Source organism: Neomonachus schauinslandi, chromosome 5 (genome assembly GCF_002201575.2).
Source record: "Neomonachus schauinslandi chromosome 5, ASM220157v2, whole genome shotgun sequence".
Taxonomy (NCBI): Eukaryota; Metazoa; Chordata; class Mammalia; order Carnivora; family Phocidae; genus Neomonachus; species Neomonachus schauinslandi.
Genome location: NC_058407.1, coordinates 78,175,779 through 78,247,867, shown reverse-complemented (window position 1 = coordinate 78,247,867; position 72,089 = coordinate 78,175,779). Strand labels below are relative to the sequence as shown.

The 72,089-nt window shown below is 39.9% G+C and overlaps 1 protein-coding gene and 1 non-coding gene across 4 annotated transcripts; both read right to left on the bottom strand.

Moving 5' to 3' along the window:
- Window positions 1–20,231: 20,231 nt before the first annotated feature.
- LOC123324913 lies at window positions 20,232–20,371 on the bottom strand. Its single transcript, XR_006540098.1, has one exon. It is a non-coding gene; the product is annotated as a U4 spliceosomal RNA (small nuclear RNA).
- A 15,095-nt stretch (window positions 20,372–35,466) lies between these two features.
- On the bottom strand, window positions 35,467–49,348 carry PTHLH (parathyroid hormone like hormone). Of its 3 annotated transcripts, none has more exons than XM_021690672.2 (4): window positions 49,218–49,348; window positions 46,099–46,221; window positions 40,068–40,490; window positions 35,467–35,943 (listed from the first exon to the last, which is right to left on the bottom strand). In XM_021690672.2, exons 2-4 carry the CDS (start codon window positions 46,197–46,199, stop codon window positions 35,934–35,936), a joined length of 534 nt encoding a protein of 177 aa, XP_021546347.1. In that variant the 5' UTR covers window positions 46,200–46,221; window positions 49,218–49,348; the 3' UTR covers window positions 35,467–35,933. The 3 variants fall into 3 exon arrangements, with proteins under 3 accessions (XP_021546347.1, XP_021546346.1, XP_021546348.1); XM_021690671.1 differs by lacking the exon at window positions 49,218–49,348 and adding an exon at window positions 46,417–46,725; XM_021690673.1 differs by lacking the exon at window positions 49,218–49,348 and adding an exon at window positions 46,774–46,936 and having other exon boundaries at window positions 35,694–35,943.
- Between the last annotated feature and the right edge of the window lie 22,741 nt (window positions 49,349–72,089).

Here is a 72,089-nt window from a genome sequence, read left to right as displayed (position 1 = left end):
GTCAAGAAAATTCACTGATTAAGAACAGCAAACATGATATAACCCAATGAGTCAGTCTATGCTAAGTGCTTTCCATGTATTGATTCACTCCCCACAACAACCCAAAGAGGTAGGCATCACTATCAATCTCATTTTACAAAGGAGGAAACTGAGGCCCAGAGAAGTTAAGTAACTTATCCAAGACTACACAACTGGTACTATATGCAACCAAGTGAGAATTCAAACCCAGGCAGTGTGTGGGTCAGGCTGCACTCTTATCCACCATGCCATCTACTTCTGAAACTTCATATAACAAAATACACTTCTATAACAAAATATTCAAAGAAAATCTGGGGCTCTGATAATCTGTTCTGTGTTTGAGAGAGGGAGCAATGGAAACAGAGACATTTTAAATGACAGTTAATCATTCTTCCCACATGCACCCAACTTGGGGATTTTATCAATAAACACCTGTTCCCATCGAAACAGAACACACCAAGACAGATATCACTGGCGTGCAAAGACACATCCTCACGTCCTGGGAAGCCAGCTTCACGGTTTTATTTCCTAAGGGCAGTTATTCGAAAGTACGGGCGTTTTATTTTTAGTTTCCTTCAGAGTATACCCCAGAGCACATCTCTTCACTGTCTCTCCCAGACACTCCTCTGCTTTTCAAAGAGAGAAACACTGAACCTTCTCTCCTGCACACTAAAAGGCCTTTGTCCGAAACCACACATGTCGATTTTAAACAGAAAATAATATTAAAGCACAGAGCTTCCTTTATGTGCTCCATGCAGCTCTCTGAGTGCCTGTGTCTCTGGATTTATGATGTGCTCTACACTTTCCGCATGCTCAGTGCTGTTTTCACATTTGAAGGAGAAATGATCAAGAGATTTGTGCTGGAGTAAATTTATTCTGTCTGGAGCTGGGTGAAGGTTCCAAATTCACCACAGCATGGAAAATATAAATGCTGTAAGCATCGTGCTTCCTTCCCAGACGCTGCAGACAGGCAAACAGCGGGCCCAAGGCAGACATGAACATTGCATTCTTGTAACCACTCCCCTGCTCAGAGCTGTTTTGGCTTTTCTGAATCGAGTGACAGAAACCTGACCAGATTTCATGACCCTACCACTTGGTTTCACATTCGAGAGAAACATCTTCTGTGTTCTTTATAACTCCCTCGCTCTCCTGGGGGATGAGAGAACCATGAGCTTCGGGGAGTCCGAACGCTGAGCTGGGGACTTGCCCTGGGTCTTGGGACAGGATGCTGGAGTGAACTTCACATACTCTTCAAGAAATTAAACTATTTGGGAATAAAAGGCACAGTTTAGGGATTATAGTCAATGATGTCATAATAGCGTTGTGTGGTGACAGATGTTAGCTGCACTTGTGGTGAGCACAACATATAGAGATGGTGCATCACTCTGTTGTATACCTGAGACTAATGTCACATTGTGTCAATGATACTCAAAAAAAAATGTTTTTTAAAGAAATTAAACCAGTGACTCTCAGTCATAATCCTAGAGGTATATGGCATTCTCTTTAAAAATGAGAAGATTTGGGGCGCCTGGGTGGCCCAGTCATTAAGCATCTGCCTTCAGCTCAGGTCATGATCCCAAGGTCCTGGGATCGAGCCCCACATCGGGCTCCCTGCTCCGCGGGAAGCCTGCTTCTCCTTCTCCCACTCCCCCTGCTTGTATTCCTGCTCTCGCTATCTCCTTCTCTGTCAAATAAATAAATAAAATCTTTAAAATAAAATAAAATAAAATAAAAATGAGAAGCTTTGGTAAGGGGAGCAGAAGCTTGGAAATCCTGAGATTTCTTCCCAATGTGTCAGGGTGCCTTCAGTCTTCCTGCTGACTTCCATATGTCAAGTAACTGTTCACCTGCTCCTGTCATGTCAGAAGCCTTCCTTATCTATTGGACTTGATCCCGAGGAGGTTGGTCACGGGGTTGAGTGGGACAGTAGCAGACCTTCAGATTTGGGCCAGGGTATTAGCCACCTCTTCGTTGTTTGAGTCAGGCAACTCCCCATTACAAAGCAACTGTATTATATGAATTTGGTTAGGTCAGATATTCCCAGCCCTTCATGTTTTGCTGCTTTTTTCCCTGCCCCTTTACTATAAAAACCTCATTTCATAGTTTATTTCAGTGTCCTAACTGGTAGGACAGCTGGGCAAGGGCAGACAATATTCTGCCTTTCAGTGATATGCTGGGCAAGACCAAGAATACCTTTCATCTAAAAGGAGGGACAAATGACAGGGTTGCATTAAAAACCAATGGAGGAAGATATGGACTGTCAAGAAGAGATGCTAAAACTATTGATTATCCTTGTGGAAAAAATAATGTAAGACCTTTGCTTACTACCACATTAAAATCTCAATTCCAGGTGTGCTAAAGACCTAAATGGGAAAAATCAAAACCTTGAAGCTTCTAAATAAAATAATAACGTTCCATTCAGAAGACTTTCTTCATAGAGGACACAAAAAACTGCACACCAAAATTGGAAAGTTGATAAGTCTGAGTGTATTAAACTTAAAATTTCTGTAAGGCAAAGCAAAGATACATAACCTAATATAGCCCAGGGAAGGTATTTGCCACACACATACACACATAAATAAAAGCAGAGACCTTTTGTACCTCCCTGACCTGGATCCTATATCTCTCGCCTCACTTTCTTGTCTCCAGCCAGACTAGCCTCCTTGGTGTTTCCAGGACCCACAAAGTACTTTCCTACCTCAGGGCCTTTGTTCTAACTGTTCCCACTGCCTGGAATGCCCTTGCCCCAGATAACCACTTGGCTAATATCCTCACTCTCTTTAGGTCTTTGCTCACTTTCTCAGGGAGGCCTGTCCTGAACATCCTATTTAACTCAGCAAACTGCCCTTTCCTCCTATTTCCAATCCCCTCACCCTGCTTCTTTATTCCATAGCACTCGTCTCTTCTCACAGCTATGGCCCCTGTGTATGTATTGTGCTTAATACAGGTTTTCCATGTTTCTTTGCATTAGCATCAAAGCTCGTGGGGGCAGGGATCGTTCTCTTTTTTGTTTACTGGTATATCCCAAGTTCTTTGAATAGCAACTAGCATAACCACTCAAAATATTTGTAGGAACTCAGGCATATTGGAATGAGTGAACGGATGGCCACTGCTAGAAGTTAGAGCTTAGCCATTGTTGTGTCACAATACTCTGATGGGCTACCAATGGGTTAGAGACGTGCTGAGATGTTGACACCCTCAGCCCTTGAGGCAGCTGGCCAGGGTCTGGGGCAGCAGAAGACCTGGACAGCTGTGTCTTATTGTAGGTGGTCTTCTCTGTTTACCTCAACGTCCCTCATAATATTGCCAACTTTCCATGTGCCAGTACATTTAAATGTTCAGGAAGCACTGCGATGGCTAAGCTGAGCCTTGCCTGGTGAAAACAGACACATTGTCTGCTTCCACCCCGTTAGGTGGAATGCTTGGGTCTCTCCCTGGAAGTGCCTCTGTATCTCCACGTCCATACTCCTCCAGCTCAATCAAGCATCGGTTCAATGACAATGTCTGTTGAGCAAAGAAATGTTTTTTTTTTTTTAAACAGATGATTTCATGCCATTAACTGCATATTTTAGAACATAAAGAATGTATGTTAAATGAATAAAAGAATTAATATGTAACAAAGGAGTGGGGGAAATAGTTAAAATGTTAAAGTTATTGGTGTTGTAGAGAGCAGTGGTGAGAAAATCAGGTCTGAAAGGTGGTGTGAATGAATTTAGCCCTAAACCTTTATGCCTGGTTGATCTAAAATGGACGTTCCTTTAAGAGGGAAGAGGTGTGCTCAGGGGAGAGGGGCGGATAATGGAAGATCTTCCTTATAAAGACATCAAAGTCTTCCCCAAATAATTCTCCTGGGCCCCCTATTTATCACAAAGAAAACTCTTGGCATCCCCTCTAGGTTTATCCTAACCTGGGTATAATGAGGAAGGTCACAGTACATGATTTTTCTGTACTAGGTTTCTAAAAAAACAGCACTGTGGGGCATATGCAAGGTGTTGGCTGCTGGGTGAGAGGGTATTCAACCAGAGCTGTAAAGGGCTGACAGGCGATGAGCCAGAGATGGAGAATCAAGACCAAAAGAGCCAGGCGAAGCCTGGGAGGAAAGCTCAGGGCCAGACAAGGCAGTTGGCTGGATTTGGGAGTGCCCGAAATCTGGCAAGCACAGCAGATCTTGGAGCCAGGAGTTAAGCAGAAGCCAGGAAACTCTGGGTTCATGAGGTGAAGGCTAAATGGGGTGGGGAGAGTCAGGAACAAGGCAGCAGGAACCAGCAGCAGGGATGTCCTGAAACCAAGACAACTGCCTCTGCCAAGAAGCCTTAGGTATACCTCTTGCCAAGACAAAATGCAGCATCTGGAACAGTGCGCCCAGGCCTGCAGGTGGGAGCAGCATGAAGAGGTTAACATGGCTCCATGGCCAGGATGGAGCTACATCCAAGGGAAGGTTCTCTCTCTGAGAAGTCATCTCCCTTCTCCTTTTTTTCTAGATTTTATGCAAGGAAGGACGAGAGTTATATATACTGTGACAACCTGTTGGGAATTTTTAGGACAGTCATTAATTTCAAGCATTCCATCCCCTAATGGAGGTGGCCCTGTGTTGGTTCCTCCTCTGGCATCTCTCATGTTACCCTGGTTCCTCTGAATCTCACTTTTGACTTAGAAACTTTGGAACAGACATACCAGGAAGCCAAGCATAATGCATGATCTCCAAGGTCCCTTCAATAGTGGAGTATGGCTAGGGGAGTCATGACTGTCAACTCTGAGGACTCAAGGAAAGATTGGTAAAGTGTGAGTGGGGGGGTTCAGGATGGGACACACCCAGGATCTGACCATCACGCAAAGGACCTAGGCTCTCTATTTGTGATTTGAAGAATCAGTGCTCATCAGTTGATGTAATGAACATAGTTCCTTCCTCCATCTATCCAACTAATATGTACTGAATGCTTGCCATTTGCCAGGCCAGTGCTGCTCCCTACCAGCGTTAACCTGACTCTCTTGGACAAGCCTGGGTATTTGTATTGTGCCATCGAACTCCCTTTCCCTATAGCTGACACTTAGGTCTCTGAATGGAGTTTGCTATAGCTTTATGCTCCTCTTACCTGCTGCAGGGTTTTGCTGGTATCTGCATTCCTAATCCTTAGGCAGGCATCTAGAAGATGGCAGCTAGCCTTCTGCATGTTCTTTTTCTATTACATATTCCAAAGCAAGAAGGCATTCGCAAGGAAGATGAAAACTCAAGAAGCGAACAGTCACAATGTAGCCTGTGCCCTGCTCTCCAACCCCAAAGGCATTAGGACTTGTTTCTAGGCCCTGTGAGCCATACACTACTTAGGTGACATGGTTGGACCATAGGGATGGCTGTGTCGAATCAAGTAGGTCTGATCTAGCAAAAGATGAATAGAGAGAAGGGACAATAATAAAGATGGTAATAATTTGGGAGTCACTGTGGCATAGTTATCGGGGAGAATGCAGACTTGAAAGTCAAGAAGACACAAGTTCAAATAACAGTGGTGACACTTTTATCTGTAATCCTGACTGAGTTCACTCAACAGTTTAGGTCTTAATTTCTTCATCTCTAATATAAAAATAAGGACACCTACCTCACAGTGAGGGTTGCTTTGCAGACTAAATTAATAAGGTCATGTACTTGAAGTGCCTGGAGGACGAGTCGTGTGGTCATGACGCAAAGTCGGTGCTTACTAAAGAGCAGGTCATAATTGGCAAAGCTGGCATGTATTGAGCACCTATGATGCTCTAGACCATAACCACACAGTGATGTTCACTGTCACCTAGGGGGTAAGACGGACTCCCATTTTAGAACTGAGGACCCTGCAGCTTGGGAAAATGACACGAATTACTTGGGGTCACACAATTAATAAGAGAAAACTGGGCCAGGAAAGTGCGTAAAGGAGAAGCAAATGAACATTTATGGAACATGGTACCAAATACTGTACCAGGTGCATTACAAGCATTAACTCATTGAATTATTATAATAACCCTAGGAGATAGGTGTTACCATACCATCTTACATGAGGAATTTGCAATTTTATAGATGCCTGGATGTAGAGAGGTGGGATTGTAGCCATAATCCGGCTGTTCCCAAAGTTTATGATCTTTTCATCCTAAAAGGACAGATGGAAGTTAAGGCTCTGACTTCGTCCACCACGAAATCAAGTTTGTCTGTATCTCCTCTGATGGTTTGCTTTGCTTCTGTTCTCAGGCACCCCAGATGTACTCCAGTAAAAACAAGAGCCGGTCTTCCAGGGGGGATTCAACTCTGTGGGCATTCCTGGTGCCTGGTCATTTAGAGAAGCAGTGTCCCTAGTTTGTGGGGTCCAGGCAAATGTGTCAGATCATTCAGGGCAGATGGTCTCCAGACCTGGGCACAACACCAAGCTTTAAGAATGACAAACCCCCCTATTTTATCTCAAGAAACTGAGAATATTGCTTTTCAGAAAAAAAAGTCAAAATAAATCAAAAGGAAAGAGAGGAAAACTCAGGTCAGATGGGGCCACTTGGGCTGGCAGGCGGCCACTTTAGCTCGCTCTCTTCCCAGGACGGTGCCATGCTGATTCAGAATCTTCTAGGGCTTCCATAGACATTGGCAATGTGACGGCTACGGGAAGCAGGAAGAGAAAACAGAGCTCTCCACCGGGTGCGCTGTGACAAAAAGCAGGAGGGTGAGGAGGACAGAAGAAAAACAAGTACTCTTGGAAAGTCTCCATCTGATTTCCCTTTATGGCCCTCACAATGACAAGAGTGGTTCATCGGTGTGCTCGGAGGAAGGGGGTCTTACTCCCCAGCCCTGGGCTGGGACTTAGTTTTCACTTATTCAACATTCAGTAAATAGTTTTCAAGTACCTACCATAGGCTGGATAGAATACAGCCATGAGGAATCAAAGTCACTGTCCTCCTGGGTCTTAACATTCTAACGGGAGGGAGCATGCATAGACAATGAACTAAGTAACATAGAGGATTTTATCAGATGATAACTGTCATGGAGAAAAATAAAGTTAAAAAAATGGGGATTGGTACAGGTACAGGCTTCCAGGAAAAAAAGTGGGGATCGGGAGTGCCAATACAATCTGTGAGAAAGGTATTCTTATTATATTAAATTTTCAGGCGAGGAAATGGAGGCCAGGAGGAGTTCTTGAGGCCACGCAGCTGAGTAGTGGAGCTTCAATTGTAAACCAGCTCTGTTTGAATGAAGCTCATTCTTTCTTTTTAATTTTTGAAGTGCCAACTTTTTCTTTTAAAGGATTTTTAAAAACCCTACCATCTGTTATCACCATCATTTTATAAAATAAATGATTAAAATCTTTAGCTTTCTGTTGCTCATTTTCTTTTTTTTTTTTTTTTTAAAGATTTTATTTATTTTTTAACAGCGAGAGAGACACAGTGAGAGAGGGAACACAAGCAGGGAGAGTGGGAGAGGGAGATGCAGGCTTCCCGCTGAGCAGGGAGCCCGATGCGGGGCTCGATCCCAGGACCCTGGGATCATGACCTGAGCCGAAGGCAGACGCTCAACGACTGAGCCACCCAGGTGCCCCTCATTTTCTTCTTTATACCTCTCTGCCATAGCTGTGTGTTGAAACAAAGGAAGACTGGAAAGGGACAATTTCTTATTCAGAAGTCTTTTCTAATTGCCTGGTGGCAGTGACAGAATTCCTTAGCATATGCCAATAGAGAACGAATGTACACTATATGGTTCAGTTAAGAAACGCTCTTTCTCCTGCTAGAAGCAAAGATGTTTTTGAGGTCAGCATTTCAGCCTCAGAGCTGAAGATGAGCTAGGATGAAAATTCAAAAAAAATTCTATTGAAGATAATTTGTATTTCCATTGTGTGCAAACCCATGGGAGAACTTCCATTAAAGTTCTGAACTTTGCTGTTGACAAGCATTGTTACCCATCAGAAGCCCATTTCCAGCATTGTGGTCATTATTTGATCTTTTATTAAAGAAAATTCTTCCAAAAATATTAATTTAAAAATTAATGTCAACACTTTCTGACATTCCATCCCTGAACGCTGAAGAAGAAAAAAGTTTGAGTTTTTTAATAATCTTGGTAAATATTATTTGAACTTTACTTCAAGCCAAAACAAGTTTCATGGGGGAAAAAAAATCCTTTCTTCGGCCATGGGCAATAAATTTGGCAGGAGGACCTGGAAGCAAGAAACTGAACATGCTAAATACTAAGTGGGCATTCATACCTGCAGACATCAGGATTTTCAGAGACATTTATTCTACTCCCCTAAAATGAGACATGTTTTCAAGAAAATCCTCAATTCTTGTCCATCGTCTTTTTATCTCCTGAGTGGGTGTGTGGATATAATACATGGGCTTTTTTTTTTTTTTTTTTAAACATTCAGCGGTTAATAAAAAAGGCCACTGACTGGACACATTATCCAGTGTTCCTCATGTTTGGTGGAAAGAAGAAAGAAATGGGAAGCTTTGGATTCACTCTAAATCCAGACATCTCTCTCCAAGATCAAAGTTTTTTAAGGATTAGTGAGCGTGTGTGTGTGTGGGGGGGTGGAACATGCATGCGTGTGTGTGGGCACATACGTGTATGTGTAGCAACTAATGTGTCAACTAAGCTTTTTCTTTTTCTTTTTTTTTTTTTCCTTCACCGTGGCTTATTTATTAGGAAGAGATCTCAAGGGTTTGAAGTAATAGATAGGATTCCACATGGTTCTTTCCCACCAAAAGAGGGTGTTTACTTTCTCTTATTTGGTAACTGCTTGAGTCACTAGAGCAGAAAGGAAGACAGAGAAACAAAAGCAAGGAAGGAGGAAGAAGAGGGTGGAAGGATGGAAAGAAAAGTGGTTGGGGGTCCTGGGGGCTCTGGATTGGCTCAGAGGTGGAGAAGAATGAAAACCCCTAAAGAACTGGCCGCTAATTCTCTCAACCCCGGGTGCCCACTAAACCCAATCCAAGAAAATGAGGTACAGATGGTGAAATGGATTTAGCCTAGCAACGTTACTTGGTAAAAGAAGAACACAAGCAACTTTTGTTTCCTCACATGATAGAAGTTAGATCTATTCCCTGTGAAGAATGAGAGGAGAAGACCCTTAACCTGGGCTGCAGTCTGACTCTGCTGCTCTCCAGCTGGGTGACCTTGGACAAGCCACTCTGAATTATTCTTCACCTACAACACATTGGCAGTAATATTACTTTTCATTCCTAATTCATACAGTTGCCTTGAGGACCAATTGAAATAATTTATTATATGTTCTTTCAGCAAGATTTATCAGGTATCTGCTGTAAAAAGATGGACAAACTCCTGCCTCATGAAGCTTACATTCTAGGTATATTCTAAGTATATTTCAGTGTATGTTGCAATGTATGAAATATATATATATATATGCACATTTATACACACATATGTATATACACACATCCATACATGCTGTTCAGCATAGTAATATACAGACATATTTTATTCTGTAAAGATAGTCATTGTGTTACTCTCACATGTGGTAGAAATTAATAAGAGCATCTTCTTGTGGACCCATGTACGATGTGTATATGTGTGTAGATATGTGAATGATACATTTAATTGAGCGGCATGTGTGGATGGTTGGCATGTCACTTCCCTGACAGTTGGCTGCATCGAGCTTACCTCTATTCATTTAAGTTTTCCAACATATAACAGATGCTGCCAGAAAAAGAACACCTTAGGAAGAGGAGCAGGAACATTTGTAGGTAACCCAACTGAAGATATTTTTAACTGCTTCTGTCAGTTTCAATAGAATATTCACACCCAGACAGGTTCATTGCTTTCAGACTCACTGAGGGGGATGCTGTAGACTGCTTTTCTTTAGCTGGGACATTGCCTTTCTAAAAGGCAAGAAAATCACCGCTATAGTTAATATCTGAATAAAATATACTCAGAATTTGCTCTTGCCAGAAACTGCAGGGTTTCTGGAAAAGGATCAAGATTCTCTTTTAGCCTTCTTGCCGTCATCCCTTCCTATTCCAGTTTTGTTCAGATAGTTTACCACAAGATCGGGGCAGCCAAGGTCAGGGGCAATGGAAGTTCATTAACCTCCAGAACAGTCACCCTGGACCTGACCCCAGCTGTTGGGAGTGATGAGCTAGAGGAGGGGAGAGATGATCGTGTCAGGGATGGAGATTTGTCAAATGAAAAATAGTTCTGTAAATTATTTTTATTTCCATTTTGTAGAAATGAGAGTGAAAGTTCTGGTTAAAGGTCTTAGAGAGGTGATTGCGAAGACATACATTCTTACAATTACTTTTCTTTAATTGTATTTATTTTTCAACAGAGAGAGAGACAGCGAGAGAGGGAACACAAGCAGGGGGAGTGGGAGAGGGAGACGTAGGCTTCCCATGGAGCAGGGAGCCCGATGCGGGGCTCAGTCCCAGGACCCTGGGATCATGACCTGAGCCGAAGGCAGATGCTTGACGACTGAGCCACCCAGGCGCCCTACTGTTACTTTTCTTTTGAGACGTTCTATTCCTGAATGGTGTGATGTAGCCCTATGGTGCTTGTTGAATGGCCTTGTAAATTTGCTCCCTGAAAGCACTTTTCTTACCCATCCAATTTCCACGACCACATCTCTCCCTGGACACCAAAGAGAGAAAATCAATGTGAAAAACGGGAGGAACGGAATGCTTAGAATGAAGTGTAGCATTGATTTTATTTCATTCTGTGTAATCCCGTCTGTATTACTACTACTAATTGTGCTAATAATCGGTAGCACTTAGTGAATGCTGCGTGCCAGACATTCGTTAATTGCTTTACATGCTTTATTTTAATTAGTTCATTCAAACAACCCCATGGGGTAGATTTGAGTAGTATTCCCACTTTGCAGTTGAGGGAACAAGCTTAAAGAATGCAATAGCTTGCCCAAGCCACCCAGCTGGAGAGTGTGAAAGCCAGGATTTGAAGCCATGACTTAATTCCAGGGTGTTAATCACTCAGCCATTCCGCCTTGCCTTAAATTTCCTCTTCAGCCTCTTTCCTGGCACTACAGGACTCTTCTTCCTTTCTTTCTTTCCACCCCACGCCTCACCTGCAGTCCCTCACTCCCATCAGATAATTAAAGAACCAAATGGTAATGTTAACTGAAAACAACAATCTGAAAAAAAAAGTAAAATCGAAAGCACACAGAACATCAGTATTTTTTCTTACTCTTCTAAGTTTACAGACACGTATGTGCCAGTTTCATGATGGCTCAAGACAAAGCCAGTCGTTCAGGTAGCCTGCATCGAGCCTGGAGTGGGCCTAAATCGTAACACTTCTTGTACATCCTCAAAGCAGATTTCAGGCACGAAAGAGAACTGGCGCTTTATTGGCGGGCTGGTTTCTAAAGGCTTTGCTCTTGCCAAGAACGGCACTGCCAGGTGATTGCAGGCCATTGCTGGTCTATGGCAACCGAAGTCACAGGGCTCTTCGTTGCCTCCCAAGAAGAAAGACAGCAAATATCTGAAGATGTACATGAAAAAAATTCCAACTTGATTAAATGAAGTAGAAAACAAAGAGTTGAGTGATGCTTCCAGAAAGGTTTGCAAAAGTAAAAAGGGCACATATAAATGACTGAAAAAAAAAAAAGGAATAAAACACCCCAAAGAAAAGTCTCCGTATTTATTATGATTAGTGTCTTGAGTGTTTTTTTAAAGCAGTAGCTCCATTGGCTGGGAGTGCTTCAGCTTGTTCCAGTGGGATTGGGGTGATCTAAGAAAGGGAAGGACTTCATGTTTCAGAGTTGGATGGGGGTGTAAAGAGCATGGCTCCAGTTGAGGGAATGAGCAAAAACAACATGAATTTACAATGCGCTAATCCTACATACAGCCCCTACCCAGATGCCAGGCTTCAATTAAATCAGCATGGAAAATTTTGGTTTGCTCAGTTCACTGCAACTCATCTGTGTGGGGCATTTAAAGTATATGTCTGGCAGATGTATTAGGACTATTATTAAGTTATTTGGTGAATATATAAAATCTATTTTTAAAAAAACTGATACTTAATATTTTTGCCAGCAATTCACATATTATCCACTAAACTGGAGTGGAGACATGGTATTATGTCCTTTACAAGCTCTTTCCCCTCATAGACTCAGCCAGAGGTCTTTCCACAAGTATAACGATGGCCTCCAGGCTCTGCTGTAGAAGCCTGCTCCTTCTTGCCTGCCTCTCTGCTTTTGCCAACTTCTATTTTGGATTCTTGTCTTGTTCTCCACCTTGGTGTTGATGCTGTAGATGTTTTCTTGCTTTCTGGACCACCTTCACTTAGAGAATACATTTCAGTTACCATTTGCTCTTGCTTCACAGTTGAAGGTCAGCTCTACGCACTCCCCAAATCAGACAAAGTTCCTTCGACCCAAATCTAAGGCAGAAACCTGGCCTGTCTCTCCCACTCAAATAGGAGAAGAAGTTGCACTATTACACGATGCTTAAAATGGGGAGTCTATATGAAAGTGCTATGTACCAATATAGGCCCAATTTTCATTTATTCCTTACCTATAGAGTGGGCCCAAGAATCCCTTTCTCCCTAAAATCACAGATAGAGTTCTCTTTTCTTTCTCCTCCTTCATCCCCCTTTCCATTCCCCTTGCACTGCAAACTCCATTGGCCTGGATCTCCTCTGAGGGGATGTCTGGTATTGTGTCTTTTTGTCTTGGAAAGAAAAAAAGTGTGAGAAACAGTTTCTCTCAAAGGCAGCCCTCTCAGTGGTTTACGTTCCAGGCCAGAGGCAGATTCGTCTATGTACTATGAGCATGTGAACCAGAATAACATCTTCCCATGACTGAGTGTTAAAGTACTTTTCTAACTTACTGAGTCATCACCAGGAATAATAGTTCGCTACCAATGTGACTTCTTTACTTGAGGACACGGACGATGCTAAAGATTATTTCCAAGTAGCTTCTGAGCACTTCCCATTATACTTAACTGCTGGCACATCAGAAAATGTTCACTCCCTTTCTCTCCTTTCATTTATCTTTTTCTTATTTTCTCATTCATTTCCCCTCCTCTCCTTCCATTTTTCTTCCTTTTGCCAATTTTCATCTTTTCTCCTTTCCTTCCCATGCCTCCCTTCTCCCGGTGGCCCTCTGGCTTGGAGAGGTTCCTGAGGTCTTCTGTCTAGACCCGTGCTGTCCACTCTGGCAGCCACCAGCCCCTTGTGGCTACGGAGCACTGGACACATGGCTAGTCTGAACTGAGATGAGCTTTGAGAGTGAAGTGCACACTAGCCTTCAAAGATTTAGTATGAATAAAGAATGGAAAATATCTCACCAATAATTTTCATGAAAATTATGTGTTAAAATGATATTTTAGATATGTTGGGTTAAGTAATATATATTAAAAGTAATTTTGACTATTTCTGATTACTGTTTTGTGGCTGCCAGAAAATTCAAAAATTTAATTTAAAAATTTTAAAATTTCTATATGTGACTTACACTTTGTTTCTATTATAAAGTGCTGACCTAGACTATTTGTGGGTAGTTTTTTTTGGTAGTAGGAGAATGATCTGTATATTTGAAAGGCAGCAGATTGCATTGCCCAATCATTGGCAAACATAACTTTTTTTTTGGCTTATACAGACCTGGAGATGGAAAAAGATGCAACATTATTCTCCAAAATAGTGTCTTATCTTTTATTTTTTTGAGAAAGGTAGATACATGTCCACTACAATATTTTCTCATTCAATCTTTGGTATATTCTCCCAGCTCTGAAGATTTTATTGAGCTTTACTAACTGTAGTATGTATTAGAAGAGCAATATAAATACTGCTTATCCTAAACTACGTGTGTCTACCCAGTAGGGTACCATACTGTCCATCCCTTGGGAATACTTCTAAGTTAAAACTGAAACAACAGTTGGACACAGCCAACAGCTAGTGGCTTTATCTAAGTTGCAGCTGCTTTGACAGGTCAGAGAGTATCAAATTGTAAATCTGTGTGGTGATATAAACAATAAACCAGTATGGAGAAAAAAAAGTACAGTTAGATCGACTGACATATGTTTCAATTTTTCTTAAAAACCCAGATTGCTAGATCAAGAGCAGTAAGATTTAAGTGGAACCAGTCTCAGAAATATACTTTATAGCAATTGAGATAGTCAAATGTCTTTGCCACTGTCTAGTTGGGTGAACTAGGTCAAGTCACAGAATTTAACTCCATTGTGCTGTATGTCTATTTATAAATATTTATTTACTTTTTTAAATGGAGGTAATACCTGTTTGAGGAGAACAATGGATGGAGAAAAATACATAAATCATCAACAACAGCAATTCAAGGAGGAAGGAAATGATCACTAAGTAGAAATGCAAGCAGTGAACCATAAACTTTCAATTTGTTGTCTGGAAAAGCAAGTTTGTAAACTACTGATCTAGAATAATAAGCAGGTGAGAATCAAAAAGAATATTCGAGTATGTGTGTTGGGGAGGAGGGTGGGTGATGGAGGTGGTTAATAAGGGAAGGGTAGCTTTTCCAGGTGTAAAACAGATTGTAAAGCAAACATAATTAAGGCACAGTAGACCTTCAAGAACATGGAAATCACTGGAACAAATAAATGGCCCAGAAATTTGTCAAAGACAGTTCAGTAGGGAACAAATAGACTTTTTAGCCAGGGGTGCTTCAACAACTGGATATCAACATGCAAAAGAGTGAAGTGGGACCTATACCTCACATCATATACAAAAAGTAACTAAAAATGGAGCTTAGACCTAAATGAAAGAGCTATAAGTATAGAACTCTTCGAAGAAAACATAGGCATAATCTTTGTCACTGTGGATTTGGCAAGAGTTTAAAGAAATGACACTAAAAGCACAAGCAACTAAAGAAAAACATAGGTAAATCGGTCTTCATTAAAGAAACAACAACACCCCTTTTGCACCTCAAAAGACATCATCAAGAAGGTGAAAAGAAAACCCACAGATTGGGAGGAAATAAAGGACTGGCAGCCAGAATATTATAAATAAATTTTTTGACTCAAATACAAAAGGTCAAATAGTCTAATTAAAAAATGAGTAGAGGATTTGCATAGACATTTCTCCAAAGAACGTAGGCAAGTGGCCAATAAGCACATGTAAAGGTATTCAACATCATTAGTCATTAGAGAAATACAAATTAAAACCACAATGAAATACAACTTCACATCCACTTGCATGGCTATAATAAAAAAAGATAGATAATAACAAGTGTTGATGAGGATGTGGAGTAATTGGAACTCTTATACATTGCTGGTGGGATTGTAAAATGATAGTTGCTTTGTATACAGTTTGGCAGTTCCTTGAAAAGTTAAGCCATATGATCTAGACATTCTACTCCTTGGTATATACCCAAGAGAAAAAATATCTATATGTCTATATATATACACACACATAGAGACCTGTACACAAATGTTTATAGTTGTATTATTTATGATAGCCAAAAAAGTAGAAGTAACTCAAATGTCCATCCACTAATAAATGGATGAGCAAAATGTGTATACATACATTAGAATCTTTTTAAAATATATTTTTTAAAAGATTGTATTTATTTATTTGACAGAGAGAGAGAGCGAGCACAAGTAGGCAGATTGGCAGGCAGAGGGAGAGGGAGAAGCAGACTTCCTGCTGAGCAGAGCCCAGGCTCAATTCCAGGACCCTGTGATCATGACCTGAGCCTAAGGCAGATGCTTAGCCGACTGAGCCACTCAGGCACCCCTACATATATTAGAATCTTATTTGGTCATAAAAAGTACTGATACATGCAACAACATGGATGAACACTGGAAGCAAGTGAAATAAATCAGTCATAAAAGGCCACATTTTGTATGATTCCTTTTACATGAAATATCCAGAAGTGGCAAATTCATGGAGACAGAAAGTAGATGAGTGGTTGCCTGAGGCTAGGGAAGGGGAGGATGGTGAGTGACTGCTGACAGTAGGTGGTTTCCTTTTGGGATAATGAAAATATTCTGGAATTAGGTTGTGATGATGGTTGTGCAATTCTGAATGTACAAAGCCCACTCAGTTGTACACTTCAGTGTGAATTATGTTTCAATAAACTCACTATTAAAAATTAGTTCATATAAATGGCTTTAATATATAATTAAGGCATTAAGAACAGTGAGGAAAGATTATTTAATAAATGGCATGGGGACCATTCTACTTTACAATTTTGAGAAGGCAATAAATTTACATCTACACTGTGCTTCAAAATAAATTTCAGGGGGATTAAAGATTTAAACATCAAAATTGAATCATGGAAAAAGCAGAACAAAAAAGTAGAAATAAATATTTATTGGGTATTTATATATGGAGATAAAATAAATTTCTATAGTTAGAAACAAAAGAAGAAACCACAAATTAAACACCTGGGTGGCTCAGTCATGAAGCGTCTGCTTTCGGCTCAGGTCATGATCCCAGGGTCCTAGGATCGAGCTCCACATCAGGCTCCCTGCTCAGCGGGAAGCCTGCTTCTCCCTCTCCCACTCCCCCTGCTTGTGTTCCCTCTCTCGCTGTGTCTCTGTCAAATAAATAAATAAAATCTTAAAAAAAAATAAAAGGCTTTATGCTGTGGTTGTGCAGAAAAAAGAAATATCCATTCAGTCTAGGGCAAGGAAATAATAAGGGGCAATGTAAACAAAATGTGAAAAAATATGCATCCATTCATGTAATCAAAGGTGTGTGCCTTAATAATTACCTGTTCTTCATCTATTAAATTAGCAAACATTATAAGTCTTAAAGATGATGTGAAGGAAGGGTGAAAGTGGTATATTCTCAAGCATAGACAATCAATGTAAGACAGATTAATATCAAATGATAATTCTGTCACTTATAAGCTATGCAATCTTGGGTAACTAACACAATCCGGAATTTGTATTATTAACTATAAAATGGTGATAATTCCTACCTTATAGCATTGATACGAGGACTAATATTATGTGCAAAGAATCTAGCTGAGTGCTTGGCATGTAATAACTATTCAACAAACAGTAACTATTATAATATTACTGTTGGTATAATAAATTAAGAAAGAAAAAAATTCAGCATTAAGTAACAAGACCATAAGCAGTTAGTTAAAAATAAAATGTTTATATTAATTAATCCAATAATTTTACTTCTGGCAAGATAAATCCTAAGGAAATAATCACTAATACTGTTTTTATGGCATTATTTAGAATAGGAAATAATGTCCCATTAGAAGAATGGTTAAGTAAATTATGATTCCACTTGCTGGGTGGAAGGATGTGACTGCCATAAAGAATGATAACTGTGAAGACTATGGAGCTTCCTTTTATAAAAAAATGATGCTTCTGTGCATAAACAACAATCTACGGAGTGAAAAGGCAACCTATGGAGTGGGAGAAAATATTTGCAAGTCATATATCTGATAAAGGATTAATATCCAGAAAATATTAAGAATTCCTATAAACTCCACAACAACAGTAGAAAAACAACCTGATTAAAAAGTGGACAAAAGACTTGAATAGACATTTCTCCAAAGAGGAGAAAGTGGACAAAAGAACTGAAAGCAGAATCTTGAAGAGATATTTACACTCCCCATATTTGTTGCATCTTTAATCACAATAGCCAGGACGTGGACACAACCTAAATGTTCATCAACTGATGAATGGATAAAGAAAATGTGATATATGTACATGCAATAGAATATTACTCAGCTTTAAAAAGGAAGAAAATCCTGTCACATGCTACAACCTGGATGAACCATGAGGATATTATGTTACGTGAAATAAGCCAGGCACAAAAAAGCATGTGCTGTATGATTCTACTTTTATGAGGTATCTAAAGTAGTCAAATTCATAGAAACAGAAAGTAAAATGGTGGTTGTCAGGGGCTGGGGAAGGGAGAAATGGGGAGTTGTTGAAGGGATATAGAGTCTCAGTTTGGCAAGATGACAAAGTTCTGTCACAACAGTGTGAATGTAACTTAACACTACTCAAGCATACACTTAAAAATGGTTAAAATGGTAAATTTTATATTATGTGTTTTTTACCACAATTTAAACAATTTTGTAAGATAGTAAATATGAATTGAGTACTTGTCACTGTGCTGGGTGCTGCACCCAGAGGGAAGGTGACTTTGGGGAAATAAAGGCCACATGGTGCAGACAGGGCCATTTGGAAGGAGCAAGCAGAAGCCGTCTAAAATTTTAAAGCAAGGATAGAGGATGATTCCATTTACATTTAAAAATAGAAAATAAATTTCAGTGTGGAAAATGGATTCGATGAATATAAAATTATTCACTACAACTATGCAAAAATATGCATACGAAGGAAAAAACTAAAGGGCATTAGCTTATGGGTGTCTGTTTCCCTTCATTTAAAGAAATTCTTGTTCTTGTCTTCTCTAACCCATAAAGGGTGTACCCAACAGAGCCACACAATTTGAAATTTATAACAGAATTCTATACCTTTCTCTTGCTTGGCTTACCCCTCCAGTCATGCCAATTAAAGAGCAGTTCAGAGGCTCAGTGTCTCCTGTGCTGCCACCTAGTGGTAACTTCCAAGCTGTCAACAGGGATTAAGATTATGCCCATAACATTTTGTTTCATGTCAAATAATCACAGCCCAATCTAGGAATATGGTTGACATTATTCTAGTAAATAACCTTAAAGTATGTCTCTATATACTAGTCTTGATTGCAAGTGGTTGGTGGATGAGCCTTGTGATCTCTTTAAATCCCTTCCATCTTTCTTTTATGTGGTTTAAATTGGAGAAAAAAAATTTTTTTTTTAAATCTGGAAATTTTATATTAACATGGCACATTCACAATAAGAAATTCTGTTTGTTAGGGTTTTAAAAATGTCAATATTTAGTAATGAAAGGACACTAGAGATTTTATAAAAGTAATGATTTTTTTAGATCAAGATATCATGGCTAAATTTTTTAAATTGGCAAATTTGATATTTTCTTTGCCAACTTGTTATTTTGCAGTTAGAAACTTCCTAAAGTGTATGATCAGATAATCCTCAGGGACCAAAAATGGTATACTTGGAGATTCAAAAAAAAATATTTTATTATAAGAAAATCTGTGGCACTTGCTAATTAATAATTTTTAAATATGAAAGAAAGTAAGGATTTTATCCCATAATTTAAAACTATGTTATAATTAATAGGAAATGTTAATTTTTTTTCAGAAGAAAAAATAGACCTTACACATCAAACTGATGTAAGATATTTCAAAATCTTACCTTATGCATCTGGGATTTTTTTCCCCCTTTCCTTTTCTTGTTTATCAGTTGTAAAAACTATGTAGCAAACTTTTCTACTTTTTAAATTCCCAAAGAATGTCTCAGTTTATGAATGAATCCGTATTTTACAAACAAACAAACAAAACAGAGAGAGGATTTGGGTTCAGATTGTCTGCTTCCAATTCTGACTATGACCTTTCTAGATACATATTGCTTGGACAAATGAGTCTAACGGTTCTTGTCTGCAAAATGGGGTAAAAACCCTACTGACCTGTAGGGATTTTGAAGGATTAAATGAAATAATGCATGCAAGGCACTTATAATACCTGGTTTGTAAGAAATGCTTAAGCAATCTTAGCTAACATTATTACAAATGAAGAGAGTCTATCCTAATGAAATAGGTCAATAATTATCAAAGCAGCATTACTCAAAAATCTTCCACCACATCAGTGGTGTGATTTCTTTAAAGCTTTGTTGTCTGTATGTTGAATAATTGACACTTAACTCCAGTAACTTTTATTTAGGAGTTGTTATTTTGAAGAAATGATGATCACATATGGATACCAGAGTCTCTTCTTCCTTAGAGATCCATCCTGGAACAGAGTGTTCAGAATAGAGACAAGAAAATGAGCTTGACTGAGAATAAGACCTGTTATAGAGTTTTAATTAAAAGGGCATAATAATTCAAATATTACATAAAGTTTATTCCTACTCCAAAATATTTAAAATAACTTCTTGTACATCAGTGCCTTTTAAGTAAAGTTTTAATAGCTCTTGAATTAAGCAATATATGGTTAAAATTTAAAAGTCATTTTAATAAACAAGGCTTCCAAATGCCATTTGAGGTTTTTTAAAGCATTGATTGTTGCTCACCATGTTGTTTAACTGGGGAAACAGAACAACTGGAGAATCTTTTATGATGTAACGTGCCAGAAGTAAAAATATGTACAGTATAAATTAAGTACAGAAATCAGAGGGATGCAGAGAAGAGCTTTGAGTTAGGAGTGGAGTAAGGAGATCAGACAAGATCGGGCGCGTTCAGTGGAGTAAGGAAGTCATCTATGGAATGTTCTGGAAGGTGCGATGTTGACAAAGTTCTGGATTGTTGGAGACATTGTCATGGACTGTCTTTCAATTAGCAATAATCGCGCCTCGGATAAACCTCACTGGCTACGATACTGTCACTGTGCAAAGCTTGTCATGGACTGTCTTGTACTGAGTGAGACTCTGACCAAGGGTCAGGCTGGTCAGGGTAGTCTTGGTGGATGGAAAAGTTGGCATCTCTGCTGGACCCTGAGAAACAGGGGACGGTGGTCAAGGTATCCAAGCAGGAGAGATGGAATGGGCAAAAATGCAGAATTTGAAATATACCTGGTGTGGTTTGGCCAAAGAAAGAATGCCTGGATGGTGCCTCTGCTAAACATTAGAATTAAATCTCAGATCCCAGTGTGCTGACCTAGCCTCTGTGCTCCTGAGTCAAGGAGGCACTGCTTGTGAAGAGAGCTGCTCTATTCCACTTATTTAGTCATGTTTACTTAATTTACTAAAGAACATGATGTAATCCTTGCCTCAAGAATCTTGGTAGTGACAGCTATGTGAACTTGCAATTACAGAGCAGTGTGGTAAGTGCTCAATAGGCTTTATAGCAGAATGCTTAGAGCAAGGGTTTGGCCTTATCTGGACCTGCATTCTCACTGTGTAACCTTGGGTGAGTTGTTTGATCTTTTTAAGCCTCAGGTTACTCACCCATAAAACGGGGACACTAACAAAGCCTATTTCATTTAGGCTCTCATGAAATTTGTGTGATATGATGCCAGCCAAGTTCTTAGCATAATCCTGGCTTGTGGGGAGTACCTAATACATGTTAGCTAGGAAAACCATAGAGGTATGAGATATACGGGAAACAGTCCACTTATGGGGAAGCCAAAGAAGATGTTATTACAACATAAGACCCAAAGAAGTTAGCTTTACAAAGACAGGGACATGGGGACTTGGAGAAGAGGAGTATTTCTAGAGGAGAAAAATTCTAGAGGCAAGAGAGAATAAAAAGCGCGTCGAGGGAACTAGAAATAATGAATAAAAAAACATGTCTGCGGAGGTCGGCAGGTCTTTGATTACGTGGGGTCGTATATTGTTATGGAGTTGTTCAAACTTGCCAAGCACACCTGCCCCATGGGCAATTGGCATTCCCTCTGCCTGGAATGCTGTTCCTCCGGATACCCACACATCTCTCTCCCTTAATTCCTTCAGGCCTTTGCTCAAGTGTCTCCATATGTGGGAAGTCCCTCTTGACCACCCTGGATAACATAAGGTTTATACAGGATGGGGCACTGGTAAAATATGTAATTCAGGGGTCAGACATTAAACCCTCTTTATGGTTTAGTTTCCTCACGTGTAAAATGTGAATAATAAGACTGATGCAAGGGGCGTCATAAGGATTAAATGAATTCATAGGAATAAAGCCCTGAAAGAATAATTGGCACATAGTAAGTACTCGGTAAGTATTGGCTGCTGTTATGGTTACTGTTGATTTATTGTTGTTCCAAATAATGATGGAGGCATGCAGTCGGGGCCATTCCGCAGGTGAAGTCAGCGTCCCTTTTGCTCTGCACTGCCCGGGGGAAGCTGCTAGAACCTAGAGTTCTATGACAGGGATTTTTTTTTTTATTTTGTTTTTGCAATTAGGAAATCTATCATCAAAAAGAATGTACAATTACATAATTAATACCTGTATACCCACTACCCAGCTTAAGAACTGAAACACTACAAATACAGCTGAAGCATCTTAAGATGTGGTGGTTCTGATTTTTTTGGTATTGTCCTACACCAGCTTTTTCCAAGTGAGCCACTTGGAAGCTATTTCTTTGGGGTGTTGTATGGGAAAAGGTATTATGTGAGGCAAAGTTTGGGGAATTGTGTTCTAATTCGTTTGGGAAGTACTGGATTTTAACAAAATAAAATAGGATTATTTCCTGCAGAATTACTCAAAGCTTCCCAAACTGAACACAGGACCTCCTTTTTATGCCATGTTTATGCCATGTCTTTTGGGACTATGTTTCAGGCAAAACATTTTTAGAAACACTAATTTATGCTACAGTTATCAACCCTGAAAAGTACTAGTAACCTGACTATTTTCACATCATTCAAAGAGGATGGATTAATTTTAACTATTAAGTAAGAAATAGGGCTTAATGATTAATGGTCTAGTGCCAAGATCAGAGCTAAATGAACAGCTCAACTTTAATAACCATGAAGGAGTCTATGGCCTGATTATTTATTTGCAGTTTTCCCCATAATCTTGGTATTTTATTCTATCCACATTTTCCCTGTTCTTGATACTACTTTTAATTGTCATTGTATGCTATGTGTTACTATAATCTCAAATTCCCATGGAACAAGGCAGGAATAAATTCATGAAACTCAAATGAAGTACACCTAATTGTATTCACCCCAAAATGCTAAATTTTACAGTGCTGATTTAATGACTATTGAACATTTCTTTTGGTTCTTTCTAAATGTAACATTGATTAATAGTGAGATTAGGCCATTAGTATTGACGTAAGCCAAAAGTTGGACTACGGCCACACCATACTTATAAATTCAGTCATTTCAAGGTTATGTTGTGGTAGAAGTCAGGGTCAGTGATGATCTGATGGATAGGAAGATGGGTGGGGAAAAAACTTCTTGGAGCAGTTGGTCCTTGAGCTATGATTTAAAGAGGAGAAACATGTGGTTTGGTTGTTGTTCCATAGATATGGAAAAAATTGAATAAAGGCTCACAGCCAGCAGAGGAAGAACCAGTGGAAGGAGCCACATGACAATAAATTTAGTTGGTCTGGAAGGTGAAGGCTAGGTTAGAGTAGGAGATGAAAACAGTTAGAAAGGGTGGGTCTACCTGGGAGGAGCCTTTGAAAGAAATACTCAGAAATTTGTGTTTTGGCTCACAGTGTGATAGGAAATTGATGGAAGGCTACAATTCATTAGAGGATATGGTCAAAATGATGAACAAAGGAAACAAAAAGAGAAAAGAAATGACTTTAGAGATTGTAGCCTATGAGCATAATTTACCAGAAAATATTTATTATACAATCTATCTGAAAATAAGTAAACTGTATTTGTCGAATCGTGAGGGAAAAATGGTTATCCCAATGCGGGTGGGCAATTCAGTTTACAAAACCCAAATAAGGTAAGTGCCCACAGTCAGGAGGGTGGTTTGTTGGAGACTTCCTGTGGGAAAGTCAGGAGGAGTAATAACATATGCACACATCCACACATATGTATTTTTGTGTGTCAGGTTCTGCTCTGACAAATCTCCAGGGAAAGAGGTGAGGCAGATAAGATCCTTGCCTTTAGGGAGCTTAAAATCTAGAAGTAACACATTCATACCCATTCAACAAATTCTTGCTGAACATCTGATACTGGCCAGGCTATGCCATATGCTGGTGGTGCTAGTTCTCATGGACCTTACAGTCTATCAGGATATAGAGAAGTAGGTGGGCAATTTACAACACAGCGTTAAGAGGAATGTCTGTAGGAAAAATACAGAGAGCCAGAGCTAGACTCAAGGGGTGGTATTATAGCTGTGCAGGGTGTTGAACATCACTGAACGTGTACAAAATGGCACAAGTTGTGTTTTTAAAACTCACGGGAGTGAGATTGTGATTGGAGGACTATTTTCACAAGCATCTTGAAGTGGGGTAAGTGAGACACCTCAGGACTTAGCTTGAATACTAATGACGGGTCACGAAATTGCATTCGAAGGGGGTGAGGCTGGTTGTCTTTGGGGCTTTCCTTTCGCTGAACTGGGATTGCGAATCAGATACAGGCAACACAAGAGAAGCTAATTGTTGGCCACCCCGAGAGGTTTTCCCTCTCTACTCTTCCCCCACAATAGCATATGGCTTCTCTTCTATTTAATAATTAATTACTGACTTGAAGAGGCACTCACTGTTGGCTCATTTTTCTTGGTCTTGATTCCATTCTGCAGTGTGCTATAGGAGCATGTGAGTGGGGCTCTGTGATAGTTAATTTTCTGTGTCAACTTGACTGGGCTACAGGGTACCCAGATATTGGTTAAACATTTCTCCCCTTACCCCTCCTCCTCCTCATCCTCCTCCTCCCTCTTTTTTTAGTGTAGTTAACATCTGGCACCACACAGAGTCATTACAATATTATTGGCTATATTCCCTATGTTGTACTTTTCATCCCTGTGACTTATTTATTTTATAACTGGAAGCTTGTACCTCTTAATCCCCTTCGCCTCTGGTAACCATCAGTTTGTTCTCTGTATGTATTTATGAGTCTGTTCTTGGTTTGTTTATTTGCTCATTGGTTTTGTTTTTTAGATTCCACATATAAATGAAATCATATGGTATTTATCTTTCTCTGTTTGACTTCTTTCACTTAGCATAATACCCTCTAGTTCCATCCGTGTTGTTATGAATGGAAAAATTTTATTCTTTTTTTTTTGGCTGGGTCATATTTCATTGTATTTATATACCCTATCTTTATCCATTCATCTATTGATGGTTATTGTAAATAATGCTGTAATAAATGTAAAGGTACGCATATCTTTTGGAATTAGTGTTTTCATTTTCTTTGGGTAAATACCCAGTGGTGGAGTTACTGGATCATTTGGTATTCTGATTTGTAATTTTTGAGAAAACTCCATACTGTTTTCCACAATGGCTGTACCAATTTACATTCCTACCACAGGGCATGAAGGTTCCTTTTTCTCCACATCCTTGCCAACACTTATTTTTTTTTTTTGTCTTTTTGATGCTAGCCATTCTGAAAGGTATCAGGTGATAGATATCTCATTGTGGCTTTAATTTGCATTTCCCTGCTGATTAGAGAGGCTGAGAATTTTTCATGTGTCTGTTGGCCACCTGGATGGCTTCTTTGGAAAAATGTCTCTTCAGGTCCTCTGCCTGTTTTTAATCAGATTATTTATTTTTTTGGCATTGAGTTGTAGAAGTTCTTTATATATGTTGGGTATTAGCTTCTAATCATCAGCTATATTATTTGCAAATTGATAGGTTGCCTTTTCTGTTTTGTTGATGGCTTCCTTTGGTGTAGTTTTTGCCTGGTTCTTTTGCATGTTGCTATCCAGTTTTCCCAACACCATTTATTGAAGAGGCTGTTTTTCTCTCTTGCATGTTTTGCCTCCTTTGTCAGAGAGACAAATTGACCATCTAAGTGTGGGCTTATTTCTGGGCTCTCTATTCTATATCATTGGTCTATAGGTCAGGTTTTCTGCTGGTACTATACTGTTTGGGTTACTATAGCTTTGCAGTATATCTTGAAATCTGGGATTGTAATACCTCCAGGCTTTGTTTTTCTTTCTCAAGATTGGTTTGACTATTCAAGGTCTTTTGTGGTTCCATACAAATTTTAGGATTATTTGTTCTAGTTCTGTGAAAAATACTGTTGGTATTTTGATAGAGCTTGCACTGAATCTGTAGCTTGCTTTGGGTAGTATGGACATTTTAACAACATGAATTCTTCCAATTCATGAGTATGTTGTGTTGTGTGTGTGTTTTTTTTCTTTCCCCATTTGTGTCATTTTGAATTTCTTTCATCAATGTCTTATAGTTTTCAGAGTATAGCTCTTTCAGCTCCTTGGTTAAAGTTATTCTTAGGGATTTTATTCTTTTTGATACAGTTGTAAAAGGGACTATTTTCTTAGTTGCTCTTTCTGCTACTTCATTATTAGTGTATAGAAACACAACAGATTTCTGTATATTAATTTTGTATCCTGCAACTTTACTGAATTCATTTATTTGTTCCAGTAGTTTTTGGTGGAGTCTTTAGAGTTTTCTGCATATATCATGTCATCTGTAGACAGTGACCGTTTTACTTCTTTCCCACTAATTTGGATGCTCTTTTGTTCTTTTTCTCATCTGATTGCTAGAGCTAGGACTTCTAGTACTACGTTAAATAAAAGTAGCGAGAGTGGGCATCCTTGTTCCTGATTTTAGAAGAAAAGCTTTCAGTATTTCACTACTGAGTATGATGTGAGCTGTGAGTTTTCATATCTGGCCTTTACTCTGTTGAGGTATGTTCCCTCTAAACACACTTTGTTGAGAGTTTTTATCATGAAGATAAACATTATTTCTGAGTATATCTGAGCATTTCTGCTTTATTCTGATTTCTATTTGAAACTCTCGTTCTCTCCATCCCTCTCTCTATATATATGTCTATATAATCTATATAAATCTATGGTCTTTCTCTATATCTATGTAATCTATATATTATATGTATAAATCTAGGACATAAATCTACATATACATATACATCAATTAATCTGTTATGAAAGAGGCAAGACTAAGAGGAGAAAAAAACTCTCTTAAAGAAAAAGAGAAATTGATTGATTTACTATAAGAAATGGGGTCATAGGACTATGGAGGCTAAATCCAAGATTTGCAGTTGGCAAGCTAGAGACCCAAAAGAACTGATGGTCTAAGGTCTGGTCTGTCATCAAAAGCCTACATATATCCTATGGGTTCTATTTCTCTAGAGAACTCAGACTCATATAGGCACCCCATGTTGTTGGGCTGGGAGGGAGGTGGACAGTGCTTGAAGATGTGCTATTCTGCCTGGGATGATAGAAAAGAACTATAAACTCGGGGGTCAATTGCCAGAGGAAGTTATTACAGCCTTGAAAGGTGTGTGGTAACAGAAAATCCCAGAAGAGACTGCCTTCTGCTTTAAACCTGTCTTAATATAAATGAGAAGTGTGTTACTCCTTTATCTCACTTACCTCTGTTATCTTAAAATGATCTTAGCTGCTCAAATAAGTTTAGATGCTCACAGACATTTTTGGAAGTGGGTAGATTGCTGTTGGAGGAGAAGGGAAAATCAGGAAAAGTCAGAAGTCAGGCTTGGTTTTTAGAACCTTTGAGATCCAAGTGACAGAACCTAACCAAACTAGTTTAAGAAAAAGGAGATTGTCCCTCCTCCCCTGCCCCTTGCCATATAACTAAAAATTTTAGGAATGGGTGGATCCAAGGCACAAACCATGGTTTCATGGTTATCTTTCTTCATTTCTTTTCTCTGCGTTTCTTTATAAGTTGCTTCTTTCCCTCCTATACTAGTTTCCTTCATGGAGCTAGGGGCGATAGGAATACAAGAAAAACATAGACATTTTATTTACAACCTAAGGTTGCCAAGAAAGCCGTAACGTTATTCCCATAATGTCCAACAGAAATGTCCAGGGAGAACTCTGGTCACTTTTGATCATGTGCCCATCCCTAAACCAATCACTATGGTCAGCGATAATGGAGTTCTCTGTTTGACGAAATTTGGGTCATTTGCCCACTCTGTGGACTGGAAGGTTGTGTTAACCTTCCGGTCCTCCCAAAACACATGGAATGAAGAAAGGTTGGACCTCTTACATGGAAGATACTGGTATTACAAGATGATTAAAAAAATTGTAAGTCTAATATAGAGAGAGCTATAAAAGAACATGTGTTAAAGATTTACTCTATGCACTAATCAATGAGGGGACAGATGGATGATATAACGTGTTCAGAAAAGATTGAAATGAATATGCAAATGGAGGCAAAACGTTTTTCCAAGGGTGGGGAAAGAAGTCCATTCAACCTCTACCAGACAGGACCAAACTGTAGACAAGAATTATTTTACATTGCTGTCAGGTACCTACAATTCACAGCATTATAAAATACTTCCCACAGAATCAGAATCTGATAACCTACAGGAGTTTCCTCTAGAATCTTGTTGCATAGTTTTCAACTGGAAACACAAATATTTTCCCTACACTGGGAAGACAAACAACATGTGTTCATGAAACAAGGGATGCAGTATTTGAAGGAGAAATATTTCTCCTAATACCGGGTGGTACCAGCAGAAAGCTTACCTAAAATGGATTGTAATAGGTAATCTATTGGTTCTTTGAAATAGAGACTGTGCCTCAGTTTTCTCTGTGTCCTGTGTGCCCAACATATGAGAAATGTTTATTAAGTGTGTGCAGTGAATGTTAAATAGGGCACCTGCTGTGTGGACTTCCTCTGGAATAAAAGAAAAGTATCCCTACCTTTATGTAACCTCGAACCTTTCTGGAGCTCTTAGTTCTCAGCTAGCGGAAAAGCCCTATAATTTTTATTACTACAATATCCATTGCATTTACTTAAAACATTAGAAGTTTGAATTTGTATTGTAGATTACTCAAGGTAGACTCTGGTTTCTATGGAGATATTATTTCTGTGGTCGTTGGCTACAGTAACACTAAACAAGCATGAGGGGTTATTATTGATACCATTACAACTACCATAAAAGATGATAGAAACTGTCTGGGATTTGCATTAAGGTACAGTCTATGTCAAATACAAGAAATGCAACTTCCATCTCCAATGAATAGGGATGTTTCCAGATGACCCAGTCACTTCCAACTAACAAAATATCTATTTACTGGCCAGTAGGTTGCTGCTAGACCAATTCTCAAAGAAAAACACAAACTCAATAGGAAATAATGGCTAAAAATATATATAGGATAAGAAAAGATAAAATAAACAATTGTAGATTCAGCATGGCATCCAGAGAGACTAAGTACTATATGAACTGCCAGCCCAGCAATCCAATCAGTTGAACAGAGTCTGCCTGACATTTACTTTTCAAGCTAATCCACCTCTTGATTGTGACCCCAAAGGAGAAGGTGATATAAGGACAGAATTAGACAACCAGGATAACAGTCCTCCACAGAGGAAGATAGAATTTAATCTGCCTTTAGGTTTACAGAGTAGCCTTCATTGCTTGGGCACAAGAATCTGTGATTCTTGGAAAACGTGGGACAAGGAGAACTGTAATGAAAACTATAGCCAGTTGGAGTGACATGGTCGAACAGTCTAACATAGTAAAAGGTAAAAATATCGTCTCCCGCGTTCAGTGCATCAATAAAGTATGTGCAGCCATTACCCTAAGACTTGTGTATTCCTTTGGGCGATAAAAAAAAAATATATTTAATTGCATATCTCTTTAAAAGAGTCACTTAGTGTGAAATGCAAAGAGAGCTTTGAGCAGGGCAGGATTCTTCACAATTAGATTGAGAGCTATGAAATGGAAGAATATGTACTTGACGAGAAAAGGTAGGCAGTTTCAGACTCTGAGGGAAACGGGAGAATTCAAGAGACTGCAGCAGCCGTGCTTTCAAAACCAAGTCAAGCCCCTACCTCCAGGAGCTGGTGTGTTATCTTCACCCTTGCCCCCAGCTGGTTTCCAAATGGAAAGAAGCAGACACTCCAGTCGCCCCGTTCATTCTCTCCACAGCGCCCTCCCGTGACGAATGGAATTCTTCTTTCCTGAATCAAGTTGATCTCAATGGAAACATTTTCTTGTTCCCTTTCCATGTAATTTAAAAATAAGTAAATCAGTAACCAAAAGCCAGTTTCGAGATGAAAGCCCGCTGAAAAGAACGATGATGGCACACTCATTGTTTGCCCTGTGTGGGCAGTGGCTAGAGGAGTACGCAGACTGGGCCCACTCTTCTGTTCCCCGGGGAAATAATTAACTGCTGAGATTATTTCTGACTGCGAAATGAAGGAGTAGAACTGCTCTGCGATGTGCCAAGTGTTCCCATAGAAAATCAGCATTCTCCAGGGAAGTGGGGGGAGGGAGAGTGAGGCTTGGAAAAACTGAATATTGGAGTCTTGGAGCAGGTTGAGCAGTAGCAGGAGGGGAAAGATTTCATCTCTGAGGTGGTCCCATTTTAAACATGTTTTAGCCTTCTTACAGAAAGTGGCTCTCTGTATACGTTTACACACCCGCCTGCCAGCCAGCCAGCGCTCCGTTGCCCTCCTCTGCCACCCTCCTTTTAAAGCAACAGCTGTTCATTCATGGGACTGTGCAAACCCCTGGGCTTCTTGGCCGCACGCATGTGTGTGCGTGAGTGTGCGTGTGTGTGTGTGGGGGGGTGTCTGAGAGAAAGAGGGCACACTTTATGAGTTTTGTGGAATATAAGGCCATTATAGTCAGCCTTACAAGATGCCATGAAGGGCAGAGCTGGTAAAAGGATGCCCTCACGGGAGGTAGAGAATGGAGCAAAATAGGATTGTGTCAGACCCGTGATTTCCCTGAACTCCCTGAAAGCAAGGCGGACATAGTTTTGTCTAAAAGATGTTGATTCTGAAGCAAGCTTTACTGCAACAGTTGTATCTCTGGCCCATGGAGTACAGACTTGGGAGGGCAGGTGAGGCTTGCTTTGGGTCCTGTTTGCTGTGCAAATGGCTGGGTGATCTTGGACAAGACTTGTAACCTAATGCAATGCTGTATCATCTGTAAAATAGAGACAAATAGTATCTACCTCAGGGGATGCTTGGAAGGATTAAATAGGAGAGTGTGGATTTGATTAGTGCAAGCTCATAAAAAAGCAATATTAGCTCTATTATATGTTGGCTTGGTGTTAGGCTAATTCATCCTCTCTACCATTCTGGTTGTTATAATGTTATAAAATGTTGTTATGGAATAAAATTTCCAATTCTTGAGGAACAGGGCAATTAGAATCTATTACTGTGTCATCTGAGGAGAAAAACATCCTTCTTAAGAAAACGTACCTGCTTTTCTAGTTTCTTTTACCTGTAGGTAGCCATGATGCAACTCTTCAGTATATTGTTTTGTATTATACATTGACTCAAGGGTTTTACTAAAACTCGATGAATGAAAAAAAGAGTAATGTGAATATAGAATTATGAAATCCAACATGGCACAGTTTCTTATTGTTTTGCATTTATTTTGTAGAACATGGGACTCAACGTAGCCACTTCCCATCAGTTTTTCAGTGGCAACCCAGGGAGCTGTAACCATCAATTGCCTTACTCAACTGGAAGATGGATGAATGATCTTTTCAGCCCCAAAGCAATGCAGATTTGGCAAGGAGTAGGAGTCACCATTAAAGCAATCCACTTTTTCAGGCGTGACACATTTTGTATTCCAATTTTTAAATGTCTTCCGGGTTGTAGGAAAATGTAATGACATTTTCTGGAGGACGTTTTGAAGTTTAATTAAAATGCAGTTTTTAAAACATATCCCTTGTGCTTTGCACTTGTAAATATAAGCGTATCAGGAACTTACACAGAGATGTGAATGTTCTCATCCTGATGTTGGGTAGCTCTGGTTGGGAACTGTGTACATTAATCTTTTGACAAAATAGCATGTGCCTCTTTTGCACAACTGGGCCCTGTGGGTAACTTCTGTGCGGTGTATTCATAGGAAGAAAACCTGATATTTTAAATTCTCCTCCCTTCCTCTGGGAGGTCGCTGTGTACTCAACAAAAAACCCTTGCTTCTTGTACTTACAGAGCTGAAAAAGTTCCTATTAAACCAGAGGTTGAAAAACAAAGGGCACTCTGGCTAACACTTGACAACTTAGAGCAGTTGTTCTCCAAGCTTCTTGTTACTGGAATAAGAAAATGGCATGACCTAGGGATCTGAAATACTCAAAACTCTGATCCATCTCCTATCTCTGGCAGACATTTTGCTCAACTCTGCTTTTCAGCTGATTCATTCAGAAGCTGAAAGAACTTTTAAATTTTGTTCAATGAATATTTATTGAACACCTGCTATGTACTAATCCTATTACTTGATATGGGGTAGTATGTGTTGAATGATAAGGTTCCTGCCCTTAAGAAGTCCACAAAGGGAAGTAATATTGGTAACTTTGAAGGACTAGCACTTTTCTTTAGGAGTTAACCCCAGGACACATGATAATATAATTCATTAAAGTAATACCTTTAGCCTTTGGAATCTTAGTAGCTACCAGTGTTTAATACCTCCTCTGGAATGTTCAGTTGAGTCCTTGGAGGAGCTTACCATTAGCAGCATTTTGCTAACTATATAATAGACTTCTTTAGTAATAGTCTTGTTCTTAACACCTGCTGGGTTAGTAAATAAAGGGAAGTGGCAAACATTTGTGATTGGAATGTCTTTTACCCTTTATTTGAAGAAGGAATGGTGGCTCTGCTGGGAAGACTTAGAACTCTCAACAAAAGTGCATACGATTTACAGAAGATGAACCCTCTCAGCTACAACACATTATTTCTGCCCAGCACTGATCACGTTTTTCTGTGGACTTTGTGGTCAAAGGGAAAAATAGCAGTTAAACTGTATCTTACAGTTTTAGAATTAAACTCTAGAATTAAACTCAAATTATCCTAAAGTTAACACCCTGTGATGGTGTACGTATTTTCAAATTTCTTCCAAAAGGCATTAACTTGTGTTCTTCAAGCACCAATGGGCATCTATTAAACTGTATTTCGGTATTTAGTGAATGGACTCTAAGATAAAATTGAAGTTCTACTTGACTTTGTTCTTCTTGGGTCCATTACTATATGACTAGAAAGAGCTTTCTGAATTTTAAAAAGATTGACTCCCTTTGTTCTTGCTTGGTAAATACAGAAACTTAAATGCTTGATTTGCTCAACTGGTACTCAGAATAGGTAATAGAAAATTAAAACTGAATTCTTAACCATCAAAATGTATGATTTTGCTGTCTCTGAAGACAAGCATCAGTTTCTCCGTTATTTCTAGGATTGATGCCGCCTGCATTCCAAACTAATTTTTGTAACAAGGAAGGGAGATGCCAATATTCACTTTAAATATTTCAGGACCAGGAGCACCTGGGTGGCTCAGTCAGTTAAGCGTCTGGCTCTTAGTCCCAGCTCAGGTCTTGATCTCAGGGTCGTTGAGTTCAAGCCCCACATTGGGCTCTGCACTGGGTGTGGAGCCTATTTAAAGGAAAAAAAATAAAGATACAAACTGAGGGTTGCTGGAGTGGAGGAGGGTGGGAGGGATGGGGTGGCTGGGTGATGGATATTGGAGAGGGTATGTGCTATGGAGAGCGCTGTGACTTGTGTTAGACTGATGAATCACAGACCTGTACTCCTGAAACAAATAATACATTGTGTGTTAATAAAAAAAAGAGAAATATTTCAGGGCCAATAATGTCAACATGGACTTTGATTCATAACTTAATGTAGCCCTGAATGTATTAGTTGTGTTGTAAGCGCAAATCTTTAGAATGTACCTGTTTTACGACAATGGCTAGGGAAATACAGAAGAAAGGAATAGGGGCTTCACACTTAACTATCACTTCTTGTCTTTTGCTTGGAGTTGGACTCCCCAATGTCCATGACTATATCTTAGATGTCTAATTAAATACCAAATTCCTGTCTGAATGACATTGGAGGAAGTTAATAGTGAGTTAGTGGATTAGGTTTTCTTAATTCTAGAATACTTAGTCCAACTCACCCTTATTTGTTATTGCTTTATAAACATGACTTAAGTCAAGGCTGAATCATATTCACTTAGATTGTAATTTGCTAAGAGTTTATTTATATTTAAACACTTATTATCTTAAATTATATATTTCAGTTTTTCTTTCATAGAAAATGACAATGTCATAAAAAAATCACCATTTGTTCTTAAAAGGCTTTTTTGCTTCCTTCATCTTTCCACTCCATGCCTTATCCTATGATTTTAGTCTTTACCATTGCTCGAAGACCTTCATATGACTCTAAAGGCAATAATTATATTAATAATGCTTTGGTGAGATTTGATAACCATAAATTCCCAAGTTCCCTCTTCCCCCTTTTCTTTTCAGGGATGGGCTATTGGTGAAGAAAAACTTAAAGATGACCTGAACCTGATACTTCCTTGCCTTAATGTTAGAGTATTTACCAAGCCAGTGTTTAAAAAGCGTATTTTTCATGTGAACAACTTAGATGGATTTGGTGCAATCTTAAGATTTAGAGTTTCAGATGGAGTTTTGCAAAATGTGGTCATATCTGTTGTTATGGTACTCCAAACTAGTTGCATTATACAGGTTTAGTGTGTTGGCCTTCAATTTCTGAATGCTAAAAACCATATCCAGCAAATCCATATGTGAAGCTAAGCACAAATTCTAGGTTTTGCTTATTCACATAGGTCCACATTTCTTACCAAAAAAATAGTAAGATGGGTCCACTTTTGAAGGCTATGGGACTCAAATGAAAATATGAATAAGTTCAATCTTTAAATATTTGAATATCCCAGAAACATTATTCTAATCACATAGAGCTCAGACCAATCTCTCCCTTTGTGTGTATCTTTCCTTTTTAGAATGTTTGTAGAGGGGCACCTGGGTGGCTCAGTTGTTAAATGTCTGCCTTTGGCTCAGGTCATGTTCCCAGGATCCTGGGATGGAGCCCTGCATCGGGCTCCCTGCTCCGCGGGAAGCCTGCTTCTCCCTCTCTCACTCCCCTGTTTGTGTTCCCTCTCTTGCTGTCTCTCTCTGTCAAATAAATAAAATCTTAAAAAAATAAAATAAAGTGTTTGTAGAACCTTGGATCATTTAATAGTTTCTTGAATCCAGCATTTAGTTGTTTCTTATAAATGTATGTATAATCTACCCACTAGAATGAGAGAGTCATGAGGACAGTTACAATATTTTACTTCTTGTGCATCTTCCAAACATCTAAAAGATATCTAACAGGATTGGGAGCATAAACAGAATACTTCCCAAATATGTGCTTGCTTGATTCATAGACTTTTTGTTTTGTTGTACTGTTTTACTGATGGGTGGGTCCTAAGCTGTGGACAGTTAAAGAAAAAATTCTGTAGAAGAAAAGATGTCTGTTTTCATCTGAACATAGAGGTAGGAACAAGTAGGATGACACTCACAGTGGAAAGGTGATTGCATATGGTGTCACACCATGCTGTTGGCAACCCAAGTCCCTGGAGCAGGGAGTGATACAACAGGAAGGCAGTCTTCCTCAGGGAATGTTTTTTTGAGTTATTATGTATTTTCCAGATCTCAGTCCTTTTCCCTTTCTCTGGTAAAATTCTCAAGTAGCTCTTTTATGCTTGTTGTTGTTACCAGTAAGAGCAAGCTCTTTCAAATTAAACTTTACATTGGTGAAAATTGCCCCTGGCCTTAAGGTTCCTGATCTGCCTCTTTCCCTTTTCTCAGCTCTGGCTGACTCTCTGGACTGAGTTTCTATAATCTTTTCTCCTCACTTCTCTGCTTTTTTCCCCTGCCCTCTCCCATCTTCACTTCAAACTGGACATACCTCATAAAAAGATGTCTACATAGTTCAGCCATTCTATTGAACTGAACTTAAATATTGGACGAAATACATTTTAAGTGGTTTTTAACTAAAAGCTAATGTGAAAATGTTGGAATATGTACCAATAAAAACATATTATACTGAAAACCATATTCAAATACAGTTAAAAATATTACATCATGTTCCTTCTAGTAGAAATTTTAAAGGGTATACATAATTCACCTTCTGAGTCATGATGTAATTTAGATTATATTTTATTAGACATTCTTTACAAATTTAAAATACTGCTATTTTTACATGCAGAGGAAAATCAGCTTGGATAATTATATTTAGGCATTATTAAAATCAACCACAAAATAAAGACACTTTATTGTGTCATTTATCAACATACTTGATATGTATATCTAAAGTGCATTATGTTACAAAAAATAGAGAAATTCAGCAGCACCAAGATACATTTACAAAATAAATACATCAGTTGACAAAATAAATTATGGTAATTGTGATAATAATAATTGGTTTAGCCTTGGCAAAAAAAAAATATTCACAATGACCAATGTGCAGTTTCATAGAGCAATGGGGAAGACAGTTTTATTCCAATGCATTTACAGTATTTACAGACAATAAATATTTCTAATACTTTCCATATGTTCACTATTACAGAATCCTGTAATATGTCCTCTGAAGGTCTTTGCTAAAAATTTCAATGCCTCCTGAAAAGAGAAGGAAGGGAATGAAGAGGAGAAAATAGGTTAATTCTCCTTAACAAATGAAAAGGCATAAAAAATAAAGGAGCACAGAATTACAATGGAAAAGATTCCAGGGATTTCTTGTAAATATTCCCAATAGGAGGTATCAGTGGGATCCACCTGATTCTCCAGAACCTTTGCTACAGCAGGGTCTTCAATATGATCAAATGATCAATGTAGTGAAGGAAGAGAAAAGGCTTGCATTTCTAATTCTATAAACTCTGTCTGAAAAAGGAGACCCTGGGAGAATTTTCCAAAGCTGCCAATTGGAAAGTCAATTGGAGGAGAAGGGACACATTCGAGAGTCTGGAAATAAGGCTAGGTTGTGCAGTCCATACACCTTGCTAGAAGTTTATTCCCCAGCGATGCCTGACATGGGTGATCCAGAATTTGCTTATTCTGTTCAGGTTTCCATTTGGCCAACCTTTCACTAAGATAATAGCTCTTAGGAGAGTAGAGGGTGTGATTTGGAGTAAACGTTGGAAGGATGTGGAATTGAACAGTATGTTTGGTTGGTGATTTGATGATATCAGTCATTCCATTAGCTGTCCTTAAACACTAACGAACAAAGCTATTTTTGGATTTTAGTTTTTGAAGTCAAAACTAAGAACTATTTGTCTCTCACTTTGCTGGTTTTGGAATTGATCTGGAATTAGAAATTGGGAAAGCTCATCTTAAATTAGGGAATAAGAATCAATTGATTTGAAAGTATAAAATAGCAGTGTTTCAGCTCACTGTGTTTATCACGCAGAATAAATTACCACCGGGGATTGACACCTTTCCTAACTCTTTCTAAAACACTGTAGTGACAGTATTTTAAGATGGGCCAGCAGCATTTTCCCTGCTTTCTCTTCTCTTTGTGTGTCTATTTCAGTGGTTCCTAAGGAAGCACCTATAGAATGGAACTCGACTGGCTGTGCCATTGCATTAACAGCCAGAGTGTCGGCAGAGTTTTGCATGGTAGACTCATGTGGGGGTGAGACCTACAGAAGAGCCAACTCTTGACAATTTAGGAACTTTTTGTGCAGCTTGAAGAAAAAAAAGCAAGTTGAACATTTAGGGTGTTTTAATGTCTTAAGAAATTGACATCTTCAGCAATCGTTTTGCTTGGAATGGCAAAATAGCTCCTAACTGCAGAGAAAATAACTTAAGATTAACATTTTTAATGGTGGGTGGATGTACATTATGAATAAAGCCCAAAAGGTGACTGTGAAACTCAATAATTTGTGTGCTGTATCAATTTTAAAATGTTTTTGTACTGAAAGGTATCTAGTGAATTGAACTTAAGAATGATGCAAGCAGGGAGGGAATGACGAGTATTTTGAACAATTAGTTCCTCAGAAGGAAGGAAAGAGAAAAGAGATAAAGGACCAAGGAAAAGATCTTTTAATTATATTGCCCCTTGTCCAGCCAGTTTGCTTGTTATAATGGCACGTTTTGGAATAGCCAAGTAAAACATATAACATGACCTGAAAGTATATGTGTATGTTTTGTGTGTATGTGTGTGTGTGTGTGTATGACAACACTTTAGAGTCTCTTTTGAATACTGAGAAGCTTTTGTATTATTTCTAAGTCAATATTTACCAAGGCAAAATATATGGTCTCAATTAAATGAGTCCTACTGTATCTGGACATCTCATTTACAACATCAAAAATTTCAAAATGTAATTTCCAACATTTGAACTATATACCTCCCACTGGTTCATGTGAGAGGAGCCAGACAGTTTTAGCTCAGTAGTTTTTCTTAAGAAATACATATATTTTACTAAAATTTGTGCTTGCCATATCATCAGATCACTGTATAATAATGCAAAGAGACTAAAGAGAGGACACTAATAAAAGGTTGGTGGCTTATGAAACTGCAAAATAGTTATTCTGAAAAGATTCTCTTTGGATTAGAACATTTGCATAGCCCCATAGAGTCTCCTCAGTACACTCCTTAATTTCCCGGATCTTCCCTGCACCTCTGTTGGGTTGTACTGGGAGAGGGCCAACATCTGGCTGCCAAACAAACAATGCTTTCCATGAACGTCCCTCACAACCAGGGAGCAGAAAGGAGAAAGCAGAAACATTCTATTTCTTTCAGTTCTAGGTCTGGATTTGATTAGGCCACTGCCTAATTTTTACTAGATCTCTTTAACATAGGGGTAGCTTTGGGCATAAGAATTGATGAGTGCTGAATTTCATTAAATTCCCAGATACTTCAGAGCATTGCAAATCCTAAATAAATGAAATCCATAAAAAAGTATACTTTCGTTTTCAGAACTCTAATAAATGTATGTACACACAGGGTAAGACAATGGATAAAAAATAGGTTCTGACAGTAAAGCCCTTGCATTAGTTATAAGTATGTACAGTTAGGATCCTATCTTAAAATACACTGAATATGTGCTTTGAGCCAAGATTTACAGGGTTTGTTACCCATTACAGATCCGTTAGATATTTGCAAAATAGGTCATTCACTCTGCTGAAGGTTTCTCTAGTGTCATTACTCCTTAATTACTGAAGTGGAAATATTTGTCCAATATAATTATCATTTTATATGCTATTTAATGATGAGTTTTGTCAACCTAACTCTAAGAGACAAGTGATGGTAAGTAGGTTCAAACTCCCCTTTGAAATATCACCCTGTAATCCTATCTCTACTAGTCAGAGGAAAGGCCTGGAGAAATAACAAGGGACTCTAATTAATGAGATAATTAGCTGCATATGACACGTCCTTGTGTGGTTTCCTCTTTCTTTCAAACCCCACAGAAGAGCGATACTGAAAAGCAAAAACCAGAAAAGATCCTGTCGGTGAAAATGCCTGAATCAGGAGGCAGCACTAACACAGTGCTGGTCCAAATATCCAGAAATGGGGAAACAAATCCAGTTCTGAGGACTACCTATCCCAGTTCCCAGGGCTGTTGAGGTCATTTAGCCATGGATTGCCTTGGCTTTCTGGTTTATAAAATGAGGTTAATATTTGCTGCTTTTTCACCTCACAGAAACACATATATCCAGATAGATAGAACAATCAGCACTGGATCTAAAAGTACCAAAACAACAAGTTACGCTTTATTGTTTACTATGACAAGCATGTAGCCCATGTAATCTCGTTTAATCTTCACCCAGCCCTGTGAGGTTGTTATAATCATTATCTTCATTTCACAGAAGAGAAAAGTGAATCTTAGACCATGTAACTTGCCCACGGTTGTAAACTTTAATAAGTTCAGACCCGAGACCTGAACTGAACTGAAGGTATTTGACCCCGAAGTCAGTGAATGCCATTACCACCTGCATCCATGAGCCAAGGATGAACAAGCCATGTAAATGTGAAGTCTTATTATTCGTACTGCAATACCCTGGAAAAATTATTTCAACTTGCCAGTGGATAAATAGATACATGAGAAAAAACTGTTGTCCTTCGCAAGTCAAAACTTAAAATTTTTCAGCATTCATGACTTGTTTTTCATGAGTTGGTAGAAACAAGAGTTAAATTTAATTAAACAAATTGAGAGTGTGTGTTTAAGTGTTTAATGTTGATTTAAATGAAAATAAATTTAAGGTTTAATTAAATATAATTAAATGGAAAATGTGACCAGCTCAGAATTGTCTATGGTACAGTATTGTTCTGTAGTGTTTGTAGATCATATCAAAGCCTTCTGGGTTCGCCCCTGAAGTGAAAAAAAAAAAAAAGTAAGAAATGACAAAACGATCAAGAAAGTTTGCCAAGGTGCGAGAGTAGGGAAATAAATATACTTCTGCAGCAAATGATGAAGATGGTCCCAGGCTTCTGAAGCCGGACTAAGAAGGGAAAATCTTTGGTAGAGTAGTAAAGGATTGGTGTTGGGGTTGAGATGGTGGAGGAATAGACACAGGTTATCCAAGCCCCGTTTGTGTTTAGGGGGTGGGAGGACGCTGCTTGAGGGCAGATAATATTCTGAGCCATCTTGCTTTTGTAAGCTTTTAAATTGTGGAGCAATGGATAGAGGCACAGAAAGGGAGGACATTCTAGGTTTGTTCAAGCTGTGGTGGGTGGAAGGACCCTACACACCCCAGCTGGGGGCCACACCAAGGAAAGTCTATGGGGCATAGAAGCCACTTACCGTAAATTGAGCTCCGGCGATGTCACAGAGATGTCATATGGGTGGTCCCCTTCTTGCCCACTCTCAGCCACACCAGAGTTGAGCCAGGCAGACCGAGTGCGCCGTTTCTTTTTTTCTTGCTCCTTGCGTTTTCCAGGTTTGCCTTTCTTTTTCTTGCCAGGTGTCTTCAGTGGCTGCTCTTTGTATGTCTCTACCTTGTTGGTTTCCTGAGTTAGGTATCTGCCCTCATCATCAGACCCGAATCGGACGGGGTGGTTCTTTGTGTTGGGAGCAGGCTTGGAGTTAGGGGACACCTCCGAGGTAGCTCTGATTTCAGCTGTGTGGATTTCTGCGATCAGGTGGTGAAGAAAGAATCGTCGCCGTAAGTCTTGGATAGATTTCCCCTTGTCATGAAGGAGCTGATGTTCAGACACAGCTCTTTTGCTTTAAGGGAAAAAACAGCAGGAGAGGAAGAAAATGATAATATTTTAGTTGTTGGTATAGACCTCCAAGACAAGAGGAAAGGCACAAGCTGGAAGGGAAGCAAGCTTGTGGAGTGGGGAAAGAGCAGAGAGGGAACGGAAGTGTGGGCAGTTTGGAGTCTGCAGCCCCAAATCCCATTTAGGCCGCTCCCCAGGTCTGTGGCTTCGGTGAGAACATGGGCCTCTCCATTGAAAAGGCAGGGTCAGATTCAGAGATTTCTATGCTGTCTTCTCAACTTAAAACATTATGATTCAGTTATTCTCAGCAATGGACAGAAAAAACTGAGCTTTTCATGTTTTTTAGACTTGTGCTGGGAAAATAAATCCAGACGTCCTAGCCCGTGAAATTAAAAGGAGGCTGAATGTACTTGAGTACTCACCCCGGTGCACACGCACGCACGCACACCCACCCACCCACACACACCACTCCCCTCGTAAGAAAATAATAATACTGGATCTCAAAGAACAGCAAGCTGTAAGAGTAAAGGCAAACAGAGGCTGGAGAGGAAGTGAGCAGTAGAGCCTGTCTAGGGAACTACCTAACAGACTGAATTTTATTATTTTATTTTATTTTATTTTATTTTATTTATTTATTTTTTCAGACTGAATTTTAATATGAGGAGTAGAGGATAGGCTACCAGGAGCCTATATTTGAAAGCCAAGTGGCTTTCAAAGAGAGAGCGTATGTGTATTTTTCTGTAAAGTAATGGGTGGTCTCTTTAAAATGGGTTTCTTTGTGTTTAAATTGAGATCATTCTATTTCTTCCATGCATCAAGTTACTTTTTTTTTTTTTAATTTAGAATTGCAGAGGGTATTATCCTTAGGACTTAAGTGAGACATTCACCTTTCTACTTGTTCTCTTTGTCTTTAAAAAATGTCTCTAGGAACAAGTATGAAGTGACTTTTCGGTTTAAACAACACTCTAATGAAAAGAACAAACTAATTTCCCATCAGTCCTCTTAGATGGCACCCTGACTCTTGTTTAAATGTCCATCCACATATTCTTGTATTATTCTGTGTGTATATTATTCACCATATGCAGGGATCACATAGATTAATCAGTCATATCATGCCTGCTTCAGCTCTGCCTTACCTTACTCCAATTTCTACCACTGGGTAACTCTTCAAAGTGGTTCTCTGTCAAGTGTCTGAGGGTACTTCACAGGGCTATCTCCCATGTATTCTTACCTCTCTCACACACAGTATCTGGGTCCCTTATTTGCCTTCATTAGTACAACTTCTTTAACTCCTCAGAGAAATATGACAATAAAAATAGCATTATCTTCATTTTATAGATAGGGAAGTTGAGGGTCAGAGAGATTCAATGACAGAACCAGGGATCCACAAACCAGGTCCTCTGATTCTGAAACCAAAGATTGCCTTTCAACGACCTCAATCCTTTCTCCTGTGGAAGTGGAAGTGTATGCTGAGGAAACAAGAAGTGAAGGGCATAGAGTAAAAAGCCTGTGGTGGGAACCATGAGGGACAGTGGGCAAATGGAGAGCAATTTGTCAGTTTCCTTGAAGATCAAGCTTACTGCTCCAGCAAGGCCATTTTCATCCCCCAAAATAAGGAACTAGGATTTCTAGAGTTTGGATTATCACTGGGGGAAACTGAGAGATTTTCTAGTGATACTGTGAGTCAAAGAAGAGTAAGACGTGAAAATACAGGCATTATTTCTCTAGACCTTATAGCCAGAATACCAGCTTCCTTTTAGTATTTTAGTGTGTGGACCGACTTTAAGCCATGCAGCTTGTTCAAAAAAGACATGACTTAATGGAAAGGAATTTAACAGGAGCCTGGTTTAAATGAGGCATGAAGGAGTCTCTCTTCCTTTTTGAAGGTGCCACATGTGACTAGATTAAAATTCACTTACTTTATGGCAACAGTTAGTATTCTGGAAACTTTTAATAATATACAAATTTGAGGTTTTGGTATAATACATTTATACACCCTAATAACATTTTTAAAGAATAGGTCTGAATTAATTGCATATTTCATAAGTATTGCAGTTTAATAAGTATCCTTTAGCAAAATGTCACATGAAAGGAAGTTCCGAACCAGTGATCATTTATAGGATCTGGGGCTTTTCTTTCTTTCTCAATCCCTGGCAGATAACCACCCCATCTGTATTGCTCTCCAAATGTATAATATAACCCATTCTAGCTTAACTCAAAGCCAAAACTTTTAATAGTCGGTCTGTTCTAATCAGGCCACCCCTGCTTATATGCCCCCTCTGCCTGGCATATATACCTGTCATCTTGGCCAGCCTGTCAACTGTGAGTCACAGTGCCTTCTTAACCCAAGAACTGTACTTTCTCAGGATGGTTCTCATGAGACAAGGAGGGCTCACGCTACCCTCCTGTTTTATAAAAGTCTACAAAGATGGCACAACTCTGTCCCGTTTAAAATAGTGTCTCTCTTGTGAGGTACCAAGATTCTTTCTGCCTTTTAGGAGTAATTGTTAACATAATACTAGAAAACACAGATTTTCTTAAATGCTAAATCTCAAATGCTGTGAACACAAGGAACAGCTCAAAGACTTCTGCATTGAAAATATTGTGAAGAATGAATTTCTGATTGGGCAACTGCACCGGAAGAGCAGGAATATAATACTATCTTTATGGTCAACAAGGGAATAAGATCCCTAGAGCGTTTTATTTATTTTCAAAACAAGACACAAACCGACACAAGGGTAAATCACTAGCATGTACAAGCTAGATATACATAGGTGGGGAGCAATGAATCTAAATTAAGGAGGCTTTCCATTTAGATAATTCTGAAATATTTAAGTGATAAAGATGGCCTCAATAATAGTCTATTACTCTATACATCTGCAAACATCCCCTAGCCCAGTGGTTCACACGGCATTTGTTACAATCCTCACGTGGTACGTTTATGGTCTCCTTTGATTATTGTAAAAAAATTTTCAGAAATATGGAGGAAATGCTTAACAGAGATAAGCATAAATCCAGTCAAAATATAGCTCTTCTGCTCTAAAGAGAAATAACTCTCAAGGGAGTTTTCAGGGAAGAAGAGTAAATTCAAGGTTCTATCAAGGAAGGCAGGGAGTAAAGGAATAGGACTGCCTCTTCCAACACAGGAAGGAGCAGCGTGCTTGTGCCGAAGCTCAGCTACTTAGGAAGGAGTCTGGGTTTGAGAAGAAAAGTTCTGTGGTACTGCACGAGTCAGGGTTCGGGTGTTAGAGTGAAGATGACTCACCACAAGTCCCTTCCAACCCAAATGACTCAGTCAAAAGTTATGCTTTTCATTAAATGGAATAGACCCAGTCTGGCTCCCAAGCAAATCAGCCAATTATGTTTTAGGTTTCCGAATCTGCTGGAATTCCCTCTCTGACTTAAACACAAAGGTTGCTACCTGCCGAAAGTCATGTTCATTGGGACAAGAATGTCTATAGGCCTCCCTTTCCAACTTCCAATTTTTTCATGCTCTAGCCCCATTAATTAAAATCTTTGGGACTATGACAACTTATAATTGCCTCCTTTGCGTGGCTTAGGAAGTGTTATTGTAGTAGTTCCCCCCCCCCCCCCACCCCCCCCAAAGTCATTCCCTAGTTACAAAAAACATCTAAAGCAGTTTCCTAATACTTGGTGCGAAAAGTAATTGGGGAGTAATACGATTTGATTATATGTTAACATTTCTTTCAAGAAGTTAGGTTGATTTAGTATAATAGTACACTAATGTTTTGTCTAGCACACAAAATTTACTATTACTTGGCAGCAAAGCAAAAATAATGACTTGTTTTTTTTAAACTTCATTTGGCTGTAATAACTTGATGAAACATCTTCATCTACTGATGATTTCAGCCTTCATGAAAAACCATGGCTGTAATATGATGATCTATTAGCCATTAACTATAAGAATGTTTTGTGGTAGTTTTATAACCATCTGCTGAGTGTGAGTGTTTAACTACAATATTATATTTCACCCACAAACAAAACTATAACAGAGTCTCTGGCTGTTAAATGGTTTCTGATGTGTATTTTGCAAGGTGCAACAAAGAAAGAGTTAAAAAAATAACCTTTAGGACAACTTAGCACTATTTTTATGTCATAACTGTGGATTTAATCATGGTCCATTTACTGTTTCTCAAAAGAGAAAACAGGTATTTCTCAAGCAACTGTAAAGAAAAAACTGGCTCTGTTCCAAGACAGTATTTCTTGGCCAGTATTTAAGCATGCTTTTAAAAATGCACTCTTCATCTATATTTATATATGGACTTTAAATAATTTAATACAAGTCTTAAAAGGAGAAAAAGTCTGAAGACAATTTTCAGAAATACATCAGCAAAACGTTGATTTGAAGAATACAATGAAGCTTTATCTTCAGTACAATGTTCTACACAATTTGCCTTAGGAGATTCGTAATAGATTTTCATTTTGGTGCCAAGGTTCAGACATGTCTAAAGTAATTTCATTTAAGGATTTTCTGCTCTAATAATAATAGACCAAGGGCACATATAAAACAGTTGCCTTTTTGTACACCCTCGGGAATTTACAAGGAAGCACCATGAACTTGATTGTAAATATTGGATATTGCTATTTTTATTGTTAGTGTAAAAGCTCCTTAATTCCTTCTCCAGAGGCAAACTCCTCTCAGTTCTCAAACTTTATGGTTTTCCCATCCTGAACACTGAGTGTGCAGCTTAAAGATCACCCAAAGATGGTATTACACACATTAACGTACTGCTCAGTCCAACAGATTATTAAGATAGTGTTACTTGACTGCTCTTCCAACTTTTCAGTCATACAACATGGTAATACTTCTCTGCTGTGCCCGGATGTATGATTATGTTAAAGTCAAAATTATCCTTAAAAGAACCACCAAATGAGAACGCCAAAATACAAGTTTTCGGTCTACAATGCAAATATTTGACTCCAGATTAAAGAACTGTTAGCAATAATTCCAAGAAAAAACAAGTTTCCACACCTAATATTCATTTTGGAGTCAAGCGCTCTAGCGTTCCTGGGCTGTATCAATACTAACTTTGGAGTTGTGCCATTGCAAAGTTGTTACTACTTTATTATATAATATGCCTTCATTATGTAATGTGGTCCATTTTATATGCTTAAAATTATGTCATTCATAATAAAGTTAGATGTAAGGCTTTTGCTTTTCACACACAAACTGCCACCCACATTCAGTCTGTAAATCAAACGCACACAGACATATGTCCCCCGGCTCCCTCAGCTTCTTCCGAGTTATCTGTCTCTTGCAATAAAACCTTCCCAGGTCCTGGAAGTAAAACCTTTTCCTTTCACTACAGGCAGATGATCTTTGTCTAGAGGAGATTCTGCGCTCCCTCTTACGGAAACTCATGGAAAATCGGTCTCTTGCCAGTCTCCCCTTGAGGTTCAACCAGTGCTCCCGCCGGGGTTGAGGACTCGGTCTCAGCCTCCCCGGCAGGTAGACAACTCTCCCCGCTTTTTAACTCGGGCAAGGAGCATCAGTGACCGCTGCGAGCCCTCGGCAGCGCCCCAGCCTGGCGGCCTCTCCCACTGGCCTTCCCAGCCCTCACCCGGCGCCCGGAGGAGGACGGGGCACTTACAGCCGGCGGCCGAGCTCCTCCACCGAGCGCCCGCAGGAGGGCACCGAGTAGCTCAGCAGGAACACCGCGACGCTCCACTGCTGAACCAGCCTCCGCAGCATCGTATCCTCTCGCTCTCGCGACCTGCAACAGAGTGGAAAGGGGCCCGAAGTGTCAGTCCGGAATCTCCATCTCCCGGGACTACCACGCTCCCCGTTTTAGCTGGCTCTCAAGTTGCATCGAGGGCATCTCCCAAGTTGCAAAGAAAAAAAAACCAAAAACCAAAAACCAAAAAAACAACAAAAAAAACAACTTTCTCTGAAGCCTCTCAGCACTTACTTATTTAGGAATCAGCTACTGCAACTGTGCTTTTTCCAAAACCACACAGGCAAAAAGGGACCAAAAGGAAAACAAAGCAAAACAAAGCAAAAATCAGAGACGTTCCTCTGAAATAATAACCACCGTGAAATGCTTTTATATATGCACAAATGATGAGCAGCGTGTTTACACGTCTTCCCTATCAATGTCTAATTAAATCTGGCCGGCAGTTCTCCCAGGTTCGTGGAGCAGAGCTAACCCCTTCCTAAAAAGAGAAGAAAGTTTCCCCCTCTGAAGTCAGCTTCTTTGCGAACTAGGCCGTCTTGTTCCAGAGTCACTTGTAGAGACCCACATTTATATACATAGCTGTCTGTCTACCTCCTCTGGTGGGCTGGTTGCTTCCGGAAAGTTGATTCCACACACCCTGAGAACAAGTTTCAAGTGCGTGTGTCGTCGATCAGGAGGGCCAGGTGGCAACGAGGGCGGGTTAATAGCGGCGCGGAGGGGAGGCGGCGGCCCCAGCGGCAGGGCAGCGGCGGCCCCGCTTCACGGGCGGGGAGGCATGCTGGCCGGGCGGCGCAGGTTGGAGGCGAGTTGAAAGCCTAGCAGAGGAATGTTCACACGCTCCCAGGCAAACCTGCCGGAGAAGTGAGCTAGTCGCAAAGAGGTGGCGCCCTTGGAACGCGCGCGGGGCGAGCAAGGGCGCGGGCGCGCGGGGGGCGGGGGCGGCGACGGGCGGCCCGAGCGGGCCCCGCGCGGCCCGAGCGAACCGAGGGGAGCCCTGAGCTGGGAGTGTACTGCGAGCGGCGGAGCTCCCCGCGCCTCCGGCTCGGCCGCCCGCGGCGCTGCCCGAAGGTCCGCCGAGCCCCACCCCAGAGCGCCGGTCCCGCCGCGCCGTCCCGGGGCCGGGGGCGTAAGCGGATCTGCCAGCTCCCGCTGGGTCCGACCGGCCCCAGACTGCACGGCGGAGCTGCGAGCTGAGGTCCCCGAGGGCGTGCGGGCGGCCCGAACAGTCACGGCGCCCGGCTGGACGCGCGGGCGCCGAGGCCGCCGAGGCCGGCGGGGGCGAACCGGCAAGGCGGAGGCCAAGGAGCAGGGGCCGGAGAGCGCGGACGCCCGGAATCCTCCGCGGGGAGGTCGTGGGCGGTTGGCCCGTGGCTTTAAGGAGCCCTAAGACCGCCCGGGAGCTTGGGGAGCGACATGGGAACCCTCCTCCATGGCCCTTTCCAGGGACCCGCTGAGTGGGGAGCATCGGCTAAGGGGTGGGGGGGGAAGATCCTTCGCTTAGAAGAGTAAAAAAAGGTTTCAGACTTCAGGTCGAGATTACATTTCTTGCTGTCTTAGAACAGCTGAGGACATCTGGAGCTGGTCCAAGAAAACCCGCATACGTGATGAAGACCCTCTTTTGAATTGCCGAGGTGGACCGACACTCCTGGGGAGCGCACACGGCCCCTTCGCCCACCGACGAGAGTCTAACCCACCCTTTCCCAGACAGCCTACTCTCTCGCCCCCACCCCACCCCACCCCCAGCCCAGTCCCCTGTTACATATTCTGGGATGACTCTATCCGTGTCGCTTCAGCCCACAGATGAAGCGGAACTATCGCTGTACGCGGCTCTGCCTCGGAGAAGCGAAGGGAAAGCAGGGGGTTCTTCCCAAACTATTGGGCGGGGAAGAAAGACTGCTCTGAATTACTGGGCAGTATCAGCTAGGAAAGGACTGGAGCGGATGTGAAAGCCCGCCCCACGGACTCCTCTATCTTTCTGAAATGAACGCGGGCAGTTGGGAACCATTCAAAGGATGTTTGTCTTCTAGATAGACAGCCCCACTGGTACGTTTCAATACTCTCTAGAAGGCGAGTGTGATTTGGAGATTTGAGGAGATTTAGGGAGCCTGACGTTTATCAAGCCTGGCTTCCTGGCTGATGCACCACGGATTTTACCGAGGGTGGGTGAAACAGCGCCCTCTCCCTCGCTGATCTCGGCTCCCTTTTCCCCTCTTTAAGTGCAGATAGCTAGCAGTTAACATTAGCTGCTTAGTTTGGGTGGGAGTCACTCCTTCTCACAAGCTCCTTTCTCCCTCATTTGATTACCCTAAACTCCATATTTAAAAAGCTTGGCCTCCTCCCACTGGAAAAAAAAAATCTGGGAATTTCCACAATTTCCTTCGTTTAAGAATTTCTAAATGTTAGATCTGTTTGCATGGCATGAAAAGACAAAGTATCAGCGCTCAGAAATGTCAACCTTTGAATCTCTGACACTCTGATTTATAATAAATTCTTTCCAGAAAGAAGCAGGAGCCTTAATGTAATTATTCCATCTGAAGGGGGAAAATCTGTAAAAAAAAATTTTTTAAAAAGTAAATCACAAATGAACTATTTAATACTTGCAAGTTGTCTAATATTAAAATGATAATATTTGCTTCCACAATAAAAAAACCCAAAGGTACTTAGCCAAATTTCAAACTACTCAGGCTTTAAAAAGTCAACCCTCTCCCAATAACAGGTTAAAACATAGGTTGAAAATATCAAATCACTTATGCCGTAAATAAATTCATTATACTCTCAGAACATTATAAATTAAAGGCTGCCGTCAATAGACTGCTTTGATTTATGTTGCTTTTTCTACTAATGAAACAAAATGGACCGCCCTCCCTCCCTCTTTTCTTTTCCCCACACACTTTTCTGGTGTTAATGGCAAAACATCTATCAAATATTTTTAGAATTTCCTCTCCTCCACAAAAAGAGAAAATATAGACACAGGAAAAATAAATAGTCTTTATATACTTGGAATCCTGAAGCTTCCTAATAATGTATTACTTCACCTTTTCCTTGATTTACAGTCTTCTCTGCTCCTCTGGCCAAACGAAGGGGATCTTCTCAGCGGTCTCTTCCAGAAATAATTTTTGTTGCTGTTCTTCAGAAAAGTAAAATTAAGTCTTAAATGAATTAAAAACTTCCTAAGGAGGCTTTTCTGTTCTCACTAAAGGCAATTATTAGAAAGCAGGTAGCTCTGCTAAGCTGCCCTGTTTATTACTTTGAGTAGAAATTCTCCTCAATATATACTCAGGACCCTGACTTCTTGCCCTTGCGAAAAGGATATTTTTCTGACATCATAATCTAGTTCCCAATATAACTGAGTAACCTCCAGGATAATGCTGAGAACACAACTACAAATGAGATGACTCCACACTAGGAGGGGTTTGGGGTTTTTTTGAGGGGGGGGTTGCTTAGGCATAGAGTGAGTGCCAATAGAGGCTGAATGCTTGCTTAGGACTTGCTATCACTTAAATGCACCTTAGCAAATAGGAGGATTTGAAGGCCTGTCTTTAATCTGAAGTATTTCCATGTGAAGACAAGTTAGCATTGTGAGATCTACACCTACACGAATGCCGAGCCCATGAGCAAGCCGCAGACTTCCATCTTCCAGTCCCCAATGGCAGCATTATATGCCAATTTTAACAAGAGATTTTCTAAACTTTTCAGTACACTTTTACTCCTAAATTCATGTTAAAATAACCAATTGAAGTATATCTCCAGGGATATCTCCTATTGCAATTAAGTAAGAAACCGTAACATTTATGTTTAGCTTTTTCATCTTTTCCCCTCCTCAGCCCAAACAACAAGCTAATAAACATACAAACCAAAAAGGTCCCTAGAGCTCTTGAAACAGTGCACCTGGGCTCAGAAATTCCCTTATGACCAATCAGCATCCCTTATCTTACTACCAATAACATTTGCCAGTCTGTAGCTCCAAGCTATTTTTCTAAATCTTATGAAACCAAACAACTGAACTCATCCCTTCTCCTAACTTTTTCTTTTTTACATAGAGAAGTTTGCTAAATTACCTCAAGTAAAATTATTATTTGATTCTATTAGAATGTGGTCTGAGACTTGAGAGGAGGCCATTGCCAGCTGACCTCAAGGTAGCAAAATGCATTTAAATCCCAAGTAGGCTTAGGAAAGGGTGTGTGATTATTAAATCTCTTCCTAGTTAGATGATAAGACCCAAACAGAGGCTGCCTTCTCCAGGAATAGGGCTGGTTGCTGACATCTGCAGGAACTGCCTCAGGGAGAAATGCCTTAGACATGCAACGGGCTAATGGGATTCTCTTATTGGAAAAGTGGGTTTCACAGGATCCTCACCCTTCCCTACATCCTGGGCCATGTTCAGCTTTCCCCAAACAGGACCAGAAAGTTCAGTAGTGAGGCACTTTTCCCTGAGGCCACAAGCCAATGTGAGCTGAGAAGGTCTTTAGGAAATGGGGGTCTCTAGGGGCCAGTTCTCCAAGGTCAAGTACTTGTGCACCTCCTAAATCCATGACCATCATAACTCCTCTGAGGAGTCTTCTGGCCGGGGATGGTGCTCCTGTGTGTGTGTGTTGGGCGAGGGGGTGGCAGGGGGTGGTGTGGGGGGATAAAGGGGGAGCAGTTAAGAACAGGAGTCCTGATACCCTGGACTGATGCCTGACAGATGCCCTTGGCTGGGCCGAGTTCTTGGCTCCTCGAAGTAGGCAACTCTGAACTTGTGCGAGACCACAGGGAGAGTCCCACCTGGCTCAGACGACAACCCCTCAACCTGCAACTGATCCCGGATAGGGCGGTGCCACACAGCCTTCCTGGCCGGTTCCCAGCTCCTCTGTGAGTAGAAGAATCGTCCTTTCTTAAAATGTGAGCCCTGCTGTCTGCAAGGCGCTGCCCACGGGAGTCACTGGGACCTCGAAAGCTGTTTACTCCCCTAACACCATTCTCCACCTCTGCAAAACAGGGCAGCTCTCAGTCTCTTCTCAAGGCAGCACCCGGAGTAGGGTGCCCATCCCGTCTGGCACAAAGACATCCGGCACCCTCAGTTAGACGGGCGTTGTGTCTCTTTCGCTTTCAGCTTGTGATGACGGTGTCTTCGGGTTCTGCCTGCCCTTCCTGGGACTCTTGTCAGAATTAAGGGCTCTGGAAAGCAAGCATGAAAGCTGCACGCTTCCTCTCTGGGGTCTCCTGGCTCAGTGGTTGCGCGCCGGACTCAGCGAGGCGAGGTGTGTGTCTTTTAGGGAAGCAGTGCAGGATCTCGAAAGAGGCATGAGCACCTCTGGACGATCTTTATCAGCCTCCCCCCGCCTCCCGCTACAGAATTAGCTCGCCTGTTGCAGATGCGATCCCCGAGGAGGATGCGGGTTTGGCTCCCGGGGATACTAGGCTTGCTGGAAAGTTCAGAGGCCTGGGAGCCCCTTGGCAGTCTAGCTATGGTTCCTGGGTTTTGGGGTTTCCGTCCCTGAGAATTTGGATTCGGGATTGTCACACAGAATCCGTTCTGTCGCGAGCGGTAGAAATGAGGCCTTCGCGCCCCGCCCCATCCCGCTGGGTTTTGCGCGTGGTTTCGCTCCTGGGTACAGCCAAAGTCGCCGGCCCAGCCCTCCCGCCCCTCGCAGGAGGGCCCCGCTCCTGCTTGCAGGCGAAAGGAAACTTCGGGAACAGTATGACCCGAGGACAGGGTCCGAAGGCGCGAGCGAACTTCCACCAAGCAGGGCTCTCCCCTCCCTTCTCCCTTCTGGTCAATCTATGACTCAAACTTGACATAAGCCCCTGGCAGACGGTGACCATAAATTCCCAGTGGGGGTGGGGGAAGAGAAGGGTGGGGGCAGATGTACCCCACCCTTCCACCACCACCCCCTCCTGGGCCCTGTCCCGGTGCAGGTCCCGGTCCCCAGGGGGGTGTGCAGGGACGACTCCCTCTTCCCCAAGCCCCGGGACTAGCCCTCTGCCAGCCCGCCTCCCGTCGGTGCAGCTCCAGAGCCCCGGGGCCCGTCTGTTTTATTTCATTTAACACAATCCGCACAGCCAAGGCGGGGTGAGGGGCCGCGCCGGCAAGGAGAGGAAATGAAGGGACGTGGAACAAAGTTCTCTCTGCCAACTCTCTCCGTCTGATTCTTAGAATCCAGTGGTACCTTAAAGGACTGATGGGAGGGCAAGGAGGGTTATTAATTCTCGAAGCCCGCTCTGTCTATATATAGCTGCTCAGTGGTTGCAGTTGGCGATCGCGGGGGGTGTAGACCGTGAAACATGGCACGTCTCCAGGGCATAAAAATCAACCTAGCTGGTGGCTCCTGTGGAGTTTGTGAACAGCGCGGAGCTGGCTGGGGGAAGCCAGTGAGCTGTCCATGGTGGTTAAGAGTCCTTGACATGCGTGTTCGGGCTGTCCTGGCGAGGCGCGGACCCCCTCCCAATCTCCCTTCCCGCCGCCCCCCCCCCCCCAGCACGCCGGGGGCCGCGACACCCTGCAGCCCGAGCCTGCCGGCGACAGAGCCGGTGCGCGCCGGGCACGAGGCTGGATGTGTTCGTTTGCACAACTCCGGGACGCGCTGTCGCAGAGGCAGAATTCCAGAGATAGACGGAAACAAACTCGAGTCCAAATTGTGGGTTTCCTTTTAGCTCCTTCCTGAAGGTGTCTTTCCCCCTCAGGCAACACTGAGCTTGCTTTGAGAAACGTTGGTCCATCCAGCAGCCTACTTCCCTTCGCTGTGCTAAGGTTCTATTCTCCAGCGAACGAGCACAATGGTGTTGTTAATGCTTCCCCTATTGGTTAAAAGCATCTATGAACTGAATGCGGGAGAGTATCGCTATGGGAATGTCCACAAAACCACTTTATTGCTGAATATTGTCGGGTGTCTCAGGGCTTTCCTAGGGGCGGTTGGGGTCCTTTGTAAAATATTATTGCTCAGAGGAGTGAGTTCTTTATTATTCACCAGAGCCCTGAACGGTGTGATTGCCACTTCTTAGCAAAGGAGGAAACAAAGAAATTCCCATGTAATATGCAATATTGTAGGTCCATTCTCCCTGAAGTCCGTTTTGCCCAGTTCTTGTGACATATTCTTTTGAAGAACTGTTTATGAACTTAATTAAGCTCTTATACATATTTAAGGCAAAGAATGTTTTGTCTTCTTAATTGTCACCACATTTTACCTTTTTGTCTTTTAATTTCTCTTGGCAATTCCCCCCACTTATCTCTATTAGCCATCTCATCTCCATTTGAATAACAAATTCCCTTAAGTACTATGAAAAACTACAAAATATTGTAAACATTTATAGCTTTTATTTGAATTTTGTGCCTTTGTTTATGGAGTGCATATCTAATTAACATCCAGTACCTAACAGAACCTTTTGTATATTTCTGCATAAATCAGAAGACATCACATTGGAACACATTGCTTGTTGCTTTTACCCTTTTTTCTTATGTGGTGCAGTACTTATAAAAAAGAGAGAGAAAGAGTGTATATGCTTATAAACAACCTTGAGAATGCCTGATATAAAATAGAAAGTCTGATGATTCAATAATTTTTCATAGCTTTTCTCTCTCTCAGTATCTGGATCTACAAAATAAAAATAATTAATGCAGAAAAATGAAATCTTTCTATATATTCTTGTAAATATTTTCCCAAGTCAATAAAATTGATATAAAACCTTTACTTTCCTGTTCTCTATTTATAAAAATAAATAAGACTTAAGTGTGTACCCAGTTCCTTGGACGTTATGAAACTGGAATAATAATATTTTAATATTATTATTTTGTAATTCAGAAGATGAGTTTTGTTCTATCCTATTCTATTCTTTGATAGTGAACCTCCCCCATACATCTCTTAACTCTCCTTTCATAGAAAGGAGAAAAAATAAAATGATATAAATAGATTTCATTTTTTTATCCTTTATCTGCTCATAACTTAAGGTGCTTCTTCCTCCTACCTCCCCTCTATTGGTACCTTAGCATTTTCCTCTCTCCCATGGTGATACCAATTGAGAATTTTCCCTTCAAAGTTTATCTAATTCCCCCCAGTTTCTTTATTTTTTAAAAATTAGTTTTCCCCAAAAGCTCATTTATTAGATTTTTAAGATCTCATTCTTCTATCCATTAAATTTGATACATTTATTAGAGAGGGTTTTAATCCTTCTCACCAGCAGCTCTCTTAAAGCTGCTGGACTGTTTTATTCTTTCTTTTTTTTTTTTTCCCTGCTTTCAAGAGTTAAACATTCAATTGCTATAATTGTCTATGAGCTAAAAAGAAAAAAAAATCCATCAGTCTCTCCTTTGTGTGCTTACCTTCCCAATGTGCCCAACACTGCTATGCGCCCAGAGTTGGTCTTCTGAAGATATCTGTGGGATCGAATTGAATTGTAGCTCTTTCTACCTGCACTTCTGAGGAATGAAAGCATAGTTTTAATTATCTTAGATCTGTCGTTCAAAATTCGTTTATGAAGCTCTTTGATCTGCTATTGGGAACCTTTCGTAAAGCATATTCTTTTTAAAATCGTGGTGGATTTGGGGGCATCCCGTGTCTCATTCAGTCTCAAAAGCTTCTCTTTCCTCAATGCTCAGTGCATGTATTACATGCATTTCCTGAAGACATTTCCCCCTTCATTTCATTTGTGCTTCACTTCCCAGAGACTGGTAAATGAGGGGGAAAATGTGGACTTTTGATGTATCATAATATACTAAAGTCAATTACTATGTGAGAGTACTTAGTTAAGAAGATTTAAACTGACCTTAGCAGAATTTTGTTGTACTTTGTTTCTTTAATTCTCATCCTGCTAAGCTGTAATTATACATAAAACTGCCAAAGTATTTTTAATGGTTAAAAAAAAAAAAAGGGAAGCCGCTTTTTGTGGAAAGGATTAAAAAAATTTTTTGTCCTGTAAACACAGGTCATATTCTTTGTAAAGCTGTTCTTAACAGGCAAAAATGTACATGTCTATAGCAGTTAAATTACTCCTTAAAAGACCTATGATGGCCTTAAATGGAGAAGGAACTCAAGTGTGGTTGATATGGTTCCAAAAACCCTCATTTTAAAAGAGTTTCATTGTCGAGGTGCACCAGGATGTTCTTTTAGTTCTATAATACACAGTCTGGGCATCATAGCCACATATTTCCCTCATCTCATTCCAACCCCGGTGTGGTAAAACCAAAGAGACACAGGATCAAGGAGAGTCTGAGGATTTGCAGGGAAAGGGCTGTGTAAGTACAGTGAGTACAGATCTTTAAGATCTTCCCCAGACTTCTAAACAGTTGAGAAGGTAGCTTGTTTGCTAAGTAGTGCAAAGTGTCTCCAGGTCTATCGCTGGAGCTGCTGACATAATTAATGATTTCATTCAGAGCCTGAAAGAAGGTACTTGTATTCCCTCTGGCATGGGCAGGCCAAGTTCATGTCCAAACTCTAATACCTTGGGTTGATTTTAACCAACAAGACTGTTGGTCCTCTTGTTGCACACCCAAAGCTTGAAAGCCAAATATTATATTAGGCTATGATACTTCCCAGCCTTGAGGAGGTTGACACATCCTAAATATATAAACAGCCACTATTATCTAAAGACGGATTACATTCTGGTGAGAGAGTCATTACTCCTAGGTCAAACTGGGAAAACGAAAAACCATAGAACACCCCCAACAACCACCAAACACACAGCAAACTACTTTAAAAATCAATATTTTCCACTAAACTTTTGCAAAAAATTTTCTTGTCCCATTTTACGCTATGAGGTTAATGGCAATCCTTGAAAATTAATTATGGTACTGAAAAGACTTTAATAACATTTCTGCTAAAAATAAATTGGAGGCAGAGTATTGCCCTGGATTCATGATTGCTTACATCTGGTTTCTATTTCTGTGATTTTCATTTGGTTCTCAGAGAGTTCATTCACAGTCATCACAAGTTTCGTTTCCTGTTCTCCAATGGGAGAACTTGTCTTGATGGCCCATGTATTTTTCATCTGAATGCTGCACTTTTCTACATTAGGAGATGTAGAAAGGAAGAATGAAAAATACATCAGGTCTAATCCAAGCAAACCAAAACCTGAAAGCATCTTTTAGCACCTGACTTATCCAGAATCCAGTGGCAAATAACAATGAGGAAATCACTCCATCTTAGACCCTTGTAGAACGAGGTAGGGAAGAAAAGAGAAAATAGAGGGAAGGAAGAGGAAAAGAAGATGGAAGGAATAGAAGGAAGGGGAAGAACGGAATAAAGCAGGAATTAAAGGAAGGGCTTCTTTATCAGTAAGAACCCCCATGCCCTCCCCATCATTCTTCCCATTGTCTGTAAGACAGGGGAAGGTATTTTTCTTTCTTACGATGTTAACTTTCACACCTTTTTCAAAGAAGGGGATGAGCTATCCTGGCTGCTGGTTGAAAATCTCTTGAACTCCTTCACACACTTAGGGAGGGAGGGGCAGGATATTATAGGAACCTTCATCCCTGCTGATCTGGACTTGTGTAGGCCAATTTGACTCTAGCTTATAATTCTAATATCTTTTTGCACCATCCAGAACATCTCAATTGTTCTCCTCTATGTAAGCAACACCTGCCGCTTTCTTGAGATGATTGTTTTATCTAAAGATCTTATCTAGTTCCTACTCTAAAGTCTCAGGAAACCTACCCTTTTCACCTTACCATACGATTTTCCTAAATTTCTTTCTTGTTGATGTCCCGGAAATCTAGTCTCCAAAACATCCCAGACGCTATCTACATTCAATAATAATTACAAATATTATTGAGCTCCTAAACTTAGGATGGCAAAGACTTCATTTCATTTACAATAGATTGCTGCCCCAACTATGGTAGATAATTACTAGAACTGGGACTTGACTTCAGTTTTGTCTGACCCTACATTGCCTCTAGTATGATGTTGGCTCTGGTTGCCACATCTCATAACCACAGATCTGTTGGGGTTGATTTGGCTGATGTGACTGGTTAGGCAACTGTTGGCCTCTCTCACCCACCCATGTGGGTTCTTGAAAGCTGTATATTTAGTTGAAGAGATTGGAAAAAACCCTTCTTTGATCAAGGGTTATTGAGACACTAAACATCTTTGCTGGAAAGCAAACCATAGGATGGTCTAACAGATCAAAATAAAAAGAACGTTCTTTTTTTTTGATGCTGATTTATTGCCATACTGTAGAAATAGTCCAAGAATCAATTTTATCTGATGGTCTTATGTCAGCATTTATTGAGTTTCTACACTAGACTAAATTCTACACTTGGAACTTTATTTTTTTTAAAGATTTATTTATTTATTTGAGAGAGAGTGAAAGAGAGCAGGGGGAGGGACAGAAGGAGGAAGGAGACTCCGTACTGAGCCTGAGGTGGAACTCAGGCTCGATCTCAGGATCCTAAGATCATGACCTGAGTTGAAATCAAGAGTCAGATGCTCAACCGACTGAGTCACCCAGGCGCCCCTACTCTTGGAACTGTAAAGAAAGACACATGCATTTGCATTATTGCCCTAAGGCCGGTGGAAATGCCTTATCAAGACATTTCCCCCCCTTTTCTTTCAAAATCACATTTGGACCTGTCCCCTGTCAGTTTTTGATAAGGGATATAGTGTATTTTTGAAGAAGTCATGTGAAAAATATGTATGCAACTTTGGGGAAATTGCTATCAAATATACTTTCATTTAAGCTCTTGATTATTATTATTATTGATATTAAGCTATTGATCACCCACTGTAGCACCACAATAGCCCTGTATTTTAAAAAAGCCATACATCGTGATTCTATTTCTTCCTTTGTTGCTCAAGCTACGTTCTTTACCTTTTTGTTATAAGTTACTTCAAATCTTTTTTGGAAGTAAGCAGATAAAAAAGGAAAATCTAGTATGAGTTTGAGATAAAGTGCCAGGGCTATCTTCAGAGAACATAAAGTATTCATTTGTTCATTCAGTTATTCACAAATATTTCTTGAATATCTCCTAGGCCAAACACTGGTAGGTCTGGGGTTACATTAATGACAAGGAACTTACAGTCTCTTTATTTATTTATTTATTTTTATTTTTTTATTTTTTATTTTTTTTTAAAGATTTTATTTATTTATTTGACAGAGAGAGGCACAGCGAGAGAGGGAACACAAGCAGGGGGAGTGGTAGAGGGAGAAGCAGGCTTCCCGCCGAGCAGGGAGCCCAATGCGGAACTCGATCCCGGGACCCTGAGATCATGACCTGAGCCGAAGGCAGATGCTTAACGACTGAGCCACCCAGGCGCCCCGACTTACAGTCTCTTTAGCACTCTGAATCTCTTAATTCTTATTTACTAAATACTTGACTAATATTTTTATTATAAATCTTTAAATTTTGACATATTAAATATTTTACTCACATTGTTTATTGTTTAGCTCCTCCTACTGGAATAAATGCAAACTCTGTAAAGGCCAACGTCTTTGTCTGTTTTTGTTTGTACCTCCAGAACCTAGAGCAGGACTTGGCACATGATTGGAAGGCAATAAAAAAATTTTTTTTAATTTAAATTCAAGTTAGTTAACATATAGTGCAGTATTGGTTTCAGGAATAGAATTTAGTGATTCATCACTTACATATACTACCCAGTGCTCATCACAACAAGTGCCCTCCTTAATATCCATCACCCAGTTAGCCCACCCCCCCCACTCACCTTCAGAAGTCAATAGATATTTCTAAGAAGGAGAGAATGAAGGAACATTAAAAAGTGCAAATACTTTTTCTCGAAATACCCATTGTGGTGTATATACATATTTGCATATTTTTTTCATAAAACAGATTTCTACCGTGAGTTGGCAATTTTCCTCATGAGTGCCACACACTTATATCAATAAACTAAAGGATTACTGATAAATGAAAATAATGTTGGGTTAAACATAACAATCTTTTAAAATATCCTATGTAATAATAAGTTAGACTTGCCCAGAAATGAATTATTTTTACCATCAAAGGCTGGTCCTATTTTCATTCCTGCGTGCATTCATTTTACCTCCCAAACTGTAACACAATTAGATTAGTCTCTATTATCAGATCATACAGCCAGAATAAAGAATGTTATTTTACCACACCCCAATAAGGATTCCTGCTAGTGGAAAGGCTGGCTATTGTCCTCTAAGTGGTTCCATCATAGCTGAATCATTAATCAACTGAAGCCTTATGTATGTTGAATTTGTCTTTTTTTCCTACAGTAAATAAATACATTTTATTGTCATGGCAGATGAGTTGGATAGAATAGTATCATACCTGAGTCAGTTCCCTACTCCTTTGCCTAACTGCCACATTCAATTGTATAATAATGCCTATGAATGCATTTTTCAGTTATTTTTTAAAACCACATTTTCCCCTCAAATGACCTGTTATAGCTGTGGTTTAAGTTCTACATTTTCCTTACAATAGCTCTGAGCAATAGCCTTCCACTTCACCATGGAGTTATGAGCTTAATATATTTGCTATGTGAATTCAAAAGAATGCAGAATTATATTGAAAACCTAAAATAAATCTGATCTACAAAATCCTATCTTATATAATACTATATATTACCTTTCACTGGAGTTTCAGACATCTGTGAATGCATGAAACATTTTTTTTTTCAATCCTGACAAGAAAGGCTATTGCATAGCCCCATAGGTTAAAACCTAAAATGCAAGCAACATTACATTGCCTGTCAAAAACACATCATTGGATAGAACTTGAAAAATCGTAGTCTCGATCCCGTTCAGTCATCATAGATCTTGGCCTAGAGTACTTGGCAAGAAGAGTGTTTGAATGGAGCCTATCTCAAGCTCTAATAGACGCTGTTAGAAGAAGAAAAGTTGGCAACATTTTTCCACACAGGGCCAAGGGTAGCCGAAACTCACTTTCCTATTATAAACTGGAGATAATAGAGCAGCATGACCTTAAGTGTTAGTTTTAAAAGGGACATTAGACAATCCTGTGTTTAACAAGGCATCACACTCTTGATTTAAAGGATGAAGCTCAAATAATTAGAGCATCAGTGAGTGCATAAATAGTGACAATCAGGGAGGAAATTGAGTGTTCAACAATTTCAATGGAAGAATATTCCCTGGTGTCACTCAGCCAGCCTTTAAGGACATTGTCCTTTCCAAGTGTCCACGGGAATAGTGCTCATGCATTAGGTACTCTCAAATGCCCCTTAAAGAAACATTATTGTGATCTTACATTAAACCGACAGGAAGGCAAAGCCATAGTCTCCACATAAAGGAAGGGGCACCTGAATTACAACCTGTTGACTTTTAATTTTTGGTACATTTGCTTAGGCAATGAGGACTATAGTTTATCATGAAGGTATATTGGCGATGTGAGCAATGGAAAGAGTGAGTCAGAGACCTAGATTTTAGTCCTGCCTCTTCTTTTTACCAGCTAGTTTTATGAATTTTAAAAAAGGTACAGAATCTCTCAGAGTCAGAGTTCATTCACGGGTGGAATGGGGATAGTATTAGCACATACTTCATGGGGATGTCATAATGATCAAATGAAATAGTACATGTGAAGTTACTTTATAGGCTGTAAAGCCTTATTGAAATATTTAATTAAAGGCATATATTACATTTGGCCATCATTCTATATAGAAATACATAGATATTAACCTAAATTATTCACTCCTCAGGCATTCAGATGAGCATTTGATAGCACAATTAGACAATGAAAATGACCTTAAGACTGAGATTTTTTTGTTTGGCTTTTTACTCTCTTGATATTTTCCTTCATTTACTTGACAAATATTAGCACTGTGTGAATCAGTTCAGGAAATACCATCCTCCCTGACTCCCAGCGTGAATACCATCCTGGATATCTTTCAAATAAGGGGTAGCTAATTGATTTGTACCAGGGGTCGGTCGTTTTCAATAGCTGCCGTTACCTAAGCATCTTCGTTTGGATAGCTATTTCAGCTGTGGCAATGACACTCCCTGAGGCAGCCCATGAATCAGCAACGTTCAGTTTAGGGGACAGGCAGTTTGACCCTTTGGGTAACCATGGTATTTAAGGACTTCTCAGACATAACAACAAACTTCAAGTCTGGGGACAGAATAGAGAGATAAGAATTACAAGTCAAGGAGTAAGAACCAAAGGGCATGAATCAGTATATTCAGCAAATACACAGTGCCACAAGGGAAGGGGAAAAAACCCAGATCTTTTAACTAGGGGGATTAAATAAGAGAAGAGGATAGTAAAGAGAAAAAGGGAGAAATCTGAAATCGTATAGAGAATTTCATTTAAACCTACTATTTGTGTGTATATCTGTCTGAACATGTTGAAGTTTTGATATTCTCTCCTAGAGGATTTCCAACCCACTAATTCTTTTTTTTTTTTTTTAACCCACTAATTCTTAAGAATGAGGAACCATCTGATGTGCAAAGCTGAAAGGAAATGGATTGGTAAGGTCTTATCGAAGTCTGAATTTCTCTAGGTAGTGCTTGTCTGATTGAGGGAATGCAATTTTTTCCCCCCCAACCTAAGCCTGTACGATCGACTGTAAAGAGCATTAGAATTCCAGCTTGAAAGTCCCTGCTTCTGGGCAATACTTGTGGTTGGAGACACAGAGAGGAAAGTATCTTAAAACCAAAGGATCTTTGCTAATGCACACACGTTGGATATGGACTACACCTAGCTTGGAGACTTAATTAGCTGTCATAAAGGTTAATCCTGGAAAGAATGAATAAGATTAACAATCCATCATTTCTTTATCAATGGAGTTCCTATTACATAAGGCTAGCTTCATAGGATGTATAAATACGAAAAAGACACCATTTATTTCCTGGAGGGATTTACAGGTTTGTGTGTTGGGGGGGGGGTGGCGGTATTAGGCCTATATAAAATAATTAAGCTTTCCATTTTTACTCCTTCTCTATCAGAGGGATAACGTGAATAAAAATAGTTCAATCAAATGCAGTGTCATTTTCCGGTAAGGAAGAAAGGACATTTAGAAGCCGCTACCTCATTCTGATGGCACCAGGCTTCTGGTGGAACAGAAAGAGCCCAATGTGCCAAAGCATAATAATACCTATTCCTAAAGAGCAGGGCAGAGCTCTGTCATCAATGAGTAGTCTCTCATCAGTAATGATTAGAGTGGACCATCTCGAAGAAAAATTTATAATTTAGAGGGATTATTTACTTAGGAGATACCATTGGTTACCTGACTTGTTTTTTGTTTGGTTTGATTTTGGTTTGGGTTTTTTTATTAATTTTTTTAAAATTCCACAATTTTTCACACAAGCTACCTCTAGTATTTCTAATAGGACCCTGATTTTATTCAGGCTTCTACCCCTCCCTGTGTGACTTTATTCTTTGGGGTGGGTAGGCCCCAGTCCTGACCTCAGCCCTGGGGGTGGGTCCTGGCTGGTTAAAACAAATCATAGTGGTCCTAATCCTTTACCAGTGATTGGTTCAGTATAGGCTTATGATCCAATTCTGTTCAATAAAGTCTTTTTCTTTTTAAAGAACTATTTTTATTAAATTTAAAAATTAATAAAGTCTTAAGTGGAGGAAAACTGAGAGAGTCTGGGATGAGTTTATTTGTTCCTAAGAGAAGCAGAGAGAGTCATCATTAACTTCTGTAAACACTGTTGTATCTGGATATGATGCCTAGATCAATGGCAGCTATCTTGTTCTCAGTCTGAGGATGAAAATAACCTACAGAGGAAGACAAAAGGGCCTTAGAGAGGCAGAGTCAAGGTCACTTATGTGACATCTGAAGACTGACCTACCTATGAAATTTTGTTAGGAGAGATAATTCATGTTATAAATATAAAGCTACGTTGGGTTGAATTTTCTGTTATTTGCAGCTGAGAAATTTCTAACAGATATAGTTACTGTGTGAGGGAACCAGCTCCATAGCTCTTACTGGTGTTCTGTGGTCCAGAAGAACCCACTTTTGCCCTTGCCCATATCTGAAGCCCATTTTTTATCCAGGCACCATGAAATTCAGCAGATGTGAATGTCAGTGCTCATCTAATTGAAGCCCAGGATACACATTGAGATGGAGAACTCAGAAAGCAATTAAATGTCAGACTTCATCCTGTGGAGGTAGTGAAGTTTTCCTGAAGGAGAAGTTGAAGTCAGTTGGTCTGGGAGACTTTTGGGGCATGATATACATGGGAATCTAAGTTTTAAAATGTCTTTCCTAGGGGCCCCTGGGTGGCTCAGTCGGTTAAGCTTCCGACTCTTGATTTCGGCTCAGATCATGATCTCAGGGTCGTGAGCTTGAGCCCAGTGTCAGGCTCCTTACTGGGTGTGGAACCTGCTTAAGATTTTCTCTCTCCCTCTCCCTTGGGCCACCCCCTCTCCTGCCCCCCTGTCATGCTTACTCTCTCTCAAATAAATAAATAGATAGATAAATAGATTAAATAAAGAGAATAAATAAAGTGTCTTTCCTAGTGTGATACAGTGAAAGTCCAAATTAGCTAAAATTACATCTTTTGTTCCTCCATTCTGAGACTGCTCATCCCTCAGTAAATTACTTTAAATATGTGTCATAGTCTTACATAGGCTGGTGGAAACTATAAGACAGGTGGCCAGAGGTAGAGGTATTTGTTCCATTTTATGGTTTTTTAGGCACCACTAACCAGTTTTTCATTGGATGGACTATAACATATCATAACACTGGAAAGTGACTCCTACCCTTAGAATCACCAATGGAGGTAGAACATACTTCATTTTTTTTCTAAAACACTTGTTTTCCTAACGTATTTACCTCTCTAAATTTGGACTGCTTTTCACAATTGCTGTTGGCCAAGTGGCAGTTATGATGTAGCTGTCATTGCCTGTTCACATGCACCAAAACTCATAGAATTGGCACTGGTAGCTTAGAAGAAATTCCTAGAGACAAGAGTGGAGCATTCTTTTAAGAAATGCTGCCTCATTAATAGTCCCAATGGTACAAAGGATAATATTGTGTGCCAAAACATGGACATGGTTGATTCTGAGCCTGAAAGTCATTTAGAAAAGTCAGATTTTGAGGGGCCCCTGGGTGGCTTAGTTGGTTGGGTGTCCAACTCTTGATTTGGGCTCAGGTCATGATCTCAGAGTCCTGGGATCCAGCCCCACAATGGGCTCCACACTCAGCACAGAGTCTGCTTGAGATTCTCTCCCTCTGTCCCTCCCCCCAACTTGAGCTCTCTTTCTCAAATAAACAAACAAAATCTTTAAAAAAAAAGTCAGATGTTGAATATGAATAACTTATCCAATATATTTTATGAAAGAAAATCTATGTCTGTATGTCTAACATATTTTTTAGTAAGTATGAACTTACTAAGTTATAAGAACATATCATATCATAGCTTTATTGGAAGAATTAAAAATTATTTTAGAGTTATGTGAAATAATGGTGTCTCTTTAAGTCGATAACATCTTAGATTCAGTGAAAGATGGTAACTAGAAGCTCAGATCTCATTGTTACTGAAGAACTAGATGCTCTTCTACTACACTTACCAGAAAGTTCCTTCCTCTGAGCACAGTCACGTCTCATGTTGCTCTTTTTGAATCAGTCTATCAAGTGGGTACTCCTGATTGGCTAGACTCAGCCACAGGACTTTTTCCTAAATATAAAGGAGTCTGGGGATGTGATTTCTAATTTCTGAGGTAGAAAGGTAAGATTCAGGACATGAGTATATCCCAAAATGTAGAAAAGTAGCCATACTTCAATAAAGAAATGACATTTGAGGTGGACTTCAAAGTTTAGATGCTGTTTTTAACAAGTAGAGATGAGTATGGAAGATGTTCTCAGCAGAGAAATTAGTATGGAGGCAGGAAAGCATTGCTTATGTTTGGGTAAGAATGAAAAGTATTGCACATTTATGTGGATTTTCAGAAAGGTAAACTAGAGCTAGATAGTGGCAAGTCTTGGATTTCAGGTTTAAGAGTTTCTATGTATTTCAGGGACCATATGGAACCATTAGCATGGGGAAGTAGAAGATGCTGCGGTTGCTTTAATACATGGACTCCAGCATAATCCCAGAAGGACAGGATTGGTTCAAGGGTACATCTGTGAATTTAGAGGTACTCTGCATTCAAACACAATATTCTTTGCAAATAGATTTTCTAAGGTATGAAAAATATATACTTAATTAGGTACCACAGCTCCTAAGCAACTTCCTTTATGAAGTGCTCATATTGTATGATTATTTTCTAAAAATAGTCACTGTGGGATTTGGTATGGATATGGATTCTATCCTCTGTGCAATCCCTTACCCTTTCTTCCACTCTCTAGTGAGAGAATTTGTGTTGGTTTGAGGTTTGGAAGAAAGGTTGGAATATACCATGCTTCAGCACACCTGTCTTCAATATTGAATGAGTGTTCACATAACAATTTCTTCCTCTTCTTTTTGTTCTTTTCTCCTTTTGGCCTTCAAACCATAATTCTTATTTCATATTTTAAAAACTATAAGTAACGATCCATTGTGATGGGAGATGAATGAATACAGGTAAGGAGTTATATTTAAGGTTGGAAGAGCTGAATCTGGTCATTTCAAGAACTGTTGCTTCGTATATTCTCATTACTAGCTTAGCTCTCTAAGAAGGATGCACTGGGAAAATAGTGAATCACATGGTTTTTGTTATCAATAAATCAAATGGTTGAAGCGTCTGTAGCTTCTTGTGATTTTTCTGCTATTACTTTAAAAAATAAGCCACTATATGTAAAATTTGTTAGGTGCCTTTTCTTCTTTCTAAATATACCACTAATGGCAACTATTAACTCTGACACTATGACGCGAAAACCTGATGTGTCTTTTTGTTCTTTAGCCTTGCTGCAGTTGACAATAGCTGTTGCTATTTGCAGATGGCATCTTAGCTTCATGATCTGCCTGATACTTTTGTTTTCTTTTCTCTTGCTTCTTTTCTTTTGTTTCTAGGGTCACTCATTTTATCAGTTTCTAAATAAACACTCTAAAAACATAATGGCTTTAAACAACAACCATTTATTGTTATTCATGAGCTATGAGTCAATTGACTGCTTCTGCTAATCTGAGGCAGACATGTGAGTAGCTAGGCTCACTCCTGTCTGGAGTCAGCTGGTGACTTGGCTGGGGACCATGTGTGAGTGAAGATGGCCACACTCGTGTGTCTAGTGGTTGTCTCACTGTTTGTGGGGAAGTTGGAGGGTGACTGGGCCACATGCCTCTCATCAGTAGTCTGAAAGCTGCTAGGCTTGTGGAGGCCCAGGTACAGAACTCTCATGTTGCAACCTCTTCCATATTCTATCCATCATGTCAGTCACAAGGCCATTCTAAATTCAGTGGGTAAGGAAATAGACCCCACCTTTTGAGGGAGGAGATACAAAGTACTGTGGCCATTTTTGCAATCTATCACAATCATTTTCTCTCAAGGTAGAGTACCTGGCTGATATGTCTTCCCCTACAGTTTTCCAGTTGCAAAATCTATGCTATGAAAAGTTGTTTTTCCTCTATTCACGTTGTTTGTGGCTGATTCTCTCTGGCTATAGGTTGGAAATTTTGTTCTCTTGCCTTCTTAAACACTCAAACAAATATACCCTGGCCTGACCAGTGTGGGTAGTGGAAAGAATATTAAGCCTTTGGTTTTATTTTGATGTGTCAAGCGGCAACGGGAGAGTTTTTGCAAGTAAAGCCTCTGCCACAATTTTAGAAGTTATGCTCTACACAAGGTCACCTAGCTGAGGTAAAGTGGGTATATTCCACTTGCCAAATTGGCATCCTAGCTGCTTCCCCATGGAGGAAGGGTCATCTTTTCCTAATTCATACGTGGGCCAGTGGCACCCTGATTAAGAGCTCTCTGAGCCCCAATTTCATCAACCTCAAATTGATGGGGAGGGGGGAGCTCTTAACTCAACACACTTTCATGATAAAAACTTTCAATAGGCTAGATATAAAAGGAATTTACCTCAATATAATAAAAGCCTTATGTGAAAAGCTCATAGCTAATATTATAGTCAATGACGAAAAGCTGAAAGCTTTTCCTCTAAGATCAGGAGCAAGACAAGGATGCCCACTCTTGCAACTTCTGTTCAGCATAGTCTAGAAGTCTTAGCCAAACAATTAGGCAAGAAAAAGAAATAAAAGGCATCCAAATTGGAAAGGAAGAAGTAAAATAATCTGTGCTTGCAGATGACATGATCTTACAGGTAGAAAACCCCTAAAGACTACAAACAAAACCATTAGAACTAATAAATGAATTCAACAAAGTTGTAGGTTATGAAATAAACGTACAAAAATCATTTCTATACACTAGCAACAAACTACCTGAAAAGGAAATTAAGAAAATAACACCATAGCATCAAAAAAAAAAAATACTTAGGGACAAAACAAAAACAAAAACAAAAACAAAAACAAATTAAGGAGGTAAGAGACTTATATGCTGAAAACTATAAAACATTGGTAAGAGATACTACAGAAGACATAAATGGAAAGACATTATGTATTCATAGATTGGATGACTTCATATTGTTAAAATGTCCATACAACTGAAATAATCTACAGATTCAATGGAATCCCTATCAAAATCCCAATGACATTTTTTTCAGAGAAATAGAAAAAAATTCTAAAATTCATAGGGAACCACAAAAGACCACGGATAGCTAAAGTAATCTTGAGAAAGAAGAACAAAGCTGGAGGCATCACAGTTCCTGATTTCTATATTACAAAACTACCATAGTTAAAATAGTATGATACTGGCCATAAAGATAGACATATAGACCAAAGGAACAGAACAAAGATCCAATAAACCCATGCATATACAGCGAACTTATCTTTTATAAGGGTGCCAAGTATATATCACGAGGAAAGGATAATCTTTTCGGGGAAATGGTATTGGGAAAACTGGATATTCACTTGCAAAAAATGAAACTGGACCCTTCTTACACCATACACAAAAATCAGCTCAAAAACTTAAGACATGAAACTATAAAACTCCCAAAAGAAAACATAGGAGAAGAGTTTCATTACATTGGTCTTGGCAATGATTTTTTTCTATATGACACCAAAGTATAGGCAACAAAAGTAAAAATAGACAAGTGAGATTACACCAAATGACAAACTTCTGCACAGAAAGGAAAGAATCAATAGAGTGAAGAGGCAACCTATAGAATGAGAGAAAATATTTGCAAGCCCCATGTCTGATATGGGGTTAATATCCAAAATATACAGGAATTCTTACACTCAATCGCTAAATAGCTAAATAAATAATTAGCTAAATAAATAAATAAACAAAACCATTTAAAAATGGGCAAAAGACTTCAGTGGGCATTTCTCCAAAGAAGACACACAAGTGGCTAACAGATATATGACAAGATGCTCAACATCACTAATTATCAGGGAAATGCAAATCAAAACCACAGTGAGATATCACCTCACACCTGTTAGGATGGCTATTACCAGATAAACAAAAGATAAATGTTGGCGAGGATGTGGAGAAAGTGAAACTCTTGTACGCTTTTGGTGGGAATGTAAAATGGAGTGCAGCTAGGATGGAAAACAATATAGGGGTTCCTTTAAAAATGAAAAATAAAATTACCACAGGATCCAGTAATCCCAGTTCTGGGTATATATCCAAAAAGAATTGAAATTGGTATTTTGAAGAGATGGGTGCATTCCCATGTTCATTGCAGCATTATTTGCAATAGCCCAGATATGGAAATAACCTAAATTTCCATCTACATATGAATGGGTAAAGAAAATATAGTGTAAGCATCCAATGGAATAGTATTCAGCCTTAAAAAAGAAGGAAATCCTGTCATATGTGACAACATGGATGAACCCAGAGGACTTTATGCTACGTGAAATAAGCCAGGATGGTGGTTGTTAGGGGCTGGGGGTTTGGGGAATTGGGGAGTTGCTGTTCAATAGATATATAGTTTTAGTTAAGCAAAATGAATACATTCTAGAGATCTTTTGTACAACTTGGTTCCAATAGTTAGCAACACTGTATTGTGCACTCAAAAATTTGTCAAAAAGCGTGGATCTCATGTTAAGTGTTCTTACCACAATAATTAAAAAAATTCTTTTCAACAGCTGTCACGTGTTGTCATGGGAATTCAATGATACAATTCCCATAAATCTTTGAAAAAAACTAAAGTGCAACAAAACTACTCGGTTGCTATTCTTATTGCTATTTTAATACTGATGGATGGCTTATATTTTAGGATCTCCCAGTAATGAGTGTGCTTTTGCTCTTTTAAGGATCACTCATCATGATCAATGAAACCATTCAGGAAGACAGGATAAAGTATTTATTGCCATTATTCAACCAAACAACAATTTGCTAAGCTTCTTTTGCATAGTTAGCGATGTCCAGGCATTGTGTGAAATAAAAGTATGAGATGGACATCATCCTTGTCATTAAGCAGTTTAACAATCTTGTTAGGAAAATGAAGCTGTCACATACCAGACAATTAACAAGGAATGAAATAGAAATGAATCAAGTAATACGCAGTCTGAGAGCCCAACTGAAGTTCAGACAAGAAGAATCCTGGAGGTGTGAGTGTTGCATAAAATCTTCTTGGAAAAGGTGGGACCTCAGAGAATTAGGAAAAGCTGGCTCACTGCAGAACAGTAGCTATGGTCACTCTATTTGTACCATCCTGTTTTTTAAGCTCTCCAAAGCTATAAGGAACTTCTTGATTTAGTTGTCAATCATTAGACAGTATGTGGTTTAAGAGCAAAATTCCTTCTATAGCCTGGAAAGAAATTTCTTCCTACATGTAGGGTTTCCTTAGTACAGGCTGGTGCATGACCTTGGCCCTTTTTTAGATTACAGAATGTCTTATAAAATCTTTACAGCCAGTGTAACTTCTGACAGGAGGATATCTCTGATCTTGATGATAATCATCAGACATCTACATTATTTTATTATGCTTTCAGAAGATGTGCTGTTACTAAGTAGATTCACCCAGAGATACACATCAGTCAGCAACCAAATTAATTGGCATCCTTATTTCATAGTGTTTCTTTCTTTTTCCTTCAACAGTTTCCTTTTTTTTTTTTAAATTTTATTTATTTATTTGTCAGAGAGAGAGAGAGCACACGCACAAGCAGAGGGAGAAGCAGACTCCCTGCTGAGCAAGAATCCCGATGCAAGACTTGATCCCAGGACCCGGAGATCATGATCTGAGCTGAAGGCAGACGCTTAACTGACTGAGCCACCTCCAACAGTTTCTTAATGCAGTGTTTCTCAAATTGTGTTGTGCTGGTTAAAAATGCAAGTTCCCGAAACCCATCCCAGGCCTCCTGAATTAGAATCTTTGGGGAAGGCTCAAGAATCCACATTTGTTTGAGCTTCTCATATGACCTTTTGCACATCAATCATGCTTTAATGTTTGCTGTGCTTATAAATTTCCTGATGTCCCCTCCACCTCCTCCTACTTCTGTCCCTCCTTCAAATCAGATCTCTAATGTTGGGACTCAGGCATCAGTGTTTTTAAACTTCCAAGGTGATTCCAATATACAGACAGGGTTAATGACCCTAGGCTTAACAGCAGTAGCTTTCAAGCTTGAAGGCGCACATGAATCTGGAAATCTTCTTTAAATACAGTTCTGATTTTACAAAGTCTGGAGTAAGGCCATAAATTCTGCATTTCTAGTAAGTTCCCACATGATGCAGATGCTGCTGGTCGATGGACCACAATTTGAGTAACAAGAGCTTAGAGGAAAATACCTTTAATTGCCCAATTGCTCCATTCTTCACTGGCACAATCTTCTGTATTGCTTCTATGTGATTGGACCTAATTCCTTGTTAACTAATTCATGGCATAGCAGAAACTGTTCAAAAGTATCCTTTTGCTAGCTTCCCCCCAAAATAGTATTTCCCTCAAACTTCTTACACTGGCCCAACAACCTTACGTCTCTGCTCTGACCTCCTCTCTTACCTCTCCCTCTAAACTGGCCTTCTTTCTGTTCCTCACATTTGCCCCAGCTAATTCTTGCTCTAAGCCTCTGCCTTGCTGTTTCCTGGAAAGCTCTTCCCCCAATTCATTGCAAGGTTGGCCCTCTCTGTCCTTTCAGACCTAAGCTTCAATGTTGTTTCTGTAGTGGGCCCTTCTCTGATGCCTTCCTCCATGCCATTGCAAGCATGCATTGTCTATTACATCATCATGGTGTTTTGTTTTTTTTTAATAGAACTTATTATCTGAAATTCCTGTTGATTTATTTCTTTCCTTTTTAATTTGTCTATGTCCCTACTCCACTCCCACCATCATGTAGGCCATACTGGGATATAGGCCTAGTTTTTCCTTCTCACAGCTGGACACACAGTGCCTGGAACAATGCCTGCTATATGGTGATTCATTAATAAATATTGTTAAGGGAGTGAGTGGTAGACTGTAAAATCACCTAGAGGAGAGGAATCAGAATCTGTCTGGTGTTTGTTTAAAATGCCAATTTCTGGGTCCCAATCTTAGAATATTTCAGTACTTTGGGGATGGGCTCCCAAAACTCTAGACTGAGAAATGAAGTCCTAAAGTGTGTGTTCCATTCTTGATTGATTGAATTTACTTGGATAATAGCTATGGATTATCCTCAGCAATTAGAATTCTTTAGTTCTTTTAGAAAGGGACTATCTCACAAAAACTAGAATTTTTTCACTTAACTTATGACCTAGAGTGGATCTTGATGTGGTTCCCAAACCATGAGCACAGTAGATCAGTCTTATCTCCTGAGGCAATATTTCTGGGTATCAGCCAATAATCTTTATTTCTTAAAAGATGTCCAGGTTGGGCGCCTGGGTGGCTCAGTTGGTTGAGCGACTGCCTTCGGCTCAGGTCATGATCCTGGAGTCCCGGGATCGAGTTCCGCATCGGGCTCCCTGCTCGGAGGGGAGTCTGCTTCTCCCTCTGACCCTCCCCCCTCTCATGTGCTCTTGCTCTCTCATTCTCTCTCTCAAGTAAATAAATAAAATCTTTAAAAAAAAAAAAAAAGATGTCCAGGTGATTCTGATGAGTATTCCA

Excerpts from the sequence above, each read along its gene's own strand:
- PTHLH (XM_021690672.2), bottom strand. The coding sequence starts at position 46,199 with ATGCTGCGGAGGCTGGTTCAGCAGTGGAGCGTCGCGGTGTTCCTGCTG. Across the intron at positions 40,491-46,098 it reads GAGGAGCTCGGCCGCCGGCT|CAAAAGAGCTGTGTCTGAAC; the intron begins GTAAGTGCCCCG and ends TTTCCCTTAAAG.